Source organism: Amphiura filiformis, chromosome 8 (genome assembly GCF_039555335.1).
Source record: "Amphiura filiformis chromosome 8, Afil_fr2py, whole genome shotgun sequence".
Taxonomy (NCBI): Eukaryota; Metazoa; Echinodermata; class Ophiuroidea; order Amphilepidida; family Amphiuridae; genus Amphiura; species Amphiura filiformis.
In genome coordinates this window covers 51,586,457-51,638,254 of record NC_092635.1, presented here as the reverse complement: position 1 = coordinate 51,638,254, position 51,798 = coordinate 51,586,457, and the positions used below count along the sequence as shown (strand labels likewise).

General features: G+C 35.7%; 1 protein-coding gene across 4 annotated transcripts; it reads left to right on the top strand.

The window, feature by feature from the left end:
* The first annotated feature begins 8,824 nt into the window (after positions 1-8,824).
* LOC140159193 (uncharacterized) lies at positions 8,825-41,561 on the top strand. 4 transcript variants are annotated; one of them, XM_072182581.1, is made up of 8 exons: positions 8,828-9,230; positions 13,688-13,746; positions 15,961-16,082; positions 16,956-17,110; positions 17,567-17,750; positions 20,337-20,425; positions 34,625-34,704; positions 40,759-40,896. In XM_072182581.1, exons 1-7 carry the CDS (start codon positions 9,149-9,151, stop codon positions 34,657-34,659), a joined length of 726 nt encoding a protein of 241 aa, XP_072038682.1. In that variant the 5' UTR covers positions 8,828-9,148; the 3' UTR covers positions 34,660-34,704; positions 40,759-40,896. The 4 variants fall into 4 exon arrangements, with proteins under 4 accessions (XP_072038680.1, XP_072038682.1, XP_072038681.1 ...); XM_072182580.1 differs by having other exon boundaries at positions 34,622-34,704; XM_072182579.1 differs by lacking the exon at positions 34,625-34,704 and having other exon boundaries at positions 8,825-9,230; positions 40,759-41,561.
* Positions 41,562-51,798: the final 10,237 nt, after the last annotated feature.

Below are 51,798 nucleotides of genomic sequence, written 5' to 3'. Positions count from 1 at the left end.
GCACATTGGGCGGATTAAATTTGGTATTGGAAACACCTTATGCAACCAGCTTCATTCATGAGCGTTAAGGGGTGGTGCAATAATTATGTGTACCCTGGTGTACCCCCCCAGTCTGGTGAATTATAGGGGGGAGATTTTTGGCAGGCCAAAAAAAGGGGGGTAAGCATTTTTGGCAGGTCAAAAGGGGGGGTCAAGCGATTTTTTGCAGGTCGAAGGGGGGCAGCGATTTTTTGCACAGATATAGGGCCTATGGGGCACCATTTCTATATTAGGGGAAAGTGGGGTAACCCCGGGCACCTTTCGTTAAGGCTACACAGGTACAAGATTAAATAAAGTTCATCAGTGAAAATCATATCAATGCAAAGTAGGAGTAATGTTCTAACTAGTAACCAGTTTTTAATAACTCAATATCTATAGTTAATATGTTATAATTTATAAAAAACAAAATGGAAAAAAATGATGGGGTAATGCCGGACACGGGGTAATCCCGGACACATGATTGTTGCTAAGAGGGAAAGTGGAGTAGGATGATAATCCCCTGAATGTATTAGGTACTTCTGTTACCTCAAGCATACAACTATGGGGGCTGTTGTTGTTGTCTATATTTTCGAAATAACAAGTGTCCGGCATTACACCATCTGTATAGAGATGCATGTGTGTCCGGGATTACCCCTCACGGTCTCGATTTATTTTTTCAGTGCTTGTTCTACTAATCCATTTTTAAGATACCAGAATTCATACATCCAGCTAACAATTAAGTATCAAACATAATTTTCATCCATACTTAATCTGTGTCCCTTGTCGCATTAACTGTCACTCAGCTAATAAATCACTTTTCAGATAAAAAGTCAAAAATGACAATTTCTGTTTTTTCGTAATTTTCACAAAGAAAGACGAGACTCAAAGCGCTGGTAGTAGTACACATGAGGTACACCTTGAGGTAGCTAATACCCTAAGGTAGTATAATAGTCCCACCCTTCTCCGTTTAGCTGCAATCGACGTGTCCGGGATTCCCCACAGTCCGGCATTACCCCATTTTCCCCTACGCCACAAAGAGGTGTAGGAAAACGTTAGGAACACGTTCAAATATGCAAAATTTCCTGCTCGCTGAGCTCGCATTATATGATAAGGCAATTTAAGGTTTTAAATTTGGGTTCCCAAAAATCTTGCATGTGTAAAGCGGGGGGATTTTTTGGCACGCCAAAAAAGGGGGGGGGCAAAGGTTTTTGGCACGTCAAAAGGGGGCAATTTTTTTTGAAAATTCCCCAACTGGGGGTACACATAATTATTGCACAGCCCCTAACATCAAGTAAAAAAAAACCACAATAGGTGTTAATGTAGGCTAGCACTTATACAACTTGTCTGAAATAAATTGGTATCATTGGTCTAACTAAGGGGTAGACTGTAAATTATACCTTTATGATATTTTTGATGGCATATCTACTGAAGATAACTCTATAGCCTATACACCTTGGTCTCGGGCGGACATTTTAAAAATGAATTTAGAAGAGCAGCAACGACATCACTTGCATTACATTCCAGATGTTAAATCTACATCATATGCAAAATTTGAGGAAATTCGCACGAGTCCGTTTTATTTTAGGGCCATTTGTCTATAACTGGTCTTTACATGTAGCCCTATGAGAACAGTGCCCGTTGAGGGCGCTATAACCCCCCATTTTAGGAAGAAAATGTGATTTTAAAAAAAACGGAATGCAAAAGAGATTGATGACCTAGTGCTATGATCTGCTGATGCTACGAATCCAAACGATATTGATGACATGGTGATATACTGAAGATAACACTGGTCCAAAGAGAATGATGACATATGCTATCTACTCAAGACAATCGAGATCATAGTGCTATCTGCTGATCATAGTGAAGAAACACTGGTCCAAAGAGATTGATGACATAGGCCTATAGTGCTATCTACTCAAGACAGGCGAGATTGATGATAGTGCTATCTGCTGAAGATACCATAAAATGGGGTAACTTCGGTCAGCGGGGTAACTTTGGTCTGTCAAATAATTTTTTTCAAATGGTCATATTTTCGTACAGCAATGTTGTTTTTAGTCATATTTGGTGTGAATTTGTTAAGAAATATATTTGGAAGAAATAATAGTCGCTCATGTCCAATCTCCTCGAAGCGTACGAAAAAAATCGGAATTTTTGTCAAAAAATTAGCATTTTTTTACATTTTTTTTTCAGAAAAATAAAAATCGATATTTGTTGGCAAGGATGTGTGGTTGATTAATTTTTCAAGGGGTCAAATGTCACAAAAAAAGAACAACTAGCCCATATACAGCGAAGATCAATTTTTTGATTTTTTTTTCTCCATGGAATGTAATAGGCTGACCAAAGTTGCCCCAAATGCGGGGTAACTTTGGTCAGGCTATTTTTAACCCCTAGGGCACCCTTACAAAATTATTAAAAAATCTCTTTCAACTTCAGGGTGTAGAAGGGAACCCTATTGTCATAAAAAGAGATGATTAGAAATATAATTGGTTTTGTTTGGAAGCGGTGGTTTAAAAACTCTCATAAGTGCCCAAAGTTACCCCCATTTTACGGTAAGCACTGATCCAAAGAGATTGATGACATCACAGTGCACTACTGAAGGTAACACTAATCCAAAAAGAGAATGATGACATAGAGTGCTACTATCTAACTGAAGACAAGTACAAACGAGATTGATGACATATTGTTATCTACTGAAGATAACACTAATCCAAAAGAGATTGATGACATAGTGCTATCTACTGAAGATAACACCAATCCAAAGAGAATGATGACATAGTGCTATCTACTGAAGATAACACTTATCCAAAGAGATTGATGTCATAGTGCTATCTACTGAAGATAACACTAATCCAAAAGAGATTGCTGACATAGCCTAGTGCTATCTACTGAAGATAACACTAATCCAAAAGAGATTGATGACATAGTGCTATCTACTGAAGATAACACTAATGTAGAAGAGATTGATGACATAGTGCTATCTACTGAAGATAACACTAATCTAAAGAGATTGCTGACATAGTGCTATCTACTGAAAATAACACTAATCCAAAAGAGATTGATGACATAATGCTATCTACTGAAGATAACACTAATCCAAAAGAGATTGATAACATAGTTTTATCTAGAGATTGATGACATAATGCTATCTACTGAAGATAACACCAATCCAAAGAGAATGATGACATAGTGCTATGTGAGATAACACTAATCCAAAAGAGATTGATGACATAGTGCTATCTACTGAAGATAACACTAATCCAAAGAGAATGATGACATAGTGCTATCTACTGAAAATAACACTAATCCAAAGAGATTGATGACATAGTGCTATCTACTGAAGATAACACTAATCCAAAAGAGATTGCTGACATAGTGCTATCTGCTGAAGATAACACTAATCCAAAAGAGATTGATGACATAGTGCTATCTACTGAAGACAACACTAATCCAAAGAGATTGATGACATAGTGCTATCTACTGAAGATAACTTCCTACTAGCATTGATCCCTTTGGATCCCTAGGGCACCCTTACAAAATTATTAAAAAATCTCTTTCAACTTCAGGGTGTAGAAGGGAACCCTATTGTCATAAAAAAGAGATGATTAGAAATATAATTGGTTTTGTTTGGAAGCGGTGGTTTAAAAACTCCCATAAGTGCCCAAAGTTACCCCCATTTTACGGTAAGCACTGATCCAAAGAGATTGATGACATCACAGTGCACTACTGAAGGTAACACTAATCCAAAAAGAGAATGATGACATAGAGTGCTACTATCTAACTGAAGACAAGTACAAACGAGATTGATGACATATTGTTATCTACTGAAGATAACACTAATCCAAAAGAGATTGATGACATAGTGCTATCTACTGAAGATAACACCAATCCAAAGAGAATGATGACATAGTGCTATCTACTGAAGATAACACTTATCCAAAGAGATTGATGTCATAGTGCTATCTACTGAAGATAACACTAATCCAAAAGAGATTGCTGACATAGCCTAGTGCTATCTACTGAAGATAACACTAATCCAAAAGAGATTGATGACATAGTGCTATCTACTGAAGATAACACTAATGTAGAAGAGATTGATGACATAGTGCTATCTACTGAAGATAACACTAATCTAAAGAGATTGCTGACATAGTGCTATCTACTGAAAATAACACTAATCCAAAAGAGATTGATGACATAATGCTATCTACTGAAGATAACACTAATCCAAAAGAGATTGATAACATAGTTTTATCTAGAGATTGATGACATAATGCTATCTACTGAAGATAACACCAATCCAAAGAGAATGATGACATAGTGCTATGTGAGATAACACTAATCCAAAAGAGATTGATGACATAGTGCTATCTACTGAAGATAACACTAATCCAAAGAGAATGATGACATAGTGCTATCTACTGAAAATAACACTAATCCAAAGAGATTGATGACATAGTGCTATCTACTGAAGATAACACTAATCCAAAAGAGATTGCTGACATAGTGCTATCTGCTGAAGATAACACTAATCCAAAAGAGATTGATGACATAGTGCTATCTACGGAAGACAACACTAATCCAAAGAGATTGATGACATAGTGCTATCTACTGAAGATAACACTAATCCAACAGAGATTGGTGACATAGTGCTATCTACTGAAGATAACACTAATCCAAAAGAGATTGATGACATAGTGCTATCTACTGAAGACAACATAAATCCAAAGAGATTGATAACATAGTGCTATCTACTGAAGACAACACTAATCCAAAGAAATTGATGACATAGTGCTATCTACTGAAGACAACACTAATCCAACAGAGATTGGTGACATAGTGCTATCTACTGAAGATAACACTAATCCAATGTGATTGATGACATAGTGCTATCTACTGAAGATAACACTAATCCAAAGAGATTGATGACATAGTGCTATCTGCTGAAGATAACACTAATCTAAAGAGGTTGATGACATAGTGCTATCTACTGAAGATAACACTAATCCAAAGAGATTGACGACATAGTGCTATCTACTGAAGATAACACTAATCCAAAAGAGATTGATGACATCTACTGAAGATAACACTAATCCAAAGAGATTGACGACATAGTGCTATCTACTGAAGATAACACTAATCCAAAGAGATTGATGACATAGTGCTATCTACTGAAGATAACACTAATCCAAAAGAGATTGGTGACATAGTGCTATCTACTGAAGATAACACTAATCCAAAAGAGATTGATGACATCTACTGAAGATAACACTAATCCAAAGAGATTGACGACATAGTGCTATCTACTGAAGATAACACTAATCCAAAAGAGATTGGTGACATAGTGCTATCTACTGAAGATAACACTAATCCAAAAGAGATTGATGACATCTACTGAAGATAACACTAATCCAAAGAGATTGACGACATAGTGCTATCTACTGAAGATAACACTAATCCAAAAGAGATTGATGACATCTACTGAAGATAACACTAATCCAAAGAGATTGACGACATAGTGCTATCTACTGATGATAACACTAATCCAAAGAGATTGATGACATAGTGCTATCTGCTGAAGATAACACTAATCTAAAGAGGTTGATGACATAGTGCTATCTACTGAAGATAACACTAATCCAAAGAGATTGACGACATAGTGATAGGCTACTGAAGATAACACTAATCCAAAAGAGATTGGTGACATAGTGCTATCTACTGAAGATAACACTAATCCAAAAGAGATTGATGACATCTACTGAAGATAACACTAATCCAAAGAGATTGACGACATAGTGCTATCTACTGAAGATAACACTAATCCAAAGAGATTGATGACATAGTGCTATCTACTGAAGATAACACTAATCCAAAAGAGATTGGTGACATAGTGCTATCTACTGAAGATAACACTAATCCAAAAGAGATTGATGACATCTACTGAAGATAACACTAATCCAAAGAGATTGACGACATAGTGCTATCTACTGAAGATAACACTAATCCAAAAGAGATTGGTGACATAGTGCTATCTACTGAAGATAACACTAATCCAAAAGAGATTGATGACATCTACTGAAGATAACACTAATCCAAAGAGATTGACGACATAGTGCTATCTACTGAAGATAACACTAATCCAAAGAGATTGATGACATAGTGCTATCTACTGAAGATAACACTAATCCAAAAGAGATTGGTGACATAGTGCTATCTACTGAAGATAACACTAATCCAAAAGAGATTGATGACATCTACTGAAGATAACACTAATCCAAAGAGATTGACGACATAGTGCTATCTACTGAAGATAACACTAATCCAAAAGAGATTGGTGACATAGTGCTATCTACTGAAGATAACACTAATCCAAAAGAGATTGATGACATCTACTGAAGATAACACTAATCCAAAGAGATTGACGACATAGTGCTATCTACTGAAGATAACACTAATCCAAAAGAGATTGATGACATCTACTGAAGATAACACTAATCCAAAGAGATTGACGACATAGTGCTATCTACTGATGATAACACTAATCCAAAGAGATTGATGACATAGTGCTATCTGCTGAAGATAACACTAATCTAAAGAGGTTGATGACATAGTGCTATCTACTGAAGATAACACTAATCCAAAGAGATTGACGACATAGTGATAGGCTACTGAAGATAACACTAATCCAAAAGAGATTGGTGACATAGTGCTATCTACTGAAGATAACACTAATCCAAAAGAGATTGATGACATCTACTGAAGATAACACTAATCCAAAGAGATTGACGACATAGTGCTATCTACTGAAGATAACACTAATCCAAAGAGATTGATGACATAGTGCTATCTACTGAAGATAACACTAATCCAAAAGAGATTGGTGACATAGTGCTATCTACTGAAGATAACACTAATCCAAAAGAGATTGATGACATCTACTGAAGATAACACTAATCCAAAGAGATTGACGACATAGTGCTATCTACTGAAGATAACACTAATCCAAAAGAGATTGGTGACATAGTGCTATCTACTGAAGATAACACTAATCCAAAAGAGATTGATGACATCTACTGAAGATAACACTAATCCAAAGAGATTGACGACATAGTGCTATCTACTGAAGATAACACTAATCCAAAAGAGATTGATGACATCTACTGAAGATAACACTAATCCAAAGAGATTGACGACATAGTGCTATCTACTGAAGATAACACTAATCCAAAGAGATTGATGACATAGTGCTATCTACTGAAGATAACACCAATCCAAAGAGATTGATGACATAGTGCTATCTACTGAAGATAACACTAATCCAAAGAGATTGATGACATAGTGCTATCTACTGAAGATAACTTCCTACTAGCATTGATCCCTTTGGAGATATCTATAGGGCCTACTCATTTAGGAGACCTACATTATAGTACTATCCACTATTATAGTGAAGATATAGCGCTGATTTCTTGTAAAGTTGTGCTATGATCTACTGAAGATAACACTCGAAAGGGAATACTAAAGGGTTCACAAAAAATAACTCCCCCTCTAAAATTACAAGACATTTCTTTGCATAACTTGACATACATTTCGTTGATTTGAAAAATCTAAAAACCTGTGAATAAAGGGATCATTTTCCTACCCTCCCAAAGTTCTTTCCTTACAAAATCTTTTTGTTTTGGCCAAAAATTATCACATTTTCCAAAAATGATGCTTTCAGAAAAAGTTGCACTTTTCCACATCCTATACATTTAATGTACAAAAACATTCTCGATATCAATGTTTTGATTTATTTAATGGTGTTTTTGTTTTCTTTAATTTTTATGTATACGATTACCCAGTCACCTATGCAATCATCTTGAAGTATAAAACAATGACTAATTGACATGTACGGGGTTTTTCTAGAAGATTTTATTGAGCCGGTGTTTCAAAAATGGTAAAATCAATTTAGGAGTTACAAAACATTTCTTTGCATAACTTAACATTCATATTGTTGATTTGAAAACTTTAAAAACCTGTGAATAGAGGCATCTTTTTGCTACCCTACCAAAGTTATCCCTTCTCAAAATCTTTTTGTTTTGGTCAAACATAATCACATTTTTTCAAAAATGATGCTTTAAAAAACGTTGCGCTTTTCAACATTCCACACATGTAATGTACAAAACTTTCTCGTTAACAATGTGACGATTGATTTAATTGGTTTTTTTCCTTCACCTTTTTGTCTCTGAACTCTTTAGTCACCCATGCAACCATCACGTGGTGCAAAATAATGATTTGTTGAAGCTAATTTTGACATAAATGACGATGTTGAAAAGTGCAACTTTTTTTGAAAGCATCATTTTTAGAAAATATGATTATTTTTGGCCAAAACAAAAAGATTTTCAGACGAACGAACGTTGGGAGGATAGAAAAACAATTCCTTTATTCGCAGGTTTTTAAATTTTTCAAATCCACGAAATGTATGTCAAGTTATGCAAAAAAACGTTTTGTAATTTTAGGGGGGAGTTATTTGTTGTGAACCCTTTAGCTACTGAATATAGCGTTGATTTCTTTAGAAAGATATTGAAATATGAATGCTATCCATGTGTTCCAATATCTGTGATCTACTGAGATTTGGAATTATTACCCATCCAGCCAACTCCATGACTCGACACACAAACACGGTGGCAACCAGTGGTGATAGCCAGTGGTGACAAGCATTCCGTGGCCCTGCTGTGGCTGTAGAAATCGGAGAAACCATGAAGAATTATTATTGCGCCCAATTGGGCGATATTCCGCCCAATTGTGTGCGCATCCAGTTGATTGATTATCAATATTTATCTTCATCCACCATAGCGACGACTGCACTGCCTGATGTTGGTGAGAGAAAATCCGGCCTGAAAACCATAAAACAGGACGGAAATAGGAATATTTATCCCGTCAAACATCATTTGTACGCTGCAATAAATGTTTGTCATTTGTTAGAAAACCAAGGAAAAATATGACTCTCGCGAACAGTCGCTCAGGGAAAATTTAACCAAATGCCGTGCAGTTTATCGCCGTCGTAAATTTCTGTTCAGACTCTGTGTTATCTTTCTGGAATTGAATTTCCTCATTTATTTTTATCGTGTAATTTAGACTTTGTGAATATAATAAAATGTTGAACTTGTGCAGAGTAAGCCTTTGCTGTTTCCTGTTGGTGCTATTTCACGTGAGGTGGGGATATTGTGGTGAGAAAGGTAAGCTTTGGACGTAGTAGCCTATCTATGACTGTACTGAATAAAAATAAAAAGTAATGTATGAATATTGCCACCTTGGTGTATGAAAAAATTCAAGTTGAATTCTGACAGTGGCGTACCGTGGCCGCTCCTAACCCGGGGGCTGAAGAAAATTCAATTTTGCCGCCCTCCCCAACAGCCCGAAAAGGTTGACCCAATTTTTTTCTTTTTTGTTTGCAAAAGTGAAGATCAAAAAAAAAAAAAAAGGGATTGTAGGCGCTAGCGCCCTAAAAGCAACACATTTTTATGTATAGTACCATTTTTTCCAAATTTGTTATTATTTTAAAAAATTTTCCGCCCTTTTTTTTTGCTAATTTCTTTTGTCGCCTCTTCGCTTTTTGCCGCCCTGTTTTGCCAGTCCCTTCTTCCGCCGCCCTTCGCTTTTGGGTGCCCCTGCTTTGACCAAATATGCATGTCTGATGAGACAAGATTTCTCTTTTCAACCTGCTCTAAAAGAAAACGGTTTTGATATCATGCAAGTTCTATTTTTTCTAAGTTTGGCCCAAATGTTGTTTTTACTTATAATAGACTGAAATAGATTAGGCCACATGAAATTAATTATTCGTTTCGCGTCCACCACCCGCCTAGGTTTTGGGCCCGCATGGATTTATTTTTATTTTTTATTTTTTCCAAAAGTACGATAAAATGCTGAAAAATACGAAAACATACAGAAAACATACATGTCTAGCCACCTCTTGAAGAAGCTTGGAGACGATCTTTTTGCTTACTAAATCGGTAAACGCCATAAAGTAGAACCTAATAATCCTTGGTAGAACACTATAAATTACAGCCGAGATCAATGCCTATTTAGTGTTATCGCGGGATTTTAGATAATTATGAAAATATGATATCGAAGTGCCGCGCCGTGCAGTCCGCATGCATAGAATTAAACATTTTACTGAGTTAATTCTTCCTTCTTGTTATGTTTTATAGAATTTAAAATGTATTTAGATGTATCAATTATTTGCAGTGTTAATATTTCGTGGTATACCGATAAATGTATTGAGCAAAAGAAGCGGAAAGTAAGGCCGCTGGCCGTATTCTTTTGGTGACCGAATTCGGTAGCTATGTCTATGGTTACTATTGCTGTGTTGTGTTCTTTGTAGTTCGTTCATAAAATATTGAATGAAAAAAACAAAAAAAAAAACCTCCCTCCCGCCTCAATTTTCAAAACCAGGTGGACGCGAAACGAATGTTATTTTTTATGTGGCCTTATTACTGTCATCATAACATTACAATGCTATGCAATCTAGCGACAAGTGATTTTTGGAACATATTTTATTTTTCGCACCATGTAGTCATCACATGTTCATAATATGCGTGGGAAATACAACCAATACCAGATACAACAGAAGAGGCTTTTCCATACAGTGAACAATAAACAAGAAATGGAATCCAATGTTAACACATATCTGCACAAGCGACTGATAGCTTATAAGCATTGATGCTTTCAGGCTTTAAGGGGGTACTACACCCCTGCCCAATTTTGTGCCCATTTTGGCATTTTTTCTCAAAAATTATAGCGCATTGGGGACAAGTAAGATGTAGGCCTATATTATAGGGCAAGGACTACAACTACTGCACTGGAAATTTTATTTCAGCACAGACAACAGTTGTGGAGTTACAGTCAAAAAGCGAGGGAAAACCAATATTTGATCAATAAATCAATAACTACTTGCTTTGAGTTGCTGAATTTTCAGTACAGTAGTTGTAGTCCTTGCCCATATAATATATAAATATCTTACTTGTTACCAATGTGCTATAATTTTTGAGAAAAATGCAAAAATAGGCACGAAATTGGACAGGGGTGTAGTACCCCCTTAAATGATAGCAAGAAATGGAAATCGCCCCAAAGGAAAGATTTAAATCGTGAAATTGATCGCATTATCCTCAGGCGAAATGTCAAACTGTCAATTACAACGCCTACTAGTGGACTGGTTTTAAATCCACTCTCATCAAACTAATCAAAACTGTAAACTACAATTTTATCCAAGAAATTAAAAGAAGAAATACTGGTACTATATTGCTTAGTTTCAATGATGCTTACCGATCGAGTAGCCTTGATGGTGTTTTTCCGATTATTTTGCAACGTGGTTGAAAAATATTTCCAAGACGCGAGTATCGCCATTAGGCATGGCCCGGTAACCTGGATAAAATTTAACGCAATCGATCGTCCAATCCTGGTTCACCTGAGTGATCACATGGTTTGCTGAATGAATGGGTCAATGTCGGAACAAGGATTGTTACTTGTAAACAAATCGTTTTGCTGGCAAGTTTCAAGAAATTTAATTTACGATCTTTTGGTAATTAGTTAGGGATCGTTCTTTTTTAACATTTGGCAGGAGAGATTGAGAATGTGAGTTAAAGATAAGCCACTCTTTGTTCTCATTTTGCAACTAAAATAGGCTTCTCATAAAGCTTAAATTTGCGGGCCATGATGCTGGCTATCCATGTATTTGAAACATGGCGGATATACCAAGCACCCTCACTACGTTCGGGTCTGTGAGGGTGCTCGACCAGGCATATGTTTATAAGTCGACTATTATGCGACTAATATGAAAGAATTTGGTACTTAATAATAGCAGACACTTTGACACAAAATGCCATGAAAACCCATGCAAAACTTTTTAACTAATATTTTTTACAGTGCATGATTAAAATACAAGTACCTCTTTTCTTGTCACGCTAAAGTGTAACACTCCTGACCATATGGGGATGAAAATTGGGCATATTATTTTTTTACATGACAGCTATGACACTACAAATTGCTGTTGTTAAAGAGCCAATCATAATCATATAACACACTTTTTGAAAGATGAATTTCTTTGCTGGTCTTTTTCATTTGCACAGCAGGCATCAACAACCAAACTGTGCCATTATTTTTTACTTTACCCATGTACCGTATGTAATTTTATAACACACTGCAGAATTGCAATTTGTAGATGTCATGCAGAAGATGACCTTACATTGTTTCTGGTTCTTCCGATTTGGAATCAAAGTTAATCAACTATTCTTGATTAAGTTATTCCATTAATTAAACATTTCTTCTAGATGCAAGTCCAATTGAAACACACTTACTAACTGTATGGGATGTTTCAAGAGCTAAGGTCTGCTCTTTTCATCAGCCAGATGATGCACTGATCTGCTTGGGTTGTTAACCAGTTGACTTCTTGTTGGTATTGACAGAGAGTTGATATTCTTGAGAGGGCACTCTATTCACGTGGTTTCTTTTCCAACGCTAAAAGATCACGAATTTTGGTGGTTTGCAAATGAAAAGTGTCTGCACTATCGATTGATTACGTAACTGTTATGAATAATTTATTAGGTTTTTCAATGCAATCGCCTCGACCCATTAATACATATTATCTGTATTATCAAAGTACTTGGAATAGCAATCCGGTGAGTTCACTGAACTACGCCTAATACTGATGGAGTTTTAATGGCGTTTAATGGCGCTAATCCTCTCCATACACAGATGAACAAATACAATAGATGAAGGTCAACACGTATGACCTCCTATGTGACATGTTATATGTGATGTACAAAACCTGAATATCATAAAGATCAGTATTCGTTTGTGCATATGCCACTGCACATTTACGTTGCTAAATATTACTCATTATATATAATGACAAATATTGGTATTATGACAATACGGTATATACATTGTATATAAAACGACTAATAGATCCTACTATCATGGCGACAGGTCAATGTTCATCATACCCCGTATGTTTCTTAAAATTCATTCATATTTGAGACAAATTGCTGTGCCAATTTTATTGGTGCACAGTAGATCGTGTTTTGTTTTTATTTTCATTTCCTTTTAATGAAAGAATTAAGGTTTTCCACTGCACGGGGCCACAAGGGTGATACTAATTTTAATGCTATATTTTCAAAACGAATACGTGCTCGGTTGGCTCTATAGCGATTTCACAGAAAAGGTATTTCTAGTGCAATGCAGCGTCGGACTCTAGCTGAGAGCGTAGCCTAAGTCATTCCGGACTCCAAAAGGGCTCTCCATACACAAATGAACAAACACAAAGGAGGGTAGTCTCCTCCGTGACCAGCTTGATTTCGATGGAGCGGAACCAAATTGGCTGCGGAGGAGACGGGTCATTTTTCCATGCAAATTTTTCAGTGTCAGCCGCCTGGTATTGATTGAAGTACTTTACACTCTCATCACCAGAAATCAATACATCATAAAGGTGGCTTAATTTGAATGTGCCATCAACATTAATCTGTTCATAGATTGGGTGCCCCGCCTCCGGATCCAAATGGATATATTCCTTGACCCATCTTGTATAGGCCTACTTGTCATTTTCAGTTGTAATCAACCATGTTTCAAATTTAAATACCGGTACCTGTGCGTATTAAATTCATTATCATTAAAATTATTGTATTGTTTACAATTTCAGAAGATGAAAGAACTGAAAACACAGTGTTTATTCGATATAATGAGTGTACAGTGGAAAGGGTAAGTGAAATAATTACACATAATATTGTAGAAATTCACTTGCTATTTTGGGTTTTGCTTGCTGGAGTTAATTCATAATTTTGCCCTATTACAAAAGGATACCTGAGTAAGTCCTGTCAATTGATTTTATAAATACCCCTTATTTATGTGCCAATTTTAAAATGGTTATGGTTTAAACATTTTTTGGCTATTTTAGACATGTACATTATCATGGGGTGGATGGGGGGGGGACATGCAGAATTGCTATCTACTGAAGACGTAAAAATTTTGCTATTCTTATACATTGTACTACATGTAATGCTCAGTGGGGCAAAATGTTTTCCACCCCGATCTTGGCATTCCCCGAATAATACCAACCGAACCCAACCCAACCTATCCCTAAAAATTTGGAACAAACATGACCGATTAGGACCGATTCATTTTTTCACACCGGACCGACCGATCCGAACTTCAGTTGACCTCATCCCGATCCGATACATAATGTAACATAAGTCTGATGTTTATGATAATTGATATAACTTGTACATGTACATGTTATTGATAGAACTTAAATATTATACTGAAAATGTATCACAATTAATACTAAGGCCTGCATTTTCTGTCTGGTTTTAGGGTACCTGACCAAGATTTCACTACCCGCAGATTGGGTTACAGTCCCTCCCCCCAAAAAAAAATTAGATTATCTTTTCGGGTTTGGAGTGTCCCTGGACCTAAAGCTAAATGCTAGGATCATGCATGGTGGACCTACCAATTGTTAGTGTTTTTAATGCAAAGTGATAATTTGTGTTCATGTCATATCGTGGGGGGGGGGGGAGATACTCAATTAATGATTTTTACAAAATACATTGAATTTGTATCCAATCAACTGAACTGGACTAAAAATAATTTCTTTAGTGCAGATCTCCCAGGGAGGGGTGGGGGGGTTCCTGAAGGTAACCTCCTACTGGGACTCAAAAGCTCAAAGCCATATACCATTATTAGGTTTTTGTACTGCATATATGTGTCAGTGAAGTTCCAACTTTTGCATGTGTACAATGTAACTTCACAATAAGCGTGTGATAGTCTCGTCATATGCAAAGCGCAGTTTGTGCAGGAGCTGCTCCCAGCTGAGTGTGTATGATGTGTGTCCTGCAAAGATGTTTTACTTTAGTAAAACCTAGATAAGCTGATGCCTATACTGATGCACGGCAGTGAACGTAACTGCTCCGGCTGAAATCCAGAAATGACGTCCTTTGTTCTGGTGCTGCCACTTCCGGGTAACGCGGGAGAAGAACATGCCTTTTGCAAACAAAATGGCCGACTCGTCCCGGCCCCTTTCCAGCTAAAATACAGCTTATTTAGCCAATGTGAACATGGGTCATCGCCAGAAATATTTTCCTATGCATATTGGACTAACACGTCAGCTACATGGTATTTCACGATATAACAGTAATAAAAAGAAAACTGCAAACGTTCGTTCGTCGGATTTTGACGAAGTGACCAGCTCTAATGACGTCATGATGTAAACAACGTCTGGGTCGTTAATAATTAATTACGTAAACCCAAATATGGAAACCTCCAAACCTATGCAAATTAGGTGTTCGACGAATCAAAATACGATCAGCCCACCTCCAAACCTATGCAAATGAGTTCAGGCGGTTACGTGAACATGTAAACTAATGCGACTCTTGTGTATACCGACCTCTGTGGTGTCCTGTTACTCCTGCCTATTATGAAGTGAACATATATTATACAAATATTAACTGTCTATGAGTGTAATGGTCGAAATATAATCACGAGGTGAAAGATGGATTGTTCCATTTCACGAGCCGGAACGGCGAGTGGAATGGAACAATACATCTTTCACCGAGTGATTATATTTCGACCATTACACGAATTTAAGACAGTTAATATTTGTTTTATATCACTCATGCATAAATTCTATTACTAAAATACTATTTAAGGTAGCAAATAAATTTTTTCATCCACATAACACCATGTTTTGCCGTGATGTACTTCACATTTTGGGGTCCACCCCATAACTAAATCGGCGAGTCCAAGAGTCAGCGCACGGCTTGGCGCAGGCGCACTACGGCAGAGCACATGATGGTAAAGACTATCACACGGAGAGGGTGATAGTAAAAATGATAAATGTTAATCAACCAATGAACTGTCTAGAATTTATGTATGAGTGATATAATATTAATTGGCATTATCTTTGTGTGTTTTTTATAGTGGGGTAAAGACCCTGAAGACACAGGTATTGACAACACAGAAAATATGAAAATGACGGTGGCCGATCTAGTCAAGGCACACTGTGACGATAATCTTGCCGATTGCTCACTCAGTTCATCTAGGTAAGCTGCTTTGGTCGTGTGTGGTAAAAACAACTTTTTAATGTTACTTACGGTACTTTTGCCATAGCTACATGTCATCTACATCATGTATTTTCCTGGTAGAATGATTTAACTTGTTTAGATAATAGGAGGAAGATGCATCCTTTTTCTGTAGTATGTGCCACATACAGAAAATATGTGACCATCCACCACAAAGTGGTAGTAAAGTCGGCTCTAGATCATTTTCTGTTTATTGCAGATTTTGAAAGAATGCACTTTCAGCTTTAAAATGACACCTCCACCAGCTTTATCGGACATCTGGAAGTGAAGTTATGGTTCATCAAAGGTCAAATTCCTATATATTTTACATAGAAATCCATTTACTGTTTTTGATTGTATATCAAAATGGAAAATGCTGACTTTACGACCAGTTCGTGGTGGATGGGCACATATAGGCCTACAGGGAAAAAATGACTTGACTTTCTTCCGTGCATTACGCCAAAGACCTTGTATGAATCTCTTGCAAATGTGCATGCATTAAAGCTGCTAACACACTTTTATATAGTCATAAAAAATGTGACGGTCCACCACAAATGGGCTTGGATGTTGGCGTTTTAACTTTTTGAGATTTGATGAACAGGCAAGTTATTCTTCAAAATAAGCATAACAATGATCTATTACATGTCCCTTGCTTGATTGAAAAAAAATACAAAAAAATAAATGCATTGGGATTTTTTTTTTTTGCAATTTTTTTTTAAAAGATGTTCAATGGATATCTTAGAACTATACCCCTGCTGACACTACAGCCGTATGTGGTGAATGGTCACAAAAATTTTTATATCGTAATAAAAATTCTAAATCTCTATTTTCTGTAAACTTTGTATTCTTTTGTAGCGAATTTACAATGGATGACGTTGTTCTAAGTGCTGACTCACCATTGTATTTCAATGGGGATGTGAAGATGTCTTTCTATGTCAACATTGAGGGTAAATCTCTCACAGGGGATGACGATGATACAGAGTATGTGCTACCACAAGAGACACTCTCAAGTAAGTTCATTGCACTTCCAGTCAACTAGTCTCATCTCCGAGGACATAGTTCATCGACCTCCATTAGCTATCATCCTCAAGTGATGGAGTATGAGTTTTTGTACCTAATGTATGCAAAGGTCATTTTGTGAATTACAAGTACATTGAGGTTAAAGAACTTTGCTTTGCTAGGTGAGGTTGTTTGTGATTCTAGTTATTTAAAATGGTTTCATCAGGTTTTTGGTAATTTGGAATTAAAATCTTTTTTTATTTTGTCAAGACCAAGCTAAAAAAACTTGGGTGTTTTCTGGCGGACAGTTTCGTCAGTGTACATAACACATTATCTATTTAGTCAAGTTGAATGCATTTAATGAATTAAAGTTAGCGCTATATACAGGAGGGGTACAATCCCCCTGGTGGCGCTGCCACTGGAAATGAGGCAATATAATGATTGTTCTGTTCTATTTTATTTTCCAGTAATATGTGAGGAGGGTAAGGATGCTCTGACAAATGCTACCAATGGAGGACTTAGAGTAGATTTTGTAGGAGACAAGAGAGTTGGTCCTCCGTTGGACGGTACTTTAAACAAAATCATGATCCCACTAAGTCTCTGTCTTGTCATACTTCTTGCCGTCATTGCAGTCGTGATGAACCACTATCAGTAAGTACATGTAGAATCACAAATGGTGTAATAATATTTAGTAGTGATCAGTGAGTCATGCTGAGGTCGATTCGAATAAGTAAAGATTGCTGGATTGTCATGAAACTTGGTGAGAATGATCAGCAATGAAAGTCAAAAATGAAAGGTCATTTCAAGTAATCTGTTTATATGATCACTGCCTCTATCTGTCTTAGTTGTGATGAATTACTATCAGTAAGTAGATTCACAATCTTCTTAATATTACACAGTAGTGATTAGTGAGTCCAGTGAACACAGTTACAGTCCAACCTCTTTTATCCGGCTATGATGGGACCAAGCATTTATTTATTTAATGACTTTAACCCTAACACTGAACCCTGCTTTTTGAAATCGGAAGTCAAAGAAGATATGAAAAAGTCAAGAAGAAGAAGAATTTTTGACTTGGCATCCCCGGGATTCCCGGCATGCCAACCACACGATCACGGACCAGTAGCTACACGGGTTATTGCTGCCCGGCCAGTAATTCCGTGAGCATATAACACTTACGGTAATTGCGTCATCGCAGACCCTGTGATTCATGCATGCGCAGAATTTTTCATTGTGGTATTTTGTGGTATTTTTGGGTGTTAGGGTTAACCAGGATAGCCCCTTCAGTAACTGGCACTGATCTCCAAGGGGACCCTGAATAACAGCATACAATTTGTATAATAGAAGTTAATATAAACTGACTGGGTAAGTGTATGTGTAATTTTCTATTGAATGTCCAATGTGTCAAAGCTGTTGGCATAAATGTCATATTTTTTTCTTAAGAATATCACAGAGTTGGATAGCACTACAGATAAACAGGTCCGTATAAGGGAGGTTGGACAATGCATTAAAGAAGTCATTTTAATGCAAGAAATGTTTACAAATGTATTTCACATCTTTTTCGAGGTAATCATGTGCAACTTATGAAAATACCAAAAAACTTAATCAGTCAGAACAGCCGAGCTGATAGCACCAGAATAGAGACTATGCACAATAGGTGAATAGAGACAGCACAATAGGCCAACGATATACTGGCAAATACAGCCGCTGCAATGATGAAAAATGTAATAAACGGCAGTAATGTGATAATACACAGTTGTGAAAGCAAAATAAGTTTGGCCAAGAAATATATACTTAATTTGATTCTAGAGGGAACAAGCTTGAAGAAAACCCAAGATGAATGATGAAAAAATAGAAGTCATGAAGGAAGGGGTATAGAATAATGGCAAATTTTGAGTGCCATTTGGTTCTTACGTTATGGATACTCGATTACTCTATCTAGTATGAATAGTCAAGCATTGCTGAAAATGGCACATGTATAACATATAATGTGTACATATATGTAGCTGCACTGAACAGAGACTCCTTTTTGTGTGTGTGGTGTGTACAATGTATGTTGTGTGCTTTCGATTATACACATGTATTAGGAATCATCATATTGGCCATAAACAAGTCTCAAACCGCAGCTGACATGTTAGTTGGGCTGGTTATAAGGTAACAAGATAATGGATGGTGTTAAATAATGTGTCTTGCACATGCACACAAGACTAGCACAATATTCACACACTACCACCCATATCACCCTGTGAATGAATATGAATTTGTAACCATGATCAGAAATAGCACTGAGGGGAACCCCCCCATTCTTGTGCTTTCCCTCCCCCATTGACTTCCCTCCAAAATATGAAACATTTGAACTTTTTAGGCCAAAAGTACAACATTTTAGGCAAATTATTTGCATTTTTCCCCTCCTAAAATTGTCTTGTCCCCCAGAAAACAAATCTGGGTGCCGCCACTGACCACATTGTGCTGTGAAATAATCAGAAGCTGTAAAGTAAACAGAGGATACCACAAATTTGCGATTTAAAACATACTGTTCAGCATCAGTTAAATTTGCAATAATCTTTGGCCAGCATATATAGTACCATGTTTTATGTATATTTTTCCATTCGGTTCCGCAGCGTTTTCCTCAAAGCATGTTTTCCATGTCAAGAAGAACAAAGCCACAAATAAAGGAATTTTTTGAGTGGAAAATCACAGCCAAAAACAAAAATTGAAGTGGAGAACCAAAAATCTGGCTGCATCTATTGCAAACAGAAAAATGCACAGAAAATGATGGACTATGATACACTGGCCTTTGTTGTCATTTGAACTCAGTCATATTTCATCACACATTTTCCTCGGAGTTACAATAATGTCTTCCATCTTGCACTTACCACCAGCGTTCAAAAAGGCCTGCATGTTGTAATTTTGTCACCGAGTTGTAAAATTAATTTTTGTTGCCTACAAACCCCCCCCAGAAATTAGAGATTTAACTTTCTGGATTTCAAGATTTGGGGCTACAAAAACTTCTGGGTATTTTTGTTTTTGCATTGGGCGATGATTCCCTGGTTGCATATTTCCCGGACGAGCCCCCATAAATGTTAGATACCACGTTGATGCAATCAGCTGTCTGCCCAAGGGCTAGATCAATTTTTAGAAAAAATTGGCGTGCAGTTACATCTCTGAAAAATGTTCGGATAAGATTAGATAATATGTACCAACTAATTTATTTATCATCATTGTTTTTCTTTTTCACAGTCAAAAGGAAGACAAGGAACATCTGCCAACCGGTAGCCAAGGAGACGACGTAGTTATGACGGCCGTCAAACCAAAGGACAAAGAAGGGGGTAAGTCCGGGGATGATGAGCCCGGGGCTGAGGAAGGGTTACTCAAAGGTCAAGAAGGAGGGGCTGTCAATGCGTAACCTTTTGTACCTGTGTGATGATTGTACATGTACTTTTTTCTGTTCTGGCAACAACTGTAGAGTAAAAATTTTTACTCCAGTTTTTGAGATGTTTGGTTTGTGTTTAGCTCACATTGTGGCCTCATGTTTTACATTACTGTATGTATGGTACTAATACTGAAACAAACACTTGTTATTGCACTGACTGTAAAATGGTGCAATATTTCAATGGAAACATGCAGGGATCTTTGAAAACAGTACTGTAGTATTGTTCGTAAAATGAATGTTGTTTAGACAGTAACAGTGGAGCGTGAAAAATACGACTCAAGTGTTAGCTTTTGGACGAAACAACAGTATTAGGTCTAGGAGCATCTGGGTTAAAAGTAGTTTTAATGAAATAAAGATATCGTCTAAAACTTGCCAAATTTCAAGCCAAATTTAACGACGGTTTTTAGGTATTGGTGTTCTCTGATATGGTTTACTTTAAAAACTCTATGAGCTTACAATGTGTATGCTTGCCTTTACGACTTTTCAGTAGTTTCTAATATGAATATTATCAGTCACTATTTTGAAGTGTCTATTTCACAGTAGTTTACAATTATTGTCAATGTTCATTTTTGTGCTCTTCATTTGTAGCAGAGTTGTCTGGGCCGTCTGGTGATTAAAGGATTGGATTATCCATACATGTACACACTCTATGGAAGACAAGACCTTAATCTCCCACACATGGAGTGTGAATTTTAAATAGGGTTGCCTGAATGGGTGACTCCTCTACACACTGTGTGTGGGCAATTAAGGTCATGTCTTCCATAGGGGGTGTATGAATATCAACCGGAATAGCCCAGTTCTTTTTTCTGGTTCCTGGTGCATGCAGGTATGTGTGGAGCCAATTTGCATGCATGTAGTTTGAACCAAATTGAATATCATCAATTATTACTGTATTAGTAAAAAAAATACTTGAAAGTTGTAATTTATATATTTGATATCTCTTGCTCAGGTAGACCCCTGAGAAGTTAATATTTAAAATGAATATATTACCCTATATGACAAGAAATGCAAAAATAAAAGAACAAATCTATAGCATTTATATTGCAAAACTAGAAGACAGTAAAAACACACAAAATTTTGATTAGCATTTTTTAGTGACTAAACAATTTCTGTTTTACCATATAGGTCCAGAGACCTCTGCTCTGTAAATGAAGAACTTCTTTCCACATTGTATCTACTAACATATCATCAACAAGAGTGGGTACAACGACGTGCTGTCTCCAATTGATCTGGATTTGTTGAGTAACTGAACCAATCTGGATTTGTTGAGTAACTCTGAAGATGCTTTAGAAATAGTTACACACTTTCACACTTTTTCTTTAAATTTTGGTCTGGAAGACATTTTTTCATGGGGGGGGGTAAGAAGAGTTTTCGTAAAGTCACCCTGATCGAAAATTTGGAGACAGCAGTGTGTACCCACACTTGTTACTGTAAGTGGTAATTTGCACGGATGTAATTTTTCATGCTCTGCCAAGTTTGAGCTACTACGTTGCTTATTTTTAAATTCACAATTTTGAGTTTTTTTTCAAAACTTACCGTTTTTCGTCAAATAAACGCCACAGGGGGCGTTACATTTTCCCAAGGGGGGGCGTTTATTAGAGGTCATTTTTAGCACGACAATTCCCGTTAAAATCATTAGGTAAGCTTAAAAGTCACGCTAAAATGACGGAACTATGACCTTTTGACACTGACTTTTGGTTCACTTCCGGGTTGCCGATGCAGATTTTCACCATTTATTGCTGCTATTGTCGACCATGTGAGCAACTTGGTAAGCTTACTACACAAGATAGCATGGAAATATCGGAATTTTTGAAACATCTTGGTTGAAAAAAGTGGTGGGGGCGTTTATTTGAGGGGGGGGCGACTATTTGACAAAATACGGTATACATATATACACATTTGCATGTGTATATTTTTCGCTGTAGCTGCATTGCGCATGAATAGCGGGAAAAGTTACGTTCCATGAAAATTGCCACTTACGCAGAGTAGTTTATTTTCTGAAGATTGCAGTGCTGTGTCAAGTTACTTGATTAACATCATCAATTTCTTTTGATCACAAACTTGTATGTATTGTAAGATATTGTATAAATGGTGGCTTGAATGGGGACATTCCAGTTAACGTCCATACACCCCCTATGGAAGACATGAACGTATTTCCCACACATGGAGTGTGAGTTTCAAACGCGGTTACCTGAATGGGTGACTCCATTTGAAATTTACACCCCTGTGTGGAAGATTAAGGTCATGTCTTCTATAGGGGGTGTATGGATTTCAACCAGAATAGCCCATTGATTTAGGTAACAGGTGAATCTTGCCTCATTATTTTGTCTCTCAATGTATAAAACAGCAAAAAAATTTCTAGCATTAAAGGAGACAAATTTGGCTGTTTTTAAATCCCTAAAAAACAAACAATATTTATAGAAAGTTTCATATGTGGATTATTTGTAGGAAACACAAGAAATAGATAGAGGAACACTTCCTGATATACCACATTATCATTTAAATATATAGAATTAATCACAACAATATATGGTGCCTTGTATAGGAATGAATCTGATATGGGTGTTTTAAGTACTACCTCCAACAGTTTTGAGATAAATATAAAGATTATTAGAATATAAGATTTGATTGAACAAAACCAAACTTTGAAATAATGAGTGGCGCTCAAAAAATCAGTGGCACTCAAAATTTCTGAGATGTTAAGTTATGATGGATTTAATGTTCTTTTGTGTATTATCTATAACCTAAAATTACGTATTTAGACAATTTTGGTGTCTTGGGTAAATATATCTTAATTAGCTGATAATTAATGTTTAGAAGAATGCCATTTAATTAAGGATGAGGCTGTGGATGAAAGGAGGCTGTAAAGTACTTCAAAGCTTCTGGGCAAAAAGGTCAATAACTGAATGCTTAATTTCCACAGGCTGTTAAAGCATTCATATATCAAACATTCATTTCCTTTCTTTCTGAAACCAAAAAAGATGAAAAAAAAGCACTTTGGAAAGTGAGATATGCCAATGCCAGCCATGTCGATCTAATTCCAATGACATTATAACTTCATAAAACTACCTATTTTATAACCTCGTTAACAAACCTAATTAATGAATCTATTTATAGCGTACCTGTCCATTATAGAGGCTGTTATCGGCTTTTCAAACATTCAGTAAAGTCCTTTAGAGTATTATTGTGTTTTAGATGAAACATTTCAATAGCAGAATACTTTCTTCTTAAACTATTATACATAGTTTCTGTTCCCCCTTTTTTTTAATTGTAGATATTCCTATATTATATGTATGCATATGAGTGCATACCAAAGCCACATTTGGATGCTTATTCAATCATGTTTCTTGTTGCAAAGTGCACAGGCCCTAAATCAAGTTAGCATTATTTTTAAAATGGAGAAAATTATTGTGCAAGGGACTGGAAGAATAATCACACATATACAAAATATACATGTATGTATGTACAATATAATAATCATAACACTCCCCACACACCCATATCTTCAAATATGTTTTTCTCTCTTAGCTTTGTAGCCTGGCTTGGGCATTTTGTTTGAGCTGGTCTCATCAGGACCCAAGTGTGTCTCCACATGGAGCAACTGTTTAAACAAACACACACCCCTACCATTCACCCACATATTTACATAGGCGTATATGTAGATACCAGAGATTTTATGAAGAAATATCCAGAGATTTACAATCCAAATTATCTAAAGATTAATGCTGATTGCTATAATTGGAGATATTGGAGAAGTGTTAGGAAAGAAAAGGGTTGTTTTAGGGGAGAAGAATGTTTATAGTATAGGCAAAAAGCATGATTTAATCACAAGAAAAATTACAAACCCCACATTCTTTCAGTCCCGTAAAATCATGGCAACCAAAAAATGTGAATAATTGATAAATATAGGTGTATTATAGTAGGTACTGAGACTTAAGTATACTAGTCTTAGGGTAGGTTGGTATGTACAGTAGTTGGTGAATTCTTAGATATATGCATCTTTATAAATACATTTTTATACAGAATGTAAGGTGGATTGATAATGTTCTTGAGTGAAAAGTGAATTACTTTTAATTTATATAGTTCCATTTTAGAACATTTTTATACTTGATAATTTAATTTTAATAAGTTTGCATAATTATAATATATACATGTATGCAAGTAGAACTATTAATAACTATTTAAAAAAAATTCTTTATCTCAAATTCTTTCAAATTATCTTTGCCCAAATTATACTAAATGCAATATTTACCATGTTTACACTATTTTAATAGTACTTTATAGGCTTTGAAGGCTTTGCAAAACGAAACTGCAATTGCATATTTCAATTTAACCATGCACATGAGTCCAATATGGAATGTGCTATTTATTTTATGTGTATATAATAAGCTGCATTGAAATATAAATACCATTCTGAAACACTGGTCTATCAAGTGTAGATAGTCTTTCAGTTAGGCTAGGCTGACTGCATTATTATAATGAGACATGCATATTGCCAGGCCAGTCTACTACATGTATTTAACCATGGCAATAGTAGACAGTCTCATACATAGCAACTGTACGCCTACACATAACCAATGCTGAAAACAAGTTTAATAATAATATACTGTATAAGCACAGTATTTTCGCGCCATAAAATTTTTGCGATTTGAAAAGAAAAATGTTTGTGGTGTGTAATTTTCATGAAATGGATACATTTTCTTTAAGTGTGAAGGAAAAAGAAATATTTGCGAGAATGACGATTGCTTATCGATATCATCCGCAAAATTCGTGAAATTTTCACACACATGAAGATTTCATGCTTTACAAAAATCATGTACTATTAACTGGATAGCATTATACATGTACATTTAGAGCTATCTGGTTGTATGCTTGAACAGTATCAAGAGGGAAGCGCTGATGAGTTATTAATTTGCGTCAGTTGTGGTAGCCTTTGTACTGACAAATATTTGATCAGAAGTGTATCCTGGTAACAAATTTGTTATTCCATTCAGTCATTGGTGATTCTATTTTTGGCATAAATTTATTATTTTGAAAGATGATTTGCTAAATATTATAATCTTTTTATTTTTTATTTTAAGTAATCAATTTGAATTTCATGAAACAATTTTTTTATTTTTTTAAAATTATTATTTATGTAACTTAAGTTGAAAAATAAAAATGTTGAGCTCTAGCCAAATATGTAAATTGTTTAGGATATTACTGCAGCTTTTAAAAACTACAAATCCAATGTGCTTTTGAATTATTACTGGTATATCTACCAAATATTCTTATCATTCAATCAATTTGTAATCCCTATAAATATTCTGATTAAGCTGTATTTGTTAAAGCATTTTATCAAAAGGTATTTTTCTTATTTTTTTTTTACATCTTTAATATTATGGGTTTTCATTTATAAATTTATACTTGATACACAAGAAATAATATTGTTAATTCTATTTTGACCATTATATACTAATCTGCACACATACATGTAAAGTATACCTAAATAAGATGCACGTTCTTGATGAAATCAACCTACTACAATGATGTGTAAGAAAATGAATAGATTCTACAGATGTGAGACATTTTGGTCAATGTATTTTGATACCTCGATAGGACTTGATGTTAGCAAGATGTTTTAAGGTATCAAAATACACAGAAAAAAAAACACCTGTACAATATTTTCAATTTTCATTATGTAGTGGTGATTTTTCTATTTCACATAACCATACTTTATGTGAGCAGTTTATGATACATAACTTGCCGATAACCAAAGTTTATTGTAACGGTTGTTTAATTTTTACTATTAATTTTGTTCAGTACTAACACATTTTAAATGTCTGAAATTTACTTTATGTACAGTAGCCTTTCAATGTTGTTTTTTGGAAAATAACATGTAATAGTTTATTATTTTAATTTATTATTATTTTAGTTTTAGCTGACTTCTGAAACATGAATGTACTATTTGTTAGTGTTTTGTACTGTTAATCTTTTTGGTCTTATATTTTGAATGATAATTTTTTTTTAAACCAAACAAACAAAGAATAAATTTAAACCAAAACTCAAAGAGTTGGTAGACTCATTCATATCAGTACAACTCAAACAAAATTTAAAATACTAGACCAACTCTCACAATGAATGCCTAGTTAATTGTAAAATTGATTGTTTTCAAGTGCAAATTATAATGTGTCTTTCTAGAAAGTAACCAAACTGATCTCTATTAATAGTGGTAGCACTAAGTACATTTGTGGACATGTATAATTCTATTGTTATTATGGCAATCTATGCGACCTTTCTCGCTGACGCTGATCAACTGTTTTTCAGTAATCGCAAACACTTTGCATTGAAAATATTTATCTCATCTAGCTTGAGCAACATGTTTTGTTTGTCCACAGATCCTGGCAAAACCAGGATATGTGGTTTGTCGAACCACACCTCCATCAAACTGCCAACCCACTTGTGTTTTTGTAATTTGAATGAAAACATTCCTCCACCTACTGTATTTTTTCTAACAGATATTCTGAACTATTGTTATTGTATTGAAATATTTGGCTATGCTATATGCTATCTTCATCACAGAAAGGTCCAATGTCACATACTGTTTCTGTAAGCTTAAGTTCATTTTGGGGAGCAGACAGTAGGCCTAAATGAAAAAAAAAAGTGACAGACCAACCCTAATATTTTTTGTTGCTTACATTTACAACAAACAGACAATTTTTGTGCTCAAGCAGAAAAGCATGGAGAGGTTGAATAGCAATACATTGTGTTTGTTGTTGATAGTTTGTTAGAGAATGGTCAAATTGATTTATGTCATGAAGATTTAGTATCATAATTCTCTCTGTGTCAAGTCACTAATGTAGAAAGTGAAACTTAAGAATATCAGAGTGCAATATGAATGAAGATGATTACTTGATTGCTGTAATTTCTTGCAAAGGCTGATAAAATGGGACTTCTGAAAAAAAAAACAAAGTGACTTGAAACGGCGTCAAACTAATACATGAAGGAATTTGGGTACGCTTTTGGCCTAGTCTCAACAACAATCATTTTTAGGCTAGTAGCATCTACTTGAGAACAATGCATGCTGTCTGAATTATCCCATGATGCAATTTGTTGCCATGGTTATCTGGATCATGTGACCAAATGAGGTAGGTGATAAAAACATTTCATCAACATCGCATTTGAATGAAAAAATATTTTTGTTTGCTGTGACATTCTTTCAAGCATTTTGAAAATAATTCTGCATGAAAGTGCATGCTTAAAAAACCTGCACGATTTAATCAAATAAATTGCCCACAGATTTGTAAAGTAAAAGTAAATGTATCTTAACTAATTTATTTTGGTCCAGAGATATGGGACAAATTTGTATTTTATTTGAACAAAACTTCAATGACTCTACCAGCTTTATACTTTAGCTTACTTTACATTTGCATGAACATACTTTACAGAGCAATCATAACCTGCCAAAGTTACATGTGTACATGTACAGTTAAAAATTATTAAATAAAACTTTTGCCATTTTGATAGCATTAGGCTTGCTTTCTAGTTGCCGTTTAAAACTAACCAAAAGAAATATAGACGCATACTATTTATTTCACACCAATTAAGCATATTGCAAATTGTTTTAACTTTTTCATGCATGTCACCACCTCACTTTAAATTAATAATAACTAGATGATTAAAATACAAAAAAGCTATACAAATATATTTCAAAATGGTGATCTTACGCAAATCCCTTCACACATTAATTGCAGTATTTCAAACAAGTGGAGAAAATTTGAATTAGTTTGAAATGAGAGGAATATGATACTATTTCAAGCAAAATAAGACTAAAATTATGAAAGAGATAATTAATACTAGTTTTATCATAGAATTTAAAATAATTTTATACTTTAAATCTTTATCATGTCACTTGAAAATTTGTATCTATATATGGTTACATGTGGTGTCAATTATGATAATTGTGAATCCGCACATTTTTAACATTGTCTTTTTGAATCAAAAATATATCTTATGACTAACATACAACGGTTTCTATGATTCCTTATTTCTTGTCCATGTGTGTTGAAAACTATTATTCCGCTGTCAACATTGATTTTGACATCCTCTGTTGGTTCCAAAAGATGGAGAAAAATACATGTTGGCCATAGGGCAATGGGCCATTCCAGATGAAATTCATGCAGCCTCTGGAAGACATGACCTTAATCTCCCACACAGGGAGTGTGAATTTCAAATGGAGTTACCTAAATCGGTGACTCCATTTGAAATCTACACCCTTCCATAGGGGGTGTATCATGTATTTCAACTGGATATCGTCAGCCTGCTACGCTAATTGCTTAAGTAATTTTTTGTAATTTTAAGAACAAAGTGCCAAATATGGTTCAACCATGCATTTAAACATATATTTATTCACCAATCTTTGCACAAGAACAAATGATAATGATACAAATAAAAGGGAATAATCCGAAATAATTAGGGTAATTAGGTAACTGTTGCATGATTGAACTACATTTTGTTCTTTGTTATCAAAAATGCAAAAAATGACTTGGGTGATTAGCATAGCAGGCTGACGATATATCACAACGAACCAGCCCTGTAGGCATGCATCGTTTTATATTGAAATTTGGTGTTAAAATGTCACACACTACTAAAAAATAAAAATGGTTTCTAAACTTGCCAACAGAGACTGTCCTAACAAAAGTGTTGATACAGCTTACCATATTTGATCTAATTGGTGCCCCATCCCTAATAAGGGCCCCACCTGCCCGATAGGATCTCATAACTATCTAAGCTCCCCCTATGAGCAACATTAAATTGGGCCAAAATCTAAACAAAACTGGAATAAAATTGTCCCGATTCCCAAGTTTAAATGATTTGACCCCTCAATGGTGATAAAATAAGATTCCAGTATCCAAGTTGCTTTGTTGAAGGAAAATCCCCGCTACCAAGCGCCCTCTTTTTTAGGACTTACTTAAGCACCCAAGGCACTAATTAGGTTGAATACCGCACATATTTTCTTTTTGTGGGTTTTTCGTCAGGTACGTATGACATACATTTCTATACCTGTTGTCATTCATGTCTTTGTTGCTTGTTATTCAATGCATGTCTGAGAATCCACAGTCGTACGTGTTAATTGTTATTTTTGTTTGGTTATGGTAATTCCATTTTATCCTTGTTATTCACCATTTCATGCCACAGTAATCAATCACGTGTCATTAATTGTGTCTACTTTGTTAGTTTTTGTAAAATCTGTTGACTGTACGGCCTTTTAAAATGAATTTGGTTAATTTTTTTCAAACCTGATGTTTTGACATATACATGTATTTGCAATGTTTACACACTTTGATGGAATCAGCCAAATTTGTTTTGTGTTTTGGATAACTGCAATTTGAATAAATGTCTTTTAAGGCTATAAATCTCCCGTAGAAGACCACATGCAGTTAAGCGGCCAAGATAGTAAGTGGGTTTTCTTTCATTTTGGCTTATAATGATTAGAAAACCTTCCTGACAGTTGTTACTAATTGGCGAAAACTAACAAAAGTAAAATTTGACCAAAATCGACTATTGGCTTTAGTGGCTGTGGGGAAAGTTAAGTTTTCAAACCATGTGCCAAAAATTGCTTGCACCCGCTCTTGGCCTGCCAAAAATCTCTTGCCCCCCAGGCTTGCCAAAAAATCTCCCCTCCCCCCTTGGCGCATGGCAAATTTATACTCGCCCTGTGGAAGATATTCCCAAAATCTTACACAGCGGGAATATGGATTTTGAATAGAATAGCTAAATTGTGCCAAAAACTGTTGCATATGTTGTCAATGTATTTTTATCATTTGTTGCACACATTGTGATGTATGTTTTTGTGTAAATGTCATGCATGCTGTATCACACTAAACATTCATTAATATACACTCATCTCATACATTTAAATCTTTGAAACCATAGGCAATATTATATTAATATTGAGTAATCGAAGATGACATAAATCAAACATCAGTGGCATACCGGGAAAATTTCTGGGTGGGAGGGGGGGGGGATTTGTGCCGCCGACCACTTTGGTAGTAAGATTCCAGGGACACAAGTGCATGAAGCACCCAAAAATTAGCAATTTTAACTCAAAAAATCTGAAGCAAGACAAAAGAAATGCATATTTGTCTAAATTTTTTGACGATATTTTGAGCCAGATGGGGCGATAAGCCACTGGTCCCACTTCGGATGTGCAGCATACACCAGGGCTCGGATTTCAGGGAGGCCACCAAGGTCATTGCCTGCCCCTTTTCAGTTTTGGCCTTGGTGCCCCAGAAAATTTGTCAAGTTCATTCTTCATCACTTGTTGGGGCCTTGATGCCCTTCTTTGTCTTTGCCCAGAGGCCTTGAAAATGGGTGCCCCCCCAAAAAAAATTTGAGGCCTGGCATACGCACAACATTCAAATCATGCACTTTTTGACTGCTCCCAAACATTGTTAGATCGATGGACCATAACCTCGTGTGATACGTTGGATGGATCAGAGTAGTTTTAGTTTTAGTTTCCATGTGCAACCGTAAGTGGATGCGGTAAGTGAGCACAGGGGTTCCTAGTGATTCATCTAAAATAAGTCTTAAATGATTGATCTCGTTGGGTCTCATGCAAATATCTGGACTAAAGCATCTGCTTCCACTTACACAATGAAAACGTAACTGTGATAGTGACATCATGACATCAACTGTTAAAATACATACTTCATTATTTACTGGAACAGTCCATTAGTCCGAGGAGTTATTAGTCCGAAAAGGGTTCAACTTATGGTTAATGTAGGGCTGCTAAGAATACGCAATTGCATTATTTGCGCCACAATTTGCGTATTTTGGCTCCAATTATGCGTTTTTTTTGACATTTTGAAAAATCTAAAAAAAAAAAAATTTAGTTCTTCTTTTTTTTGTTGCGATTTTTAATATTTTTTTCGCAGATTTGGAGAGTCTCTGTACCTAACATTTTTTATATATATTTTTTTGGCGGGAAATCACGGATTTTTGTGTTTTTTGGAAAATCGGGGTGCGATTTTTGGCCTCCAAAATCGCGTATTCTTAGCAGGCCTAGGTTAATGGCATTAGGATTAGGGTTAAGGATAAGGTCAGGAGGGGATAGGGTATTAGTCAGGTTTAGGGTTAGGTTAGGTTTAGTATTAGGGCTTAGGTGATAGGTTAGGGTTTAGGGTTAGGGTAAGGATTAGGATTTTCAGACTAATGACCTTTTGGGCTATAGACCTGTAATCCAATTTCTACACTACGTACTGTCTCCATATCATAAAATCAATCCATCCATCCTGTGAACAATTTTTGTTGTATTTTTTGTTTGAATACATTTCTACATTCTTATATAATACATTAGCACATTCCCAACATGCACATTAAATAATATGTAGATTACTAGTACTAGTTAGGCCTATGCTATTTTTAGGTGCTAGTTAGAGTATTAACAAAATAAATAAATCAAAATCATCTTTGCACTAAGTAAATACCAAAAAAATATATTTTCAATCAGAAATAATAATTCAAAATGCTTGAAAGTTTGTCAATCCCTAACAAAATTGCCAGAATGTCCATGATTTGGGTACAACATACAGCATTTTACTCGCAAATTTACATTATAATTTTGCAATCTATTGTTGAGTTATGTTGTAGTTGTGCGGTCAAACAAGATTTGTTTATTTCGCCACAATCCTGAAATTGCACGACTTGATACAAAGAGGACTAAAATTTTGAACAAATATGGACATTTTTATATGTTTTGCACATTATGGTCATTCTATCCAAAAAATGATATGGAGGTGAAGTTTTAATGATTGCTAACATTGATAGGAGCCAACTTTGATGTCTACAACAGGGATATTCCAAAGCGATCCCATTTTTTGAAACATAGACGACTCAAGACCTCACATGTAATTGCATCACATGTTCAAACTCTTGATTAGTATGCAGTCTAGATCCACTAGGTGTTGGGACCCCATGTTCTACAAGTGCAAGAAGGATAATCTTCATTCCAATGGGGAAGACACATTCTGCATCAGTTAATTCACCTAGCTACCATGTGCTTACATAACAACTTTCAATCAGTGATGCACATTGCACTTTCCACCACAGTGGGAACAGGAAGGTCATGATAAAAGAAATTTCCACAGATATTCCACTGGCTTGGCATGATGGTGGAAATCTGATCACATTGGAGAGGGAATTGACATGGATTTCATATTAGCAACTGTAGTCATTAACATAACCAGGTTTAATATTCATTAATGTACCTAAAGGTCACATGTAGCTATACACACACCTAAACATACTCACCCCTACTATAAATCAAGCTGTATAAAGACATTGCTATGTGTTGTTATGTAATGTAATGTATATACATGTAGATGTCGTAAGCAATGTGTGCAACTTTGCATGTATTTGAATGGTGTAATAGCAAGGAAATCCTGTAAAGACAATGTAATGTCACATAACTTGTTTATTTTGCTTGATTGATACGGGGTAGCTGTTAAGATCTGTGGTGCCCAAATCACAGTTCTATGTCAATGTGTTGTATAATGATAATAATAACAAATGCATGTATAGTAAAAACAAAGTGGGGCAATCATGGTAGCTCCTACTGCCCCACTTTCTGCAACCCTGCACGCATCTGAGCTGCGACCCCTTTTACAAATTAAGGCTTGTGTTGATCTTAAGGTTGATATAATAAGGCTGTGATATAATATAATCAAACTTATAATCAATTGCAAGTCATTGTCATTGCAGGCATATGCAGGGGTGTGAAATCTCCTCTTTTAAGCTGAAATCCTCTTTTTTGGAAATTTCTTTGAGGCAAAATTTTAGCTTTTTCTATTATTTTCAGCCCATTTTGAGCATATTTCAGTGCTTTTCCTCTTTTTTCCTCATTTTTGAACAAAGTTCCTCTTTTTTCAATGGAGGTCACTCACACCCCTGCATATGTTTCAAGCAAATGTGTGACAGAAATTGCAATAAATATGTATTTGATGCATTTTCACTGCCCCAACACCATGAGATATGTCTTTGGATTGAACAATGGTACTTACTATGATTGAACAATTCAGTCCTATAAATGCCAACAGTTCATGTACATGTAGATGTATAATATGGAAAACTTGTGTATTGTACACAGCTTCTTGGACTATTTCAAATAGCAAAACCCCTTGCTCAACTTTCTTTCAGATAACATGCTTTTGAACAAACAAATGGCTTAGCGGCAGAGAGGCGTATGTCCATTAGCTCCTTTACTTTACGATAGTTTGTGATGTGCATATAAGTGCACTCATACATTTGGCTATTCCAGTTGCAACCCATATACCCCCTATGGATGGCATGACCTTAATCTCCCACACATGCACTGTGAAATTTAGATGAGGTTACCAGAATGGGTGATTCCATTTGAAATCTATGCCACTGTGTGGAAGGTTAAGGTCGTGTCTTCCAGGGGGGTGTATGCATTTGAATGAGAAAAGCTCGTATTGTGTATTCACTTTTACTGAACATGTATGTGCATTGACTCATTGCATATCACAGCCAATCATGTATACAGTGTACAACTGCTGGAAATATGCCCTTCTGCCGCTGAGTCATCAAGTTGTTGTTTAGCAAGATGTCAATAATTAGAAAACATTCAATGGCATCTAGCAGATTCCCATTGAACTGATCAGGAACTGAATCAGAAATTTGTCAGAAACAGGAACTGATCATAAAAATAAAACTTTCATTGGATATCATATTAGACATTACTCAATGACGATAAGAAATATACATAGCATGTTGGACTACCAAAAGGTTGACTTGTTTAACATCTTTTATTTTCAATATGTAAGTTTTTTCAATTTTATTTAGGTGGAAGATCTTTTTTACTCACTCCTTGGGCAATCTCCTGATATGGGTCATTCAAAAAGATGCCGATGGAATCAAGCTTGTTAATTCAATCGGCGATCATTTTACTAGTCTATATGAGGTCCTTGTCCTTTCTTGATCTTCTTCCTACATGTCTATAATTCTGCTTTACATCAGTTTAGCTTGTACTTACAGTGTAATATTTATCTATCTCTTTCCTGTTTTCAATAATTGTTGTTGACCCGTTCTTCAGCAGGGAGTGGCGCCAGCAAGCAGAATCCAACGGCATAGTTGGGACCTTCGTTCATCCGGTCGCATCCCTTCAGTTTAATTAAGGTAGTCGGATACTCATTCCTATGTACATGCACAAAAAATGTACATATGCCTGCTTGTCATGCCCTGGTTGTGTGTAGTGGTTTTTTTTTTCTATCCATGCTGTCGATATAAAGGATCTGCCCAAGTAGAATACAATGTCAATAAATGAAGAATATATCGAGGGTTCAGAACCAGAAAGCTGTAACTCACTATGACCAGTCCTCGCAAAATGAGCCTTGCTTTGATCTTCAAAAATCAATATTTCCTTCACAATGTCTTTTGTTTTTTATTGAATATTGTCATGATTAATGGACTGTATCTTCTATAGTGCCCTAGCAACTTTACGCTCATTTTGTGGGAGCAGGAGGTAATGAGTTGACACTTTCTGGCTCTCAACCCTCGATATAAAGAGCTTGTTTCCAAACCATGTTAAGTCCACAACCACATGTTTCTCATTTACTTGTGTGATACAATCACATACTTTGACAAGTATGACATTAGCAACAATGAGTTGTACCATCAACAAGCCATTATTTACTGCAACAATGCTGCATAACAATATGAAGACTATTGTTCTCATTTGGGAACCAAAGTCCTCACACAGTATTGTTACTGTGCATCCATCCACTGATTGCTTTGTAATGGTGCATCCAACTGAAATTACTATACCTATTGCATCACAATCCATTACAATATCACACAGGTAAATCAGAAACATGTGTTTGTGGACTTAACATGGTTTGGAAACAAGCTCTTATATAGGATAGTAACTGCAGGTAATTAAAGCAAACTCTGCTGTCATAACTGGGGGGTACTCACAAGTTTGGTTTGGGACATCGATGTCCTGTTGAGAATTTGAAAGTGGTCCCATATACTAATTTTTCGAGAAATTTAGACCCATCTCTATACCAAAAGTCAACATTTTGGGCAAAGTGCTTAGGTATATGTGCTTCCAAAAAGAAGACATATCATAGTCTTGATATACCGCATTGGGCTATTCCAGTTGAAATCCAAATACACCTGCTATGTATTAAAGACACAGTCTTAATCTCTAACAGAGGGGGTGTCAAATGAAGTCAGTCATTCAAGTAACCCCATTTAAAATTCACACTCATGTGTGGAAGATTAGGGGGTATATGAACTTTTAACTGGAGAAGCCCATTTCACCCAAAACCCATCCATGCTTTTATATAAACCACCTTTAACATTGTGATTTCATGAGACAATGGAAAGTAAGTACAAACCTTATACTGCCCATGCTGGTTGTAGACAATGGTAAACTAAGCTTAGTTAATTTTCCTCATAATATTTTCTTTGTAATAACTTTTAGCATTTCTACATACGGACAAATGGCAGATAACTAGAAACCATACCTGTGATACACAGTGTGTGTAGTGACCTTTGTGAAACCTATACTTTGCATTGCAAAACTTTGATAAAATCACTCTCTACAGTGGGTATAATACAAAGGATGGGCCATAGTTATCTGATGTTTGTCATTATGAACAAAACACAACAACATTAAGCCATTAATTTGACAGCCCGGCTATCATATACCCCAGTTCCTGTGTCCATGTAACACCCTACCATTATCATTCCATGAGCTAAGTATATGTCATCCAAAAAGGGAGAGGCCCGGGGGGAGAGGCACATCATAAATTTTTGGGTATGTTCCCGGGGATTTTGAGGTGGTGGGTGTTTGGAAGCTGATGGCGTACCAAAAAGAGATGGGTCTTTTGGAGCTGTGAACAGGTAAAAGGGGTCGCTTTTGGAGCTGCTAATAGTCAAAATCAAGGGTCTTTTTGGACTTTTTCTGGTTAAAATCTCCTGAAAAAAATCTGAGGAATAAGCAATTTAGGGGTCTTTTAGAGCTGAAATGATCAAAATCAAGGGTCTTTCAATGCTCTGTTTACGTAAAATGCAGGGGCTTTTCCGGGGGAGCATACCCATACCTCATTTGTGTTGACTGCCCCCACGGCCAATACACGGATTTAGGGTTTCTCTACCGGAAGTCAATTTGTGCCGAAATTCCTTCCCACAATGCAATAAGCGTTTTGCATAACAATAGATACAGTTCGGAGGTTAATCAATATTCTTTGTTATGCAATACGCATATTGCATTGTGGGAAGGAATTTCAGCACAAATTGACTTAAACCCTAAATCCACGTCTTGCACAGGGGAAAGACATTTGAAGCAATTTGCCCAATAGGCAGATAATTTTTTCCTTACCTGGGTGCTTGCTGCCAAACATAATGCCGTTTCTATACCATCTGACATCAGCCCATTTGAATCATCCTGTATATATTATACAATTTTTGTAATAGACAACTACAAGGATAATAAAAAGCTTGTAAAATGTATACAGCATTTTGAGAGTTATATATCTGCTTGTGATCCAAGTCCTGCAAAATTTATGTTATTTATTGTTTTTTCCTTTAGTTAGTCTTTTTCTTTTACTGCGGATTTTATAATTTGGTGATGGGTCTGTAATAACAAATGGTACAGGGTGTATTGCAATGGAATGTGCAGTTGTATCTTTAAAAAAAAAATATTATTTTAAATTTATTAATTTTTGTAAATCGGTGATGGGTGGGTTTGATAACTTTACAATATATGCCTATGTCGTTGTAATATAATTTATTGCAAATTATTTGCATTTTTTAAAGACAAAATATTAGTTATGAATGGTGTGCATGTTATGTAATTGATTTTTGTAGCATGATATATGGTAATTAGGTATGGTAATTAATATGGTTGGTATAAAAGATATTCTAACAGATAGACATGTGGCCATGCAGATAACGGCCTTCTTGTACCAATGCCTCAATGTGGTGATTCATGTGTAATAGAGCTGTATGATGACAAAATAGTCGGCATGATACAAGGAAATATATGGTGCATACAGAGTACCCAGCAAGTACAAAACATTTTCGAAAAAACATTAGCAAAAGGTTAGAAGAGGGTTGAATATGTTAGTCAGGTTATAAAGACCGCAGTATAAAACCTTTTTTATACTATTCAAAAACAATTTTGAAAACTTGCTGCAAATATTCAAACATAATTATGTTAATGACAAACTATTTTGCAAAAATGTGGGCATAAAAATTTTGCAATCAAACATTTAAGAATAACATTTTGACAAAATTGTAAAAGTGTTGCCATTGTGTTTTTTCCTGCAAACCATTTTGAAATGTTTTCATGACCTTTTTTAAACTCAATATTTAATAAAAATTGTGGTGACCAAAACCAAAAAAACATTTTAAATTAAAAACCTGTTTTGTGCATACGGACCTTTGTGTTTGCTGGGTAAGACAACTTCAAATTTCGATCTGTACAGTTTGGATCTTATTTTTTGAGGGACAAGTATCTTGAAAATGTATTCAGACAATTTTGACCATTAGAAAAGAAAGCTAATTAAATCACCTCCGACTTCTATAAATAACTGAAACATGGATGGATTGGATGCAAATGCTGCAGTACTAGCATAAATGGAAAATGAAAGATATAATGGACACTGCCTGGTTTTAAAGCATGATATAGTCATGTAGTGCATGGCTATGCATCAATTATATTGATTGTTGATTAGAATGCCATGGCCCGGGGCCATGGTGCATCACCGATCAAGGCCACAATCGACTCATGCTAATTATTAGATGAATTAAAAATTGATAACATTTTGTGCAAATCAATGGACAGTCTTGATTAGAATACTAGGCTTGAAACCAGATGAATTTGCAATTGGCAGAAACGAAGAAAATGTCATTTTGTATGAACATGAAAAATTTTACAAATTTACCAGGCACTGCGTTGTAGGCATTATGTTGTATTAAAAATGGTTCAGAATTGAGCCAAGGATGATTTTATATAGTATCTTTATATTTTCATCTCAGAGATGTACATATTATAAGTGTGCTTAATATTTCTATTGCGTCATTTTTATGTCATAATAAATCCTAATGCATTAACTAATTTTTTTCAAATAATATAATATTGCACTACTAACCCAAATTGCACGCTTTGCATGGAAACAATATAATTATGTGGGAGGATCCAGCAGTAGTGGTGTAGGTCTGTGAATGAAGTGGGTGTGTTGCTCATTAACCTTTGCAGAATACTAACCAAGCTAACTTCAGCATGAATCATTGCATGCCCACATATGCGAGATTTGGCCTACAACTATGCTCGTGGACCATAAGAAACTGAGTCGCTTTTAAAGTTTAAGCAGTATGGTTCAAAAAAATTATATGTGTCCTGGCCATTACAGTGAATTGGTACCTTAGGGGTAATATTTTGTTTGATCCATTTTCTATGATAGATTTGGTGTAAGAGCACTATAAAGTGTATAAATTTCAATTATAATAATAAAAAGCTGCTCTATAAGGTATGTGATTTATTTATGGTTCAGGAGCATGGTTGTAGGTCAAAATGTCATGTGTGTGAATTATTGCATGTTTGCTGTACGTGTAGCCATCAATCAAAAATAAGCATTGTGTACAAGTTAATCAAAGATACCATTTTAATTCCTGAGACTGCTTTTCCACTTTCATACATAATATATATATCTCTACTAGCAATATGTAATCAACACATTTTCAGATATGAATGAAAAAAAAGAATGGTATAAAACATTATTTGGATAAAAACATTGTTGTTTGAATGTTGACTTAAAAAATATAAAAAGATTTGGAAAATGGAAGCAAACTTGTCACAAAAGTTGAATTAAAAAGGACGAAAGCGATACATTTCATAAAATACCTCTGACAGTATCGATCACCTGAATTCAAACATCATCACATTTTCCAGCAATGGGCTATTCCATTTGAATTCCACACCCCCCTTGAGGAAGATTTAGGGGAACTATTCCACAGAGGGAGTAGGAGTTTCAAATATAATAGACAATTGGGAAACTTCCATTTGAAATACTCATCACTCCAGTTAAGATATAGGTAAGCCATACAGGGTGTATCAAAATGATTGGTACCCATCAATTTTAATGTTTATTAAAAAGCCTACCTCTTCCAAATACGAGGGGGTATCCAAAAGTTTTTGACATCACCCAGAAGGAAAAGAGCTATATTGATGACATTTTGTCAGTGTAATCACTGGTCCTTATGTACATTATGGTCCAAAAATGGTCTCATAATTATGTTTACTTTCTTCACAGCTGGCACTAGATGTGGAGTAGGCGCATAACCTTTTCATGATAAGATCCTCCACTTTCTTGAGTTTCTTCACTGTGGCAGCATTATCAGTAAGTGATGGACGTCCACTTCTTGGCTCATCTGTGAGGGACATGTGGCCAGTTTGGAAATTCCTTTTTCAAAAAGCAACAGTGCCATATGATGGGCAATCATCGCCGTAGATAGCTTTTATTTCATCATAGATTTTCTGAGCATTGTAGGCCTAACCCCGGGCCTAACCCTTCCAATGCAGAACCTTAATCACGCTACGTTCCTCAATTTTCACCATCTTGCAGGTTATGCACCTACTGCCCATCTAGCGCCACCTGTAAAGAAAGTAAACATACTTAGGAGACCATTTTTGGACCATAATGTACATAAGGACTAGTGATTACACTGACACAATTTCATCAATATAGCTCTTTTCCTTCTGGGTGATGTCAAAAACTTTTGGATACCCCCTTGTACACTTTTGGATACATTTGAAATATCCAGAATGTATAGTTTATGACTTGTTTTTGCAATTAATTTACAAATTATTTGGATCTTATGTTGAATTTTGATGCGTCAGGCTCATCCATTATCGATGAAAACTGATGGGTACCAATCATTTTGATACAGCGTGTACACAGGGGGATTGTGAGTTTCAATTCCATTTGAAATGCATACTCACTCTGTAGAAGGTTATTCTTAAATCTTCTACATATGGAAGATATCAAAAGGAATGGCCCAATTGGTTAAACATGGTCTCAAGGAAAGCAGTATGGTACAGAAAACAACAGTTTTGTCTGAATGATGATTTATCTGCATGAACTTTCAAAAAGTATCATACATGTAGAAGGTATATTAATTCTTGTAGTTTAATTTCATTTAATTTTCTGTTGAATTCCACAGCCCAAGAATCCCCATCTCGAAGGATGCCCCTTAGTGCAGTCAGCCCCATCCGTAAAAGACAATCCGGCCTATCCGCAAGTAACAAGGTCACGCCCAATGGATCCAATCCACAGTCCATCGACGACGGTTACGGCAAATCATCTGGAACAGACAGCGAAACACCTATGGTGAGAGGAAAACATCGCCATCGTGCATCAGAAGATGTAGAGACCGGTGCTGCCAGATACGACGAAGTCGACGAAAGCGGCGATTCAAGCGTAAAACGCAAGCATAAGAAAAAGAAGAGGAAACATAAACATAAGCATAAGCATAGGAGTCGCGAGCGTAGTGACGATGATGACGCAACACTAGTGACTCCCAGGTATCATGGTTTGCCGCCACTGGCGGAGTATCGTGTTAGAAGTGATATACCGCAAGATGTAATTTATCAGGCATAAAATAGGAATTCCCATTTCTTTGTTATCCAAATTTCTGTGTGTTTTATTTATTTTTAGCCCATTTTAGAGAGTATTTTTACCAGATTTTACACACATTTTCTCAAAATGTTCCTGTTTTTTCAATGAAATGCATTCTCATGCCTACTATATGTAGCCTTTGTCATTTTCTATACTGTTGCACAAATCGAACCAAAATTCTTTAGAAATAGTTTGGAATAGTTTAAGAGCATAGACCAAAAATGCATTTGTTGTTATTGCAAGTGGTGTATAGAAAAAGGATTCTGCCTTATGAACAAACTTTATACATCGATATATTGCAGGGGCCAAGTTGTTAATTTTAAAGTTGTATGCTTTTTTTAATCCATTCACAACCCGGGTTCACAACATACCTCTTATATTTCTTACTATGAAAAAAAAAACACATGGTTATCATCAAAATTCTGAAACAAGCAAAATCTGGACATTTTGTTTTGAGGAAATTGTGAACTATTTGCAACTCAGGTATAGGTACCCAATGACCAAAATGCACCGTGGTGGTCATTTTTGGTACTTACAACTTTAACCTTGTGCCATCATAATTTCTTAATATTATTGATTATTATTAATATTGCTTTTTCCAAATTAATGTAACATTGCTTGATTTTGAAGTGATTGATCATCCTCAAAAACAAAGGAGCATTTCACATTTTACATAATGTTTTCTCATAACACTTACTACATGATCATTTACCAAATGATTATTTTGGAAGGTATTTTGATTACAAAAACGATGGGACCAATAGAATCTGTGAATATAATTTGTATTTTAAGAAAAAATGTTTTGGAAAAGCAGTATGTTGTAAAATATAGTTCAATACAATGTAAATATGAATTCAGTCAAGCTTTTATTTTTTAATTCTTGTAAAATATGTATATAGATTACATCTTTCGCATATCACTTCGAACACCTTGAATTATGATTTATAGTGTGTCATGAAAAAATGCTTCATTTGACTTAAAATACTAGCACCATTGTGCAAGATAATTTCCGAGGTATATGTTTTTTATAGAAGGGCTCATTTTTCCATACATCAATTTTCAAGAAATTACCACTTTTCTGTGACATAACAACATGTTTTCCAATATTCTGTGACATAGCATGTTTTCTAATGGATAAAAGGGCCCTTTTCTTCCGTAATTAACATCCAAAAGTGATTTTTTTCCTTTATTCACAAAAAGGAAAGAATTTCAAGTGAATATATCCCTGGATAATTTGATGTTCATACATGTAGTGTCAGGCTTATGCTGCCTACACAGTCTAGGCGTTATCGTTTCTATTGACCAAAGTTCAAAGCTTGAGCAGATTTGTGCATGAACTATCATATATGGTCAAAGTGTCTATTATATGCGCAAAAAGTGTAAATAACCTGGATATTGTAATTTATTCTAGGGCACCCATATAAAGATAAGTTTGCCTTCCCATGATGCATTGTTGATATTGTACTAAATCACAGGTGGAACCTTGGTAATTGTTCATAGAACATAAAAGTCAATTATGCATGTTGCAACAAAAATCCTGATGATTCACCTTTTCAGTAAATCCCATTGGGCTATTCCAGTTAAAATCCAAACTCCCCCCGTGGAAGATTTTGGAAATATCTTCCACAGGGGGAGTGTGAATTTCAAATGGAATTAACCCATTAGGCAGCTCCATTTGAAACTCACCCTCCCTCTGTAGAAGATTCAGGTTGAATCTTTCTCAGGGTGTATGAAATTCAAATGGAATTGCCTAGTGTGTTCATTCCATTGGAAATTCATAAAATATTTCCACAATCTTCCGCAGGGGTAGTGTGGGTTTTAAATGGAATAGCCTATTTTTAAAAGCCTTTGCAGGTACAACTCTGTCAATGGGCTGATGCGGACATCCAAACGATGTGCACACATCGGCGTGACATCAAATGACGTCACAGTCATCTCATCAGTGGTACCCGCAAAGGCTTTTTATGGGATATACTGAAAAGTAAATTGAGAATGTATGGTCTGGTTTTCTCAAACCTTGTTTCAAGCAATTGACCTTTTCGGTAAATCCCATAAGCCTTTGCGAGTACACCTGAGAACTCATTATTTTACGTCACGGCGATCTGCGCATTGCAAGTCGACGTGACGTAAAATGACGAGTTCTCAGGTGTTCTCGCAAAGGCTTATGTGCTGGTTTCTAGAAACACTGGGAATAATGCATGCTGGGAAGTCATAATTATTTGCTATGGAGTACCCGAGATAAGCAGGTATTGATTCTGACACTTCAGTCTTGTCAATTCTAAGTCAGAATTTTACAGTGCTAATTGCAACTTTACAATGAAATTTAATTTTAAATTGTAACTGAAATATAATTTAAATCAAATGAAACGTTTTTATTTTGACACATTTTTCATCATATATATGCTCCGTCCAGTATTGTGTGTGACCTTTAAAATTTATTCTATTTATTCTATTTTTGTTCATTGTTTACTGAAAACATCTGAAAGATTGTGGACAACGTAATATAGAAACTGTTCCAAATTATCTGTGAATGCTGAAATTTCTAAATTAAAAAGAAAACTTACTAGTTTTTTCTAACCACTGACTTTATCAAAACTTGTTGTTGTTTTGATGATCCAAAAGCTGATGAGTGGCGGGAAGTTATGTCACTTGAGGTAGCGATGTTTAGTGACATAACTTCCCGCCAGTCATCAGATGTTGGAAACTGTCAGCAAGAAAGTTTCTTCAAATTGGTTTTGACAAATGAAAAACTCTTTTAATTTGTTAATTACCAAACCAGATGAATTGGTTTCTAGAGATGAAATTTCTCTTTTTCATGTGCCTATTAGATATTCCTTCCTGTCACTTAGCGTGCCTTATGCGGTAATTAGTGTTTTTTTTATTAAACTCAAGATCACAGTACAAAATTGTTTTCCTTCAGTAACTTGCACCACCCTCTGTCCTTGTTCAGAGATGGTTGGTAGGCCCTAATGTGTGTGACTTCCTTAACTCCTCTCTCAAAACATCAGGGTTCCCTGTCCAATATTTGGAGTGACTTTCCCCAAGTCAACATATTGGCCAGGTGACTCTATGTGGAAATGTTTGGAGACCCCAGACAACTTGGTGCTTAGGTGTCTATGGTCAAGGAATCAATCATATACACCGGACCCACAGCAGCTGAAAGGAGTATCCCATCATGCATTGCAGTATATCTGTACGTGTATGCTCCATAGCAAATGTATACAAAATATAAACAAGAGCCGCTTAGATATTGAGAACTATCGATAGATTTACAATGATCTAAGGGTGATATTTTTTCAAAGTCTAAGCTCCCCTGATTCAAGTGAGTATTTAAAGTTAAAAGTGTGGGATTTTGTGTACATTTTCTATGGCACATTCAGTTCTATTATGGTACCGCAGAGCATAATGGGATACTCCCTGCAGCTGCTGTGCACCGGACCAGTAACATCAGAGGCAAAAAGTTTTGTATTGTGATCAAGAGTTTCAGTTTTCTATATGGAATTTACCAATAGAGATAAACTTACATGCTTGTAATTAGTATTTTCTTCATTAATTGATTGATGAATTACCTGTCCAAACATTGCAACCTGCCTACACACCAGTGTGTTCCCTCTAAAAGCCATATTGGCTGGTACTCAACTGGCCCAGCAAGTAATGGCCCACAAGAATTTGAGAAAAGGTAAAGATTAAAACAAGGAATAATTTGGATTTTTGTGGCTCCTTGTTGGGCCAATTTTGAGGCATAATTACCAGATTGGCCCAAGCTGAAAACTTTTAGAAGGAAAACTGATTAAGTTAGGCTGTGCAATTTGAAATCCATATACCCCTTATGGAAGAAATGATCTTAATCATCCACTCCGGGAGTGTGAATCTCAAATGGGATTACATGAATGTGTGATTGCATTTGAAATCTACACCCTGTGTGGGAGAGGTAATATCTTATGGATTTCATCTGGAATTGCCCATTACAGAGAATAAGCCATTCCAAAATGACAATGATCTTACAAGTCCGTAACCTGTTTTCCTCTATAGATTTCAAGCATATTTTCCAAGGGATGCGACCTTTTTTAAAACTTTTTTTAAAGATATTACAGAACAAAGACATATTGCCAGTTTATTTATTCTGTGATGTTTAAGAATTTATCTGTAACAAGCAATATCCCCTGTTTTGGTACTTTTTGGTACCGAATATCCCCTTTGTTTCTTTTAAGGGGGTACTACACCCCTGTGGTAAATTTGTGACTATTTTTGCATTTTTCTCAAACAATAATAACACACTGGTAACACAAGTTATGTATATTATTGGGGCAAGGACCGGGGGGCACTTCCATGACAGATATGCATCATGTGCCTCGGGATAGACCCCCTTTTTCAAACCGGCTTGTACCCAATGACCCCCTTTTTGTGTTATGGTCCTACCTATTACCCAATGACCCCCATTAAAAAAAAATCATGTACTCAATGACCCCCTTTTTCTATTTCCTGCTATACCCCAAAAAACCCTTTTAATTCCCAAATTTAGGTGGTATTTGTGTTCTCCTCCAGAAATAATGAGATTTTTCACATTTCCAAGGTGGCCAAGTTGTTTTTACGCAGTTTGGCACTTATTTATGTGTACTTAATGATACTCTTTTGGCAATAAGTGTACTCAATGACTCCCATTTTACTTTTTGTAACCCCAATGACCATCCTTTTTTCAAAGTTTCATACCGAATGACCCCATTTTTATTCAGGTTGTGTACTGAATGACCCCATATTTTTGTAATTGTACATTTGACCTGAATGCCCCCTACTTTTAACATGGCCGAGGCACATCCCTGCCATTTCAGATAGGGAGTGCCTCCCATCCAGTTACTACACTGAAATTTCAGTGACTCAAGACAAGCGGTTCAGTATATATGATAGGAAATGAAGTACATTCTATCGGTACCTCTTTTCTTATCATAAATAAGGAACCGCTTGTCTTGGGCCACTGAAATTCCAGTGTAGTAATTGGATTCCTTGCCCCTATAATATACATAACTTTTGTTACCACTGTGTTATTAGTTCTTGAGAAAAAGGCAAAAATAGACACAAATTTATCGAGGGGTGTAGTACCCCTTTAAGTCTGTCAGACTGAAAATTGTAGCTAGTGTATTAGGGAACGACCCAAAAGATGATGGCATCCTATAAGCGAAACATGTTTTTCGTGGGGGGAAAAACAATCTTGACTATGTTATTCAAAAAATATTGGGGTTGGCTGAGAAACAAAAGTAGTTTCATTTATAGGTCTTCATTATTTTTTTTGGTTGTTCCCTTTCACCAGGACCTAATTTCACAACATAATACCACACAATATTAAGAGTGTTATGAAAAAACATATTCCATGTATTCAAATGCAACTGGGTATTGTGTAGTGGGATATTTTAGCTGGGTTAATTTTTCACAATTTTATCAATTCTGGACAGTGGGTGTTTAATTCTCGCTTCCAAATATATTCACATTCCGTTTTACTGTCCCACTATACAGTAATTTATAATCCATCATTTGCACACTCACATTAATGAGCATGGAAATGATGGATTGGGTTATACCCAGCGTGGTAAATAAGGCGGGCCCGGGGGCCCGTAGCCCTTGAAAACCTACGCGGGCCCGATGAAAATGTGCTGTGGGGGCCCACCTGGCCCTTGAAAAAATTAATTAATTAATAAATTTAAGGTTACTGAAAAACGGGACTGAAAATACAAAACATCTTCCAAGACATCGTCCATACTACACTAATTCATAATGGAGATTCATTTTAAATGCTGATTTTTCAAGAAATGTGTTTATTTTCCACGCTCAATTTATTCGGGCCCACAAAAGTTCGTGCGGGCCCCCAAAGATTCAAGATCAAGGGCCCAAATGGCCCGTGGTCATTTTTGCTTATTTACCACACTGGTTATACCAGTTGAAATCCTTAATTTACACCCCCTATGGAAGATGTGATCTTAATCTTCCACACAGGGAGTGTGAATTTCAAATGGGGTTACCTGAATGGGTGATTCCATTTGAAACTCACACTCCCTGTGTGGGAGATTAAGGTCATGTCTTCCACAGGGGGTGTATGTATTTCAACTGGAATAGCCCGTTAGTGATGTTTTGCATATGTAATTTGTGAAATTAAGCCCTGGACAATTTATAGTCTCTGTGTATATTTTATCTTCTATTGGAAGAAACTTTTTAAGGAAAAAAATCATTGGAAGGATGAGAATTAATATAAGGGTACATTTGTCAGAAATGTCATAGGAATAGCATGTAATTTCAATGAGGGCTAATATAGGTAGGTAATTTTAATTCAGGGCCCAAATTTTGGGTTCTGGTGATACTTAAAATTGATTTAACCAAAACAATATTCCTAAAATATAATGTACTAGACACAGCTTAAAAGTACTTTTGATACGTACCAATTCAAATAAACAATTGGGCTATTCCAGTTGAAATCCATACACCCCTTATGGAAGACATGACTTTTATCTTCCACACAAAGGATGTGAATTTTAAATAGGGTTACCTGCATGGGTGACTCCTTTAAAATCTACAGAGATTAAAGTCTTGTCTTCCACAGTGGATGTATGGATTCTGGAATAGTTATTGTTATCTTAGCAATTTGAAGGACTCAGTAATTCTGTTTTATATTGTATATTGGAATTAGATATGCATCAGAAGTAGCTTGGATATTTGATTGAAAATTATCTATCCAGTATTGACTTAGTATTATGTTTGATCTAGAAAACCACATTATTCGTTTTAAGATTCTCATCCAATTTTGTGGTGTATCTAATACACACAGCCATTCAGATGAGAGGTTTGATGGTGCATCCATGTAGTTCTCTCAAAACAAAGCTGTACAGGCTGTATCAAAAATGATTATTACCCAACATTTTACCTATAAACAAGACTGGCACATCAAAATGAAATGCATTTCAGATCAACCTAATTTGTAGATTTATATCATTACAGCCCATAAAACTGTAAATTTTGCTCATTTCATGAGGATCTATATTTAAACTTTTCATATGAATGAACACAGCTGCCAACAGGGTGACGATTTTCTGGGTACACTGTGATGATTGCCTGGGTACACTGTGATGATTGCCTGGGTACACTGTGATGATTGCCTGTGTGTGCGTAACATGAAGGTGAACCAACTCACTCGTGATTGGCTAGTATTTTCATTATAAATATGCAAGGTCGCACATTCACATTGTATTTTGAAACAATCGCTGTCAGATCGTGTACAGCTGTTGTCAGCTGTGTTTATTGAAATGAAATTTTTTACTATAATGTTGCATTTTGAAGCAGGGGTTTTAATAATATCACAATGGTAACAATCATTTTGATATAGCCTGTATAGGAGTTGTATAGTCTACTCTTCAAATTCATGTGTACAGATGTTTTGCATAGCTGAGAGCTACATATACATGTACGTCAGATGTGTGTCATGTTGATGTTATTTTGATATGAATTAGATATTGAATCATCAACTGGAATAGTAAATCTCTGTTACTTGTGGTATTCAAACTAAAATAGAGCAAGCAATCGAAAAAGAACTACTATAAAAAGAAGATGATTAATAGTGAAGCAATTATAGGCCTATACTTTATACTGTCCGTCGATATCTTCCCATGTAAAAGTACTAATCATAATTACTGGTCATAATCACTGGTACCAAAAATTAAGTAACATTTTAAAAATTTTAGTGAAATCCCGCGCCTCTCTTTGCTACATATAAAAGCAACAATGGCGACAATCAGGGGCGTAGCAAGAGCCTTGGGTCATGGACAACAAACAGAGCAGGGCCCTTTTAACATGTCCAAAGTCCCCTTTATTTCATTTTCGTCAGCCCTGTCCACCTGCTTGCTATTCCCCTGGTGACAATTGGTACATTCAAAACAAACCAAGTAAGGCATTTACGGTACCAGTGATTATGGCACTCAGATTTGTACAGAAACAAGCTGTATCATAATTATTAAGACAAGAGTAATTTATTTTATCTATATTTTGGATTGGGTGTAATTTTAACATTATGTGTATAATCTCAGATTTTGTGTTCTGTAAGTGTTCCGACTAATCAAATTCCAGTTGAAATCTGTACGCCTCCTATTGAAAACAAGACCTTTATCTCCCACACAGGGGTGCAGATTTCAAATGGAGTCAATGATAGCCCCATTTGAAATTTACACACTCTGTGTGGGAGACTAAGATCTTGTTTTCCACAGGGGTGTGTGTATTTCAACTTGAACAGCACATTGTGTTTTCCATTGATACAGACTAAACCATCGATCCCCACATAGCACATGGCAACAATGGCAAAATATGCTAAATGCTATGACATCAATCACTCGCATTATTTTGCACAATACAAAGGAAGGGTTTGTACTTGTCTGGAATTTGCGAAAAGCATGTCAATATAATGGGGTTGGCCCATTATTCCGAAGGGTCATTATTAATTATGATTTGAGGAGAATAGGGGATATTTCAAAGAGGCAATATTCCGAAAATATGGGTTGTGGTATGGGTTAGGGTATGGGTTAGGTATGAGGGATGTACAGGTTAGAGTAGAGGTTTAGCGTTAGGGTTATTCTTACTTGGGGTTTGGAAAAATTTGGAATATCGCCTTTCTTGCTCAATTCGGAATAATGCCCCTTGGTAATAACGAGTAGGAACTAAAATTCCCACGGCTTTACAAGTGTGCATTTTAGAATGTGTGCTAGGGTTCGGAAATACAATAAGTTCGTTCATCAAGACCCCCCAGTGGAAGGACTCAAGTGTCAACAAATAGTTCTAACATAAAATGGTTGTAGTTTTTTTTAACACTTGCATATATTAAGAAAATATTGCACAACTTTGAAAACAAAATGAGTGCATTGTGCCTGTTTTGTTTAATTAATGACACACTTGTTCAAATTTTGATACTGAAATCTTTCTTGAAGTCATCTGTCAGTTACAGTGAAATTAGGTATAGAAATTCAATATGTCTGCATGTCTTTCTCTCAATATTATAAACCAGTAGCTGTACTGTTTATGCATATTTAACCAACTTTAATAGGGCATTTGTAGTATGAGCATCCATCCAGTGAAGAAACTTTTAATAGCACATGATTATTGGGCATTAGTTTTGCATCACAAAGATGTTTATTTAATTACACTGGCAGATTCTGAGTGAATGTCAATGCCGTCACCATGTTGTCATGTGGGTATATATACCTTGTCACCAGAAAGGCTAGTGTGGATTTTAAATTGCAAATGGAGTTTCTTCAGTTGGGTGTGTATCTTCACTACTGTTTGAAAAGCAGGGAACATACCATTTTGATAGACTGCCATATCTGGATCTGTCACTTTGTTGAATTCATGTTGTGCACAAATCACCTGTTCACTAATTTGTGCGTAATATGAATTTAGCGCAGAGACAAATTCAGACTCTGTAAAAATTCATATCTGTTAAACTCGTAACGATACAAATATGATCATTAATTATATTTCAGGAGAAGTCAAATATACATATGCATTGGGTTGTCAATTTTATTGTAATTTTGTATTCAGAATAATATTATTATAGACACTGTGAATAAAATTATTACAATCTAAAAATGCAATCGTTTTGTTGTCTTGTCTGTACTCTGGGAAATCCATCCATACCTTCAATGAAGGCGTGTCATTGTGGTGTTCAAATGTAAGCTCTACGGGAGGGGCACTCAATTTACCCAGATGTGTTGTTATCCTTGAGCTGGTATTCATGTAAAAGGTAGCAATTAAACCCAAGATCAAAGACCACATTTAGGGACCCAGCTAAAAACCTGAAAATCGCCATTTCAAGTAGGAATTTGATGATAGGACTATATATTAAAAACCATTAATACCGCATACACAGATTCTTGTTTGATTGGTTAAAACTGTGTTGTTCCCACGGTAGTGGGATATAGTAGTACTATTACCCAGGCAATTTTCCCCTGTCATGGCAACAACTTGCTTTACGCAGAGATGATCATGATGTGTGCCACACATGCCGACTCAGTTATGGCTTGTGTGCGACATTTCCGAAAATAGTGGTTCGTTGTGTAAATATTTTGTTAAAAATCCATGTATGAGGTACATAAAACAAATATGTGACCTGCTCCCACAAAACCAGACATAAATCACTAATTTTGAAAATTGAGTTTTTGATGTCATCATTTAGAATAGGTCTTCAGCTTTCATTTGATGCCAAAATTTTGTTTCAGGACATGTGGTTGTCATTCTACAGTCTTCCAACGGGAAGGGGGAAAGCGTCACATAAAGAAAAGGCAAATGCAAGAAATATGGTTTTAAAGTTGTAAAATGACATGTTTAAGGACTTGATTTGGCTCAAAAAATGCTAGATTTGGGTGCTTTAGACATAAAAGAGTATTTTATTTTCAATGGTGGGTTAAAGTAAACATGTTAAGGAATCAAATAAAAACTGAAAAACAAAATCTGCAAGATTTTTCACCCCTTTCCTAACTTTGACTAGCCATATTTCGAAATGGCCGAGTGCAACTTATGGCGGGTTTCGTCAGAGCGGGTCACATATTGACTGCCTTTTAGT

Coding starts and splice junctions, on each gene's coding strand:
- LOC140159193 (XM_072182579.1), top strand. CDS start 9,149: ATGTTGAACTTGTGCAGAGTAAGCCTTTGCTGTTTCCTGTTGGTGCTA. Junction 13,747..15,960: donor ATGAGTGTACAGTGGAAAGG/GTAAGTGAAATA, acceptor TGTTTTTTATAG/TGGGGTAAAGACCCTGAAGA. Junction 17,751..20,336: donor GTCGTGATGAACCACTATCA/GTAAGTACATGT, acceptor TCTTTTTCACAG/TCAAAAGGAAGACAAGGAAC.